The sequence below is a fragment of the Staurois parvus genome, unplaced genomic scaffold (genome assembly GCF_062004578.1).
Source record: "Staurois parvus isolate SC_StPar_1 unplaced genomic scaffold, SC_StPar_1.0 ptg000885l, whole genome shotgun sequence".
Taxonomy (NCBI): domain Eukaryota; kingdom Metazoa; phylum Chordata; class Amphibia; order Anura; family Ranidae; genus Staurois; species Staurois parvus.
Genome location: NW_028318681.1, coordinates 9,692 through 81,780, shown reverse-complemented (window position 1 = coordinate 81,780; position 72,089 = coordinate 9,692). Strand labels below are relative to the sequence as shown.

At 41.8% G+C, this 72,089-nt stretch overlaps 2 protein-coding genes across 2 annotated transcripts in view; both read right to left on the bottom strand.

Moving 5' to 3' along the window:
- LOC149442467 (cAMP-regulated phosphoprotein 19) overlaps positions 1-4,928 on the bottom strand; it is a 21,996-nt gene extending 17,068 nt beyond the window's left edge. Inside the window, exon 1 of the mRNA XM_089656072.1 lies at positions 4,773-4,928. Within this exon, the coding sequence (XP_089512198.1) occupies positions 4,773-4,832 (60 nt within the window). The 5' untranslated portion in view covers positions 4,833-4,928. The remainder of the gene's footprint in view (positions 1-4,772) is intronic.
- Positions 4,929-22,553: 17,625 nt separating this feature from the next.
- LOC149442466 (atos homolog protein A-like) lies at positions 22,554-70,642 on the bottom strand. The gene is made up of 11 exons (XM_089656071.1): positions 70,457-70,642; positions 63,317-63,519; positions 59,587-59,712; positions 48,236-49,700; positions 40,679-40,795; positions 37,897-37,976; positions 31,661-31,769; positions 30,798-30,956; positions 26,969-27,037; positions 24,558-24,751; positions 22,554-23,102 (listed from the first exon to the last, which is right to left on the bottom strand). Exons 1-11 carry the CDS (start codon positions 70,634-70,636, stop codon positions 22,949-22,951), a joined length of 2,856 nt encoding a protein of 951 aa, XP_089512197.1. The 5' UTR covers positions 70,637-70,642; the 3' UTR covers positions 22,554-22,948.
- Positions 70,643-72,089: the final 1,447 nt, after the last annotated feature.

Here is a 72,089-nt window from a genome sequence, read left to right as displayed (position 1 = left end):
AATATCCATCTAATTAAAAATCAAAACATATTACCAAGTGTAAAAAAAACAAAAAAAAAAACACACACACACACACACACACACACACACACACACACAAAATTTCTTCCCCATACAGATTGACAGAACAGCTGAGCTTCTAGAGCATCATGGAAGTGAATGCAGTGGTCACTCAGGAGATATGACTCAGATATATTCTCATATGGGAATTAGAGGGAAGAAAGCTCCATAAACAGTATTACTAAAGGCCCAGATCCAGCCAACTGAGATTTCCCCTCCCTTTGTCTTTGTAATACCACAAGAAATGAGGGGAATACAAGACAGTGAGGACAATCTGATGATTAACCATTCCTCATTCAAAAACAAAGAAAATATTTCTCCAGTAATAGGCAGCCAATGTGCACATATCTTTCCCCGTCACCCTCCAAATGTAACTGTCCCAATATTGCATTCAGAAGTAACAAGTCCTGTTATGGATCCCTATGATGTGTAGAGTTGTGGAGACTACCACATGTGATGGCAGTGATCTCCAGCAGTCCATTTTCTCCAAACTACAGTCGGCAGGCCACATATGTTCCACTGTAAGATCTTCAGTCCCACAGCAAGGGAAGGTAAAAACTCAGGCAGGCTGGCAGTGGATGCACCGGTCTGTATATCACAATATGGAGACTGGCACATCCACTACCAGTCTGATGGACACTCCTGTATGTAAGCGGACACTGATGCGTATTCTTGGATGTAAGGCGGAGAATGCTTTATAAAACTGGATTTTTTGGCCCACTAATATTTGTAAAATCCACTATGTAGCCATCATACGAAGGTCTGGAGACCCCTAAACTACAGCATTGGGGATACTGAATTTTAAAGTGCAGCGCTTTTGCTGTTTTTAATTTAATCTCCCTGGGGACTCAGAGCTTTATCTGCGTTTGGGGCAGATAAAGCAGCTTTTGGGCACACTCAATAGATTAGATTATACAAGGGCCAATTTTTGCCAGGAGCCAAATCAACCTACAGGCATGTCTGGAGTGTGGGAGGAAGCATACGCAGGCACAGGCAGAACATTCAAACACAGAAACTCATACAGGGTCCTGAACCAAGGACCCTAGAGCAGAGCCACTGTGCTGTAGGTGTCGGGGGCTGCACTCGAGGCCCCTACACCTAGTAAACTGACCACCATTGTTCTACATCACTGCCTGTCGGTTGCCGTATAGCTGATATCAGCGCACGCCAACCCTAATGCAGGCCATAGACAGGTCGGCCGATATTCACACCGTTAGTGGGGCAATGTTGTCGGACGATTTTCGCGGTTCTTCTCGTTTCTTTTTATCAGTCATGCTGGAAAATCTACGCATTGGTGGCAGCATCGACCGATTTTTTGTTTATCGGCCGACAATTCGGCCCGATAAACGTCCCGTCTATGGCCTGCATTAGGCTGCTTTTCCCAGCAAGATACTGACAGCACAGTAAATTGCATGGCCTTCCTTTCATAAAGATATATCCAGCAAGGGTCAGTCAGTGAGTCCTCCAGCATATTTCTGGGCTGTGGGAGATGAACCAAGTAGATCTGGAACAAATTTTAATAAAAATGTAATATATTGCAGCTTACTAGTTCTTGGTGTGGTGGCTACATTGATTTTCGTCTCCCCTCCCACAAAGCTTCTTTAGCTCCTGGTAATCCTACAAAAAAAACACTTCCTGTCCCGGGGGGGGGGAGCTACATCACTTCTCCACTGTCTCTATGGAGGGATTCATGGTGGTTACCCTAGGCTGCTCTACTGATATGGACTACAAACATGTCCTTACCTTGTCATCCCCCATTACATGGCAACTAGTTTACAGAAGATAGCTAGGAAGAATGGTATTCTTTGGGTGCAGATCAATGGAAGTGACAAGGACACTGCATTTCTGATAAGTCATTTCTAGGATTTAGTTATGCTTTAATATAGATTGCCTGAACCAATAAGAAGGCCCCAAAGTTGGAAGGCAGAGGGCCCAGTGTTTACCCATCACTTACCCATATAATAGAAAACAATGTGAAAATATGAGCACATCCTGAAGGCTTGCTGGAGTGCAAACAACTATTGGATCTGTTTGTACACATTGCAGCCAGTTCATTAGAATGCCAATTAGAATTCTAAGAGCTGAATTGAATGAAGTAGGATTGCATGAAAAGACGACATTTCTCTACTCTTCTATATGCAGGAAGATTGTATACTACACACTGGAGGGAGAAGATGATATTATAATAAGGAGGGTGAGGCGGTAATAAACCTGCTGCAGGGACTCCATGTAACCTCTTCATTACTGCAGATTAGGTGGGGCTAATACACAGCAACTGGGACAAACCCAGCCTGTTCCAGAAGCCAGAGTCACAGAGACCATGACCGGTCACATCCAGGAACGTCATGTGGACACAGCGGGAAGAGGATCTCATCACCAACAACTGCTGACAACCCCCCCCCCCCCCCCCCCCGGTCTAATGTCACACATCAGCCACCATTCATGTCCCCATCATAGGTAATGCATCAATATAACACTCCAGCCATGTGCTCACCCCATGCATATTCCTTACACGTGTCTGCTGGAATTCTAGGGGCTCCAAGGTTTATACAAACACTACGATTATCAACACACAATGTGACACCAGGCTGGCAGATCCCCCTAAATAAGGGGGCTCCATCATAGGAAAACAGGGGATCCCAGACTATAAGGTGCACCCCCCCCCCATAAAAAAACAGACAACGTCAGAGAAAGGTGGACCTTCAAGAGTAGAAGAGTCCAGGGCCTAAATATAGGGGTGCAAAGCATCCCAAATTAAAAGAATCCCCCAAAAAAACAGTGAGCTGGGGCAACAGATGAAGGTGGGCCCCTGAAAGTAGAGGGAACTGGGGTTCATGGGATCCAAAATTGGCAGATTCCCCCTAAAAGACATATCAAGCTGTCAGCAGAAAATCTGGAAGGTAAGAGTAGGGGAGCAGGAACCTCAAAAACCTGGGAGATTACAGAAGGGGGGGCTGGAACCTCAAAAAACCTGGGAGATTACAGAAGGGGGGCTGGAACCTCAGAAAATCTGGGAGATTACAGAAGAGGGGCTGGAACCTCAGAAAATCTGGGAGATTACAGTAGGGGTACTTGGACCTCATAGGGGGGCAGAGGAGACCATATTGGCAAATGGCTTTACAAGACCGGAAGGTGAGCTCCTGAGAGTAGAGGGGGGTTGGAGTTCCATCTTCGGGATATAGGGGATCCTAGAATGGCAGATGTCCCCTCCCCCCAAAATAATGATCCATGGGGCAGAGAGAAAGGTGGGCCCCTAAGAGTGTAAGGGTGTGCTAAGAGCAGAGGGGGGCTGGGGTCCAAAAGAGCCCATATTGCCAAATGGCCTGACATGGACATTACAAAAGAGGAACTTGGGCCCCTGAGAGTGGAGGGGTTTGGGGGTCAACTAAGAACACCGCCCAATACAATTCAGAATCAAAGATGAGCGAGAAAGAGGGTCCCTGAGAGTTAGGAGCTCTGGGGCCCCATCACAGGAGTACAGAGGATCTTGGACTGGCAGAGCCCTCGCAAAAAGACTGACTCTATCAAGAGAGGAAGGTGGGCCCCTGAACAGAGAGGTCTAGGGTCCAATCATTAGGAGTAATACCCCTGCCCCACCGCAATGACCCAGGATCAGAGAGAAAAGTGGCCCCTTTATGGGATGGGAGGGGCAGAGATTCCCAGATGCCCCATAAAAGCAGATTAGACTGGGAAGGGGGCTCCTAAGAGTTGAGAAGTCTGGGGCCCCATCACAGAGTACAGAGGATCTTAGACTGGCAGAGGCGCCCACAAAAAAAAGACAACCCAGGATCACAGAGGAAAGTGGGCCCCTGAGAGTATGGGGTCCATATACAGCCGTACTGGGGATACACAGAGTGATGGGCCCCTGACAGCAGTGGTTTGGGGCCGCTATACAGGGGTGCAGATGGGCCCCTAAGAACAGAGTGCTGTGTGGCCCCTATACAGAGGTGTATATGGACCCCGGAGAGCAGAGAGATGTGGGCTCCTAAAGAGGGTTGTGAGGCTGAGAGCAGAAAACTCTGAGGCTCCTACACAGGGATGAGGATGGGCCCCCTGGGATCAGGGTGGTGTGGGGCCCCTACACAGGGATGAGGATGGGCCCCCTGGGATCAGGGTGGTGTGGGGCCCCTACACAGGGATGAGGATGGGCCCCCTGGGATCAGGGTGGTGTGGGGCCCCTACACAGGGATGAGGATGGGCCCCCTGGGATCAGGGTGGTGTGGGGCCCCTACACAGGGATGAGGATGGGCCCCCTGGGATCAGGGTGGTGTGGGGCCCCTACACAGGGATGAAGGTGGACCCCCTGGGATCAGGGTGGTATGGGGCCCCTACACAGGGATGAAGGTGGACCCCCTGGGATCAGGGTGGTGTGGGGCCCCTACACAGGGATGAAGATGGGCCCCTGGGATCAGAGTGGTGTGTGGGGCCCCTACACAGGGATGAAGATGGGCCCCTGGCATCAGAGTGGTGTGAGGGGCCCCTATACAGGGGTGCAAATGGTCAGGCGTCTCCTCTGGTAGTCTGGGGAAGTATATCTCTCACAGCAGGGCGAGCTAGGAGCCAAGCACACATCCCCGGCACCCTCATGAGGCCAGCAGGGCCCCCACATGGGCAGTCACCGGCACCCAGCACGCTGTGACTCATCCTCCGGCCTCTCCACCACACCGCCGCCATTCTCCCCTCAGCCGGCTCTGTGGCCGCCATCTCCTCACCTTCTGCTCGTCAGTGGAGGCCTCCTCCGGCGTCTTGTTCTCCAGGTTCTCGGCGGACATGGCGGAGAGGATGCGGCGGCCTCAGAACACTGTCTGCCCCCAATCTGCCTCCAGACTCCTCCTACGCCAAGATGGCCGCCACACCGGCTACGTCACCCGGAGCTTTACGTCAGTACGGCGGGGGAATCCTCTTCAAGCGTGGGCCACCGGGTGACGTCTCCCGCCGTAGAGCTTCATGGGAGCTGTAGTCCTCTTCCTCCTGGCCGTCTGTTAATAAGGCGGCTCCGTGCACAGTGATCCCCGAAGAGCTGACAGATGGGGGAGGGTTCGTGTGCTGTTGGGATGTATACTGAGGGAAGACCTTCAGTCAGAACTAAAGGCTCATATTTCAAGGGATACGTCACCTTTACCATCAAAGCTGCCTATGCAGATAGCAGCGTCTGTATATAAAAACAAACTGCAGCTTTCACCAAACTTGAATAATCCCTTTGCTATAGTTATAGGACGTTTACTTACCTCATGAAGCCTGACTGGAAAACTCCCAGGCTGTTGCTAGGACGTTGCTAAGAGAAGCCTAGTGTTACTGCTCACCCCCACCATCACAGGAGTGAGCTCTTCGATGAAAACCCCCTCACATGCCCTTTCTACCCTCTGTTGCAGCAGCTCTCAGTTCAGCATCTGAGAACTCACTCTGTAAAGGAGAAGGTGAACAGTAATAACTAGGAGTCTCTTAGTAACGTCCTAGAAGTTTTCTAGTCAGTCTTCATGAGTTATATAAAAGGCCTACACCTATAGAAAGGGCATTATATAACTTTGGTCAAAGCTGCAAAGGTTTGCTTTTATCTATAGACAACCAGATTTACTGCGTCATGGATGAGAAATAGTGAGTGAAGGGGTAGAATCAGAGACAGAGCTCACTCCTGTGATGTGGGGTAAACAGTAACAGCTAGAAGTCCCTTAGCAACACCCTTAGCAATGTCCTAGGAGTTTTCCAGTCAGGCTTCATGAGTTACATAAATGGCCTACACAGGGGCGGACTGACAACTCATGGGACCCTCAGGCAATAGGGGATCATGGGGCCCCGTGTCCTTGCCCAAACTCAAAAAAGCCTATGAAAAAGGTACCAGGGGCATCTCATGGGGCCCCCTACTGACCCCGGGCAATGCCCGAGTTTCCAAGTGGTCAGTCCGCCCCTGGCCTACACCTATTGCAAGAGTAATATTCCACTTTGGTCAAAGCTGCACAGCTTGTTTGTTTTCTACAGATGTTCCTCACCTGATGACCAGGCCATTGCTTGTGATACGGCGCTGCGTTACTTTAACTGACAGAAGGTTTCTGACCTTCATGTATAGAATTCATGAAGATAACAAACCTTGAGCCTTTACAGCCACTGTAACCAGTTCCAGTCTCTGGGCGTTCTACACATGCCTAAAAAAATGTCATCAGTGTACATGGGACCAGGGGCAGACTGACAACTCATGGGGCCCCCAAGCAATAGGGGATCATGGGGCCCCTGTGTCCTTGCCCAAACTCAAAAAAGCCTATGAAAAAGGTACCAGGGGCATCTCATGGGGCTCCCTCCTGACCCCGGGCCCTCGGGCAATGCCCGAGTTTCCAAATAGTCAGTCCACCCCTGCTCAGGACTGTCCATAATTTTAAAGGGTGCCTCAGGACTGTCCAAAATTTTAAAGGGTGCCTCAGGACTGTCCAAAATTTTAAAGGGTGCCTCAGGACGGTCCATAATTGAGTGACAAAAGGTTGAGAAATATCGGGCTAGACCAGTGGTTCTCAACCTGTGGGTCACGACCCCTTTGGGGGTCGAACGACCCTTTCACAGGGGTCGCCTAAGACCATCAGAAAACACATATTTCCAATGTGTAAAGAGCAGCTACTGTGTAGAAAGCAGCTGCTGTCTTGAAAGCAACTACTCTGTTAAAAGCAGCTACTGTGTTGAAAGCAGCTACTCTGTTAAAAGCAGCTACTGAGTTGAAAGCAGCAGTATTGCAGGTAAAACGACACTCATGAATTATAATTACTGGGTAAATAATTTTATGGTTGGGGGTCACCACAACATGAGGAACTGTATTAAAGGGTCACGGCATTAGGAAGGTTGAGAACCACTGGGCTAGACCCATCCCATTATACCCCAATACCTCTAGACCCATCATCTGTTACATCAATATCTCTTGATCCTTTCCTATCCTGATACCTCTAACCCTTTCCTCCCTTACCCTAATACCTCTACATCCATCTTTTCTTACACCAATACTTTTGGACTCATCCTCTTGTACCCCAGTACCTTCAGACCCACCCTCTCTTACCCCAGTACCACTAGACCTATCTTCTCTTACACTGATACCTCTAGACTCGGCCTAACTTACCCTAATATCTCCAGTCCTGTCATCCCTTAGGCTACATTTGTATGGAAAAATACACCCCTAGACCCATCTTCTCTTACACCAGTACCTCTAGACCCAACCTCTCTTAATCAAGACACATCCCCTCTTATTCTATGACCTCTAGACCCATCTCCTCTTACCTCAGTACCTCTAGACTTGCCTTCTCTTACCCCAATACCTCTAGACCTGTCTTCTTTCACCCCAGTACCTCTAGACCCCATCATCTCTTACTCCAATGCCTCTTCACTCAACGCTAAGACTGTTCCTGCCTTAATTTGCCACAGATTCTTCTTCCAGTATGTCCCACCACCCTTCTCTTACACCATTACCCCCTAGTATAATCTTCCTATTCCTCAATACCCACATTGACTCTCCTGTTGTCCATGCACCTATTCCCCAGTTGAGGGAATGCTGGTCCTTTAGGCAATGGCCGGTACAGTGCAGTTGGGGTAATTCTTCCTCCTCCTCTGAGCATAGCTTTGAGGCACAGATCCCCAGGGGTCTCTGGACTAGAAGCAACTGATGATCTGCAGACTGCAAAGTTTGACAGGTGGCATTGCCTATCGAACCTGCCCATTGAGATCAATGGTGATCACATTGCAACCACAAGCCTAATGCTTGCCTGCACAGTTGCAGCATGGTCCTGCAAAGTAAAATTAAAAAAAAACAGGCATCAGGAAATGGCAGTAGCACCTTCTGAACATCTGTCTGCCCCAGTTATGCTGCCCTCTGAAAATAAATCTACCGTGAATCACTTTTCAGAAGGCGGTAATGTTACTGCCTTTCTGAAAGAACCCTAAGGGAGTATATCAACCTCTCACCATCTTTCATATGAAAAAATATTAGTCTGGCCAGGCATTAAAAGCATTACAGCAGAGTACAATGTCTGGCCAATGTACAGTAATGCACATTGCATGCATTGGTGCGCTGCAGTGGCATTTATTGTGAATGCAACCTCGATGCCCCTTAAAATGATATGTGTGCTGCCAAGCAGAACACCACAACACATTCTGGGGAATTATTTAAGAGTCTCTAAGACACGCATTAGGATTCTGACGTGCATCCACATGACAAATGCTTGCGTGGGCGACAGATTCATGTACCTGTTGTAGAGAAATCTGAATATGGAGCATGCACAGCTTGTTGAGGTGCACTGAGACCAGAACATCCACACAGGCAATGTGCCCTCAGTGCAGCTGTGCTTCATCCCTGCAGCTGCATCTGTCAGACAGCACAGCGGCAGGGAATTGTGTACCTGAGGGCAGGTGGCCAGATGGGGATTCACACAGTTCTTCATCAGATCTGCTCCCCTTGTAATTGACATCAGGTAGTGGGAGGAGCCTTAGCTTATAAACAGCCTGCTATTGGCTAAAGAATCTGCCCACTGCCCAATTTTAAATAAAAGGCGAGATCAGACCTTGTGAGGAACTAGTGTCTCAGCTTTCCAATCAGGCTTCACCTACTACTGGTTGCTGGGAGGCTGCTGGTTGTGAAGCCAACTACCTCCTTAAGAGAGGCTAGCAGCAGTAAATAAGCCTGATACACTATTTATAGAGACAGGCACTATGCCTGTCTCTGTATGCCAAGTTAGAGATGATCTTAGGGTAGCAGCAGTAAATGAGCCTGATACACTATGTATAGGGACAAGCACTATGCCTGTCTCTGTACGCCAAGTTAGAGATGATCTTAGGGTAGCAGCAGTAAATGAGCCTGATACACTATGTATAGGGACAAGCACTATGCCTGTCTCTGTACGCCAAGTTAGAGATGATCTTAGGGTAGCAGCAGTAAATGAGCCTGATACACTATGTATAGGGACAAGCACTATGCCTGTCTCTGTACGCCAAGTTAGAGATTATCTTAATTACCTCCAGTTTTGTTATTTACGAACTGGAGGGGATTATTTTTTAATTTTGTGAACTACCTGAATCTGCAGCCTGTGGTGGTAAATATACAGAAACAGGTAGTAGGGATTTTTTTAATCTGGCACAGGCCTTTTTAAAGGGCCATAGTGCCAGAAAACTGTCACTAGTGCTTCACTGAATTCCCCTGATTGTGTCATGTGCATTGAACTGCAATAAAATGCAGTATGCTTCAAGTCCAGGTAAGTCGCTGTGGGTTTTTTTTTTGTGGGGGGGGGGGCATGGAAGGCTTCGGAAGAATTTACAGTGCCCTGGTGTAACTAACATTGTGAAACATTGCATTAGAGCCTCCATTCCAGTGTGAATGATTCCTCAATGAGTGAGAGATATAATGTGTACTAAACATCATTGATCTACTTGCATTATAGCAACCTAATGTGTTTTGATTGCCTTTAAAATGAATGTCGATCTGCAGGCTCTTGTTGAATCGTCTTTTTATTTTTTTTTTTGTAAATAGCCATCTATGTTTAGACTTGTGTTCCAGTACTGCTAATAAAATGTATTGGCGCACATTCATAAGGCGTTACCATTGGGTTGGTTGTCTTGGCTGAATTTGCAGAACCAGAAAGGTATGATCTGACATTGTTGTGAAAACAGAATTTTAGGCAATCTATAGCAAACTACATTATGGCAACCGCCCTCTTCATTCTCCATCAGAAGCTATGTGTATTACAATACGTGCTGTAGCATGTCTATGCGATTGAACTTCTCTTAGATAGCTCACTAGATATATTTGCTTCCACATCTTTACACATCTACTAGGATTTGTAAAAACTTTGGAGTTTGGGGACCTTGTATTCAGATATCATCTCAGCCTCACCAACATTCATGTGCAGCTCAGTTTACATTCCAGCACAGATCCTGTGTGCTGGGATGACTGAACTCCGGCACATGGACCATTGAAGGAGAGGTAAGTATGGTGGACGTTACTGTAGCTCCACTTTAAGGCAAGCAGGCCAGTTCTGCAGGAACTGGCCACATTTCAACCCATCTACAGTGGGTATAGAAAAAAAAGCAGCCCCCTTTAAAAGAATCACTTTTTGTTGCTTTACAGCCTGAAATAAAGACAGGTTTTGTTTGCCAGAATTAAATTCTAAATTAAATTAAAAAACACAATCACTTAGTTGGAAAAACGACTCACCCCCCCCCTCCTAAAAATGACCTGTAAACTCAATCCGGTGTAGCTAGTCACCTTCTCAATGGTACACAAAGCCATTTAACTTTTAGCTGTGATCATTTTGATTAGCTCAGAATGAAAAGAGATTTCCTGGAGAATTTTAGTCCCTGTAGTGCAACTGAAGCAAACACTAGTATCAACTATGGGTGGCAAGGCACTGTGAAAAGATCTCTGGGATAAATTTTAAGAACAGGCACAAGTCAGCAGATGGATACGAAAAAATTCAAAGGCTTTATCAATGCCTAGAAGCAGAGTGAAGTCTATTATTAAGAAGTTGAAGGTATTTGGTACAACAAAGACCCTCCATGGAGCAGGACATCACTCCGAACTGGATGAGAGCCAGGAGGACACTGGTCAGAGAGGCTACCAAGAGGCCTACATCAACTCTGAAGCAGTTGCAGGAATTTATGACAAAGAGTGGTCATTGTGTGCATGAGACAACAATATCACAAATTCTCCACAAATGTGGCCTGTATGGGAAGGTTGCAAGAAAAAAGCCTCTCCTCAAGAAAGGCCACATGCAGACATGCCAAAACGCACCTTGAAGATTCTGAGACCACAATGAAAAAGGTGTTCTGGTCAGAAAAGACTGAAATTAAATTATTTTGCCTCAACATTAAACAAAATGTCTGGTGGAAATCCAATACAGCTCGCCATTGAAATTACACCATTCCTACAGTAAAGCATGGAGGTGGTAATATCCTGTTATGGGGGGTTTCTTTGCAGCAAGGACTGGAGCACGCGTCAGGATAGAAGGAAAAATGTATGGGGGAAAATACCATCAAATTCTTGAGGAAAATCTGCTGCCCTGCCAGAAAGTTGTCAATGGGAAAAAGGTTTCCAACATGTCAATGACCCAAAGCAAAAATGACCAGTGTTTGAAGGAGAAAAAGGTGAATGTCCTTGCATGGCCGACTTGGAAGACTGCAGTCCACAAATGATCACCATCAAATTTAACTGAACCTAAGCAGTTCTGCAAAGAATGGGCAAATATTGCAAAGTTAGCACAGACCTATCCCAACAGACTAAAGCCTGGAATTAAGCACTTGCCTACTCGGCATTTATACCCCCTTCCTGCCCAGGCCAATTTTCAGCGCTGTCACACTTTTAAGGACAATTGCGCAGTCATTGTACACTGTACCCATATGATATTTTTATCATTTTTTCACACAAATAGAGTTGGTGGTATTTACTAATCGCTGGGTGTTTTATTTTTTGCGCTATAAATAAAAAATTAGCAAAAAATTAAAACATTTGTTTCTATTTCAAACGTTAGCAAAACAGGTAATTTTTCTCCTTCACCGGTGAGTGTTGATGAGGCTGCACTGATGGGCACTGATGAGGTGGGACGGATAGGCTGCACTGATGAGGAGGCACCGATAGGTGACACTGACAGCCCTGACTGACGGCACTGCTGGGCAGCACTGATGGAACACACTGGTGGGGGGCACTGATCATCAGTGCCGATCTCCTCTGACAGCATGAGGAAACTGCTACCGATAACTGTCAACTGTATTTACTCTGTGATCTGCTGTGTCATTGGACACAGCTGATCACGTTGTAAAAGGCCTCTGCGATTGTCCTTTTACCTCATCACGTGATCAGCTGTGTGACGTAGATACAGCGATCACGGAGATCGCCGGTTGCGCAGGAGGGTGCGTTCTGGGAGGACGTCATACGACGCCCTCCCAGAACTGCGTAACTGCGCTGTAGCAGTCATTCGGCTATAGCGCGGTTACCAAGTGGTTAAAGCAAAAGGCAGTTCAACAAAATACTGGCACAAGTTTTTGAAATTTTTTTTTTTTTGTGATAGGTTGTTATTTCTTTCACTTGGATGTTATAAGTTGCACTGAGTAAATACATCTGGATAAAACAAAAACTGTGTGTCTTCATTTCAGGCTGCAAAGAAACAAAATGTAAATATTTTAAAAGGGGAGTGATTCTTTTCTATACCCACTGTATGTGCAGGTTAGTTGTACTGAAGTCAGCTATCGATTGACTTCAGTACAATCAGCCTGTGGGGTGTTTTTGTTTTTTCCATAAAATCACTGCTCCTGGTTATAGCCTGCAGCAGTGATTATTGTATTATGACAGTAGGAAATCCTCCCGCTCAACCCTGTGTTACTGGGGGGGAATCAAGTGATTTTTTTTTTCTTCAACCCCTGGTTGAAGGAAAAAAACTGCATAATCAATGACCAACCTAAATACACAAAAACCATATGTTCTGGCTGTAAAATGTCGCTAATAGATCCAAGGTAGAAGAGAGTAGATGCACAGAGAAACAAGATGGAAGGCACTCTGGAAAAGTCAGGACAGGTGGCTGGGAGTGGGTGTAATCCATGAATGTAGCAAAGGTCAGGGTCTATATTCCAATTTAAACTGGCTCTATGACCACTGCCCCAGGTTTCCTGGAGTCTACAGTTCTGTCTCCCTACACTGTGTGCATCAAGAGAAACACACAGCCCTATTGCCTAGGATGGCAAGGCACTCCCCTGCTCCTCCCCCTCTTTTCTCCAAGCTAAGACTGACTCATGACTGCACTGTCCACTGTTAACTATTTCCTGTAGAGAGCAGAGGTTTGGAGAAGGAGCACTTAGAGGGCAACAGCATTGAAAGTTGTTCATTTCAAGTGCAAGTGCTGGGATAATTGTTTTAACAAATATTTTGTTTTTGTATTGCATTCAATTTCAACATGTTAAACTAAAAAAAAACAAACTTAAGTTTAATACTACTCTTGGGTAAGGTTTTATGTGTGGGTAGTAAACAGATGTGTGTACTCTTTTACCATGACCATTGTGTAAGAATGCAGAAAGACATTGCAGGCGGTCCAGAATTTGAACTGGAGCCCATAGGTCTATATCCACACCACAGCAAAGCCAATAATAAGCCCTTGAACTGACTGTGTATCTCCTGCAGGCCATTGTATGTATAAGAGGCCTGCAATGATCACCTTGCTGTGCCTTCTTTGTGAAATGATAGCACACAGAGAGATAAACAAGCTGCTAACAGCACTAAACACTGGTAATTGAAAAATGCATTGTCTGTGACTACAATTAATAACAATGATTTGGCACATTAGTCATCACTGCACTGGCAGTACTGTAGACACGAACATGACATCTCCTGTGTTCCAGCAATGAGGTTTTTTTTTTAATAGGGCATGTATGATGACACAACCCTGCCTGACTTGTTGAGGGAGAACTGACAAGCACCAGAAGTGTCCTTAAAGTGGTATTAAACCCCAAAAGCAAAAGCATTCATAAACCACTTGCCCTCTGGAAGATTAACCCCCCCCCCCCTTCATGACAAGGTCATTTTTTGCAATACGGGGCTGCATTAACTTTGACAATTGCATGGTTATGCAATGCTGTACATAAAATGAAATGTATCTCTTTTTTTTTTTTTTTCAAACAAAGAGATTTCTATTAGTGGTATTTGATCACCACTGTGTTTTTTTTTTTTGTTTTTTGCTATAAACAAAAAAAGCCGACAATTTTGAAAAAAATAAATGTATATTTATTTTACTTTCTGCTAAAAAAGCATATCCTGTAAAATAAAAAACTCAAATTTCCTCATAAAAAAGGTGACAATTTTGAAGAAGAAAAAAGTGTGTGTGTGTGTGTATATATATATATATATATATATAAAATTTTAACAGGATATGCTTTTTAGCAGAAAGTATAAAAGGAAAATAAAATATGTAATTTCCTCATGAATTAAGGACAATACATATTCTGCTACATATTTTTGGTAACCCCTCCTCCCCCCCCCAAAAAAAAACAACTCAATAAGCATACATTGATTGGTTTGTGCAAAACGTAGATTGTGAGCTCCAAGGAGCAGGGTCCTCCTAATCCTCTTGTATTGAACTGTATTGTTGCTGTATTGTCTCCCGTTATATTGTAAAGCTCTGAGCAAACCGTTGGTGCTATATAAATCCTGTATAATAATAATAATAACAACTTATAGCTTCTACAAACTATGGTATATATACTGGAGTTATTTTAATACTAGTAATGGTGGTGACCAGTGACATAGTGGGACTGTGATATTACAGCAATGTGACACTGACACTTTGTGGGAACCGGTGAAACTAATACAGTGATCAGTGCTAAAAATATACACGTCACTGTACTAACGACCCTGGCTGAGAAGGGGTTGAACATCTAGGGCAATCAAAGGGTTAACTGTGTGCCTGTGTGTCTTGTGTGTGCTGCTTTTACTAAGGGAAGTGATGGATCTCATTTCCCGTTTTGCAGCGACACAAGATCAATTACTTCCCCTGCTGTCAGAAGGAAGTTCTGCCTTGTTTACATAAGCAGAGCTCTGTTCTGTCTCTCTGCCTGAAGACCGGTAGGTGCTGGTGGACATCCATTGGTTGGCACCCGCTGATTGGTTTCTGGTTTCTGTTGTAATCACAGCAGTAGCGGACCGCCGGTAGCACACCCCCTAGGCAGAAGTGCATAACCACATTTATATACGCAATTTTGCACAGGAGGACCACCCTGTAGCAGTAAGTCTGCTATGGGGTGGTCCTAAAGTGGTTAAGTTACAGCTTGCCAATGTTATGGCTGCATTCGTTTTCTTTTTTTTTAGGCTTTGTTTCCTTTATTTTCACCCTGTGATCTGGCCAGTAAGTGTAGTTTTTCAAAAGAACAAGCTGTCCTGCAGATAGAGCAGTTCCAGGCTTAAGACAAACCATTTAGACCCCAAATCCAAACTGCACTGAAATCACATCAAAAACACGCAATGTGCATTTGGGTGCCATTCATTGTTAATGGCAGCTCAAATGCAGTGCAATTTTGCTGCAATCGTCCGTCAAAATCATGTGGCAATCGTGGCAAAACACATGTGAAAAAGTTACATAAAGCTCGTCGCCCAAAACCGTGCATAAACTTCTTTTGGAGGACAAACATGCATAAGGCAGCATATTCAAGTGAATGGGCATCCTTTTAGGCCTCATGTAAAAATGCCTGTAAATCATGCAAGAAACTCACAAAAGGGAATGCACATTCTCGCTATCCAAGATGTGAATTGGGTCTTACTACTGACAGGGTGCTTACAATGATCAGCTTTTATATTTGTAAAACCTTTATCCCAAAAGAAAAAACAGGTTGCTGCAACTGCTAGTAATAGTTGGAATTCAGTTTCAATTTTTTTAATGCATTTAAATTTGCTAGTAGATCTAACACTCTCCTCCACCCAGACTGACCATACTGCTCTCTGCGGTACCCCCTGTGCTCCTGCATTCAGAGAGGAGGTGTGTTACTGGCCAGATCACTAGCTAAAAAAGGAAAAACTAATGCACACACAACATCTAATGATTGGTAAACGGCAATATATCACATTTTGGGGTTTATTACTGCTTTAATGCAAAATTAAAACCGCTGGTTTGGCAGCACCAGCAGGCACCACAGGGGTTATGGGTTTGCTTTAACCACTTCCTGTCCGGCACATGTATATAAATGGCCATACGGGAGCATTGCAGGAGCGGGTGGCCATTTATAAACATCCTCCCCGTCTGAGAGCGCACGGCACCGCGATCCAGTGCCTGCTGTGTCCGGAGAAACACTGATCACTGTACGGGACCTCTGTGTGAGGTCCCAATCAGGTGATCACCGATTGGCCATTCAGTGATCACATGAATAGTAGTAACCAAGATGTCACTTCTGACATCATTGCTTACTACTTGTGAATGATCACAGAGGTCACATGGTACAAGGCTATTCACAACAGTCTTGTACCATGCGACAAGCTGTGACCAATCACAGCTCGCACAGTATTTCTCAATGGCTGCAAGAATGCAGCCAGAGAGAAGGAGAAATGATTGCTTTATCACACATAAAGGCTGTAAAAGCAATCAGTGTTAAAAAAAAAAAAAAAATCTTCATCACCCCCCATACTGCTAGGGGAACAGCATGTTTAAAAAAAATTATAATTTTTGGTTATTTTTTTATTTGTTTTTTTTTTATTTTACCAAAAAGGATAGATGAATACATTTTGGCCAAGATTTATGAAGAAAGATTATTTGCAAAATTTTAGAAGAAAAACACTTTTCCAAAATGTTTGGACATTTTCATTTATATAGCAAAAGAAATAAAAATCCCAGTGGTGAATAAATACCACCAAAATAAAGTTTTATCTGTCTCAAAAAAATGATCAAAAATTTATATGGGTACAGTGTTGCAGGACCGTGCAATTGTCATTCAAAGTGTGATAGCACTGAAAGCTGAAAATTGGCCTGGACAGGAAGGGGGTGAAAGTGTCCTGGACTTGAAGAGGTTAAAAAGGATAAAGTCACCTTTTAGACAAACATAATAAATGCACTTTTTTTGCAGATTAAAAAAAAAAAAAAAAATGTGCATTTATTATTTTTGTCTACAGGAGCCTGGAAAGCATTGCACCAGTGATCAGTAGATCATTGATGCCATGCAGGTCTCCTGCTGACCTGTCAAAATATCTGCTTGCCGCACGGTATGTATGGGATGTATGAGCCAAGCAGATATTCTCATAGGAAGCTTCAATTAACAACCCCAGTAATCCACAGTGCCGTGGTATTCATTGAAAACTAGAAGCCAACAACCGCTAAGACTGCCGGGACTTGTAGTTCATTCATTCTCAGGAGCCCGTGAATAAATGATGCAGCCGTGTAGGCAGAGCACTGCACGGCTTTCAAATTTGACAGATATTATGGGGGGACTTCTCCTTTAACTGCTTGCTCACCGGGTTAGTTTTTTCATCTGTCACATACATGTCACAACCTGCATTTTTTTGCTAGAAAATTACTTAGAACCCCAAACATTTTCTGAAAGCAAAGGCCCTGGAGAATAAAATGGTTGCTATTGCAATTAACATAATTGCGCAACCGTTTATCAAACAGAAATTTTAAGGAAAAAAATACACTTAAATGAATATTTGTACAAAAACCATATAATACCCACTTTTTTGGTAAAATATAAAATATCTTGTTGTGTTAAGAAAATAAGACACCCATCATGTCAAGATTTAATATTGCGCATTCCTGTAAAATGGTGACAAACTACAGCACCTAAAAGTGTCCCTAGGTGAGGCTTTAAAAGCCTTTACAGGTTATCAGTTTAGAGTTCTATGTGAGCTATGGCACTACAATTCTGGTTCTGGCCTTCGTGGGGATACCTCATGTGTGGTGAAAAGTCGCTGTTTGCATGTGTGTTCTGGACCTATATTGGCATGCAAGCACGAGGGGACAGGGGTGCTTTTAAATCATTTTATGTACATTTTTAAAACCACTCTTTCATTTAGCTTTATTGTTATCACAAGGGGTGAACAGTGATAGCTTTAGGCTGTGGTGGGTATTTGTTATTGAGACATCAGGGGTCTATTAGACACCCCCCCCCCCCCCCCCCCCACATTTCCCATGCCCTTTAAAACATCTGATCAAACACAGATCATGTGTACCAGCCAGGTAAAGACAACACTGAAATCTGGGAGTGATGACATCCTTGTCACTTCCAGAATCATTCATCACTGAGGAGATCCTACACCCCCTCCCCCCCCCGATCCCCCTTCCTTGGTCCTTGCTGTACTTATCTCTGTGGGTGGTGAGTTGTCAGTGTAGCAGTTTGGGTATTTGCAATCCCTGCTCTACTCCCTCTTATTTCTGCAGGGCTTCCAGGATGGATCAGAGTGATTATGATTGGTCAGAAACGCTGTGATCCATCCTTGAAGCCCTAAAGAAAACAAAAGGGGAAGACGACCAGGAATTTAAAATCCCCAGACTGCAACACCAGCTGTGTGGGCATGGCCAGCTCCTCATCCAGGGAGGTAAGTACAACAACAGGGAGTGGAAAGCTGTTGGTAAGGGTTACATGTATATGAGCAAAAAAACTATAAGAAGTCAAACTGAAAACTAGTAAAACTAAATTTGTATTTGGGATGTTGACCAATTCCCATTGACTTGTATAAACAACAAACAATGATGAGGAATCTGATAGGGATTGATTTGCCAAAGGACCAGCTAATCTGGTTTGAAGTTTGTCAAATTCAAATTTTGCAGCAAATCCCATGGAAGACAATAGGAGGCAAATCCTGCTGTTTAGATCTGATCATTTTGGGGACTATTAGGCAAACTATTGTCAATAAGAACCTGGGGAGCTGGGTTCTGTCGTGGTGAACCTTATCCCTAAGAATAAACAATATTGCAAAAAACAGCAATAGCCCTGAATACAACCCGATAAGTTCCAATAAAAACTCCAACATGGAGTTCCAGTTACTTGAATGATTCACCAACACATCAGAAGTAAAAAACGTAAACATCCATAAATACGGACCCTTTAGCCAGGCAGGCACACACTACATTCTGTGTCCAATTTAGATCTAGTTACCAACCCCCAGCTTCAAAAACACGATTTAATATTGTTCATAGACTATATTTAGAAATCTAAGCAGCTTTGCCATTAAAAGCCATGGAACGGTATTCTGGCTAGCTGCAGTCACCCATATTAGATCACTGCGATTCTCTCACAGCAAATATACAGACAAAGGGAGAACTGCATTTAGAAGACCCATATTTGTGAATTTCCTAATTTCTTAACAGAGTTCATCTACTAGTACAAAACTAATCACAAAGTATTATTTTACTGAAAGAATAGTGGATGCTTAGAATAATCTTTCAGCAGAGGTAGTGAGCCAGTCAACAGTAAATAGCTTCAAACATGCTTGCGACAAACAAATCTATAAGCAGACAAAAAGTTAAGTGGAGGACATACTCGATGGACCACTCAGTCTCATTCTGCCATCACTTTTCAATGTTTATGTATATGCCCTGTAAACAGTTGTGAGTCAGGGTATACCTCTATTTGTGGTTCCACCCCAATTATAAAAGCATCTATAGTCTTGTACAGGGGCGGACAACTCATGGGGTCCCTGGGCAATAGGAGATCATGGGGCCCCTGTGTCTTTGCCCACACTCAAACCACACCCAAAAAAGCCTATGAAAAGGTACCAAAAGAATCTCATGGGGCCCCCTGACTCCAGGCCCTCGGGCAGTGCCCAAGTGCTTGAATGGTCAGTCCGCCCCTGGTCTTGTAAGATACTAGTGTCATTACTGGAAGTTAAAAACACCTACATACAGAGACCTGGCTGATCTATTACATGTACATAAGCATTCTTTGTGTGGTCTTATTGTGGTTATATTTGTTCAAAAAATTCCTATTTATTTTTATTTAAAAAGGGTAACTCCACTTTCATTGAAAAAAAAAATGTGCCAATAAACAAATATAGCGTATACAATTGCAACTCAAATCATACCGTAATTGAAAGTAAAAAAAAAAAAAAAAAACACCTTTCCTTTTCAATCTGCAGCGCTGTACTTTTCTGTAAAATGCAATATGGCAGTCTGAAGGTGTTCTGTACACAGATTGTGTACAGATCACCCCCTGGAAATTAAATTTCTTGCTTGTGCGATTGGATCACTGATTTTCCCAGAAGTCTGAACTAAGATGCAAGTCAAATTTTTTGCTTCCCCTGCAACAAAAATGTCATTTTTGGTGACCTTCTCCCAAAGGGAAGCAGACCCTGCCACTTTCCTGCAGGTGCAGCATCTGATGGCCAACTATAAAGTCACTCCCATACAGATTCACTCTGGACATGGACACAGACAAACTGCTACCTTTTTGTTATTCTGACAAAATCACTATCTGCAATACCATTTGTTAAAATCCTTGCAATGCACATAGATCACCCACAGGGGAATGTTTTTTTTCTCACCAAAAAGTGGAATAACTCTTTAATAATGTACTACAAAATGTCAAATAATTGTACTTAATTTTACTGAAGTCAAATAAAAAGCATGGGTGGTGATAGGCTACCATGCATGTGTTTTGACTGATTTGATTGTGTTAAGAACTATGGCTTCAATGTCATCAGATGACTTCCAAAACCCAGCAGAGACCTCTGCACAGCAGTCCTGAAGTCTAGATCTAGAAAAACGTTGGCCAGAATATCAATTTAGATGACCCTTTAAAAAGAGTCAGTTTACCTAAGTGTTTGGTAAATGCTGGAGTTTTAGGCCTCATTAAAGCAGACCTTTGCCCTCTCAAAGCACTTTCCCCTCCTCTTCATCCAGTCCCCCCCTCCACAGCGCTGATATCGGATTCTTTTTTGCTTTGTTTACTTACCGGGTTTTTCGTTTTGCTTGAAAGGCTTGTTCCATCCCCAACTTCCAGCATTCACATAGGTGAATAACTCTGTGCCCCCTGTGCCTCCTTAGTTGCATGCAGTCCCATTAGGAAAGGGGGGGGGGGTGAGCCTAGTGGCGCCTGCATCCAGACGAGCCAGCAGCTGTGACAAGCTGATAATAACCGCAGTGGCTTTGGATGTATTCAAACATGGTGAGATTACATGTAGTTAGGAACAGAAAATCTCTTGGATGCAAACTGCTTGTGCCTTGAGGAGGTCATCTGTCCCTAACCACAGTACCCACTCCATGTGCAACTACATCTGAATTCCACCAGACGCCTGCAGCCGCTGTCATTGCTTTGTACGGGCTGAGCACCTCCACCTATCTGCATCCACCTGTGAATCAAGCTGCAGGAATACGCTGGATTCTTGACACTTCTCATATAAACCCAGTGTAAATGAAGCCTAACCGTGAACACATCAAAAACAAGTGCAGTGTAAATGAATCCTATGATGAATATAAACACCTTACCTTCAGTGGAAATTGCATGCCAGGACCTTCAATAGAGCTACAGATGCAGGCCACAAAACTTATGTAAATCTTGACATTTACTGTAAAAGCTGAACTTGGCCCTGACCCTCTTCTAATGGGCCTTCAATGTGAAGATTGTGGAGACCAGAAAGGTCACATTTAATTATCAATGGAAACGTTAACGGGTAAGGGCACTTTTTCTTTTTCCTCTCGTTTCCTGACCTAACCCACTAACCCTTTCCTGACCTAACTTAAACCATCTTCCCCAGAAACATATGTCTCTCAATCTGGCTTCCATGGCCTCCACTGTTTATTTACTTCCAGCACCACAAGTCTTCAGTGTCCTGGCCTGTGTATAATTGCCCAATAGACTTCTATGGTGCTGTCTCCAAAGGCCAGAGATGTCTATGGAGCTGTAATGAGCCGGCATGTCCTAGGCACTGAAGACTTTGAATTGTAATTGTCGCATTGAGGTAAATGTTTCTGGAGAGGGTGGGTTAGGTTTGGTCAGGTAAGTGAAGCTAAGTGGATGTGAGCATTTTTTTCTAGTTCAATTATCCTTATAGTTGAAGTATGAAACTTTTTACATAGTTATATTGGTCCAGTTATCTGCCATATCTGTGGAAGCTGGAAATTACTGAAGTGGCTGCAGCTACTACAGTGATTTCCATTAGCTTCTGGGTCACGTGCCAAACAGCTGCCCTGCTGCATCATGAACATAGGAGGGTCACTCGCTCTGCACAGGCACCAGAGAATGCTATGCATTTTCTCAATAAAAGCAAAGTGTTTTTGATTAGACAAGGTGTAGAAGTAGGGATTTGAGGATATGATCTCCACAATCAAAGAACACCAAATTATTTGGAAAATACATTCTTCCAAGTTGGACCATTGTAACTATTCAAGGTGCCATACTTAAACTTCAGCTTTAACTATTTGGGTGTAGCCCATTATTTCAACCTAGATTTGCTCTCTTAAGGGGATTCTGATATAAAAGAGCTGTGTGCAAGGTGAAAGGGTCCAACTCTTCCTGTTGGCTTTTGTAATTTATTTTACATTATAGAGATCATGGCAGAAGTGGGAAAATCGAAAAAACGAAAAAAAGGCAGGTATGGTGGCAGAAACTTTGGCAGGAAGATCTAGAAGTCTCCAGAAGAAACAAATTGGGGGCTCCACAACTTTGGTTAGTCATTATCTTAATGACTAATGTCAGCAGCATATCATCTTTTATGCCAAAGTTTGAAAAACATCTAAATGACGTAGCCATCTTCTGAGGAAATCTAAAAAGGATTTAGTATTAGCAAGTATGGAATCAACTGGCTAACCATTTGTTTATTGTGGACTCTTAATATGTTACTAAAGAACCAGTTGAAGAGCTCAGGCCTTCAATGATGGATCCCACATACATGATTGTATTTCCACTCCTGTATAGTGCTGGTGACATCTATGTTACATGGAGGATGCTGGGGTTAACTACTCAGGCGTCATTAAAAGCATGTGTGACTCAAGCTGGGGTATTGATAGCAGAATCTCCAAAACTACAGAACAGGTCCATTTTATAAAGTCTAATGACGCTTAAGGAAATCTCACACTGAATTAAAGATTTGTATATATTTTTAGATTTCAATATTACTGTCAAAAATACATTATATGATTTTACATAGGCCTTGTGCTACATTAGAACACAAAGACAAACAATCACTGTGTAGTAACTGAAACATTAAATATTAAATAAACAAAATAAAATGTGTAAACACTAAACTAACATGAATTGCTAATGCAGCACACACCTAATCAAGATGTATTATAGTAGAAAAATGGATTAGGACTTTGTTTCCAGTCTACATGAAATACACAGAACATACTGAAGGAAAATCTCTGGGGCTTGTCCATGTCTTTCATCATGTTCATTCACACCAAAGTCTCTGTTCAATATGTAATCAAGTCTTTTCTTCCTTTGAATCTAGCCAGAGATCTTCTTGGCCGTTGGCTCAACATCTGGGTGTAAACTGAGGGTTTGTTGGAGTTTCTATGTAAGATTTCAGTTCATATGCTGCCCCACTGTCAACTTCCATGGACTTCCGAGAAAACAGAAGCCGCACATCTCTATGGAGGTAGATCTTTCCCGACTTAGAACTCTGGAACCTGAATGGCAAATGGAACAATCAGAATCATCAGGCGATGGTCTAGGACAGCCTTTCTTAACATGGAGGAACCCTTGAAATAACTTTCTGGTCTGGGGAACCCCTGCTAATAATTACTACATCTACAACTCATGGTACCTGGGAAGAATACTCTATATTTGCAGTCATTGGGAAGAATCTCTTTACAGATAGCTAAAAAGATCATTGGGGTCAGTGGTTACCCTCTTGAAAGGCAGAAACGTCTCATTGCTTAAGGAATCCCTAGCAATGTCTGGAGGAATCCTAACGTTACAAGGAAAAGCTGGCCTAGAAAGAAAGGGTGAAAATCAAAACTAAGCCCATCTGTTTAGGATTTAGAAAGATTTAGAGGTGCTTGTGACTTCCAGGCTCTGACCTGCGTCTTCACCATCCTCTCAACAAGATCACAGCCGTAGTCATCAAAAAGAGGATATGACACCCACCACAGACATTAAAAAGGGACCTGTTTAAATGACCTGCATTGTCCTCACAGCACACTCTGTAGATTACTGGAAATACTCAACACTGCACATTTTTATTTATAAAATGCAGAGCACAGTGGTGCACTTCCAATATCCTATGGTGTGTTCTCTGCATAATGTCTTAAAGGCGAAGTTCACCTCTCTGAACATGTTACACTTGTATTATGGTGTAGCATGTAACATGTTTACTATGCACCCCCCATCCCCAGCTTCCTCCCTCCCCACATGGCTGCGTCATTCATTTACAGTTTGCTGTGACTAAATAGACTACAAGTACTATCAGCAATTGTGGTTGACTGCTTGTAGTTCTCAATGAAATACGAGGGTGCCTGGTGAGCACTCTTAGTTCATTGATCTTCCTGCACTTCAGTAACTGCCTGCTTGTACGGAAGGTACAGGCAGACGGCTATCCAGAGAATCTGCTGGAGCCTGAGATTGCACCTGCGATCTGCTGATTACATACATAAAGATGTGCATTTATTTTTCAGAAGATGAACTTTAAACAGGTCTCATGAAGGTTTCTTCCTCCTCCCTTCACACCTCCATGCTCTGGTGCATTATGTTAATAGTTATTGCATTAAGGGAGGCTATTTATTTTGTTGCAAGAAAAATAAACACAAAAAAAACAAAAAAAGGTCGGACTTTGCGTCCAGCACAAAAAAACCCCGTCTCCAGCTGGGCTTAGGAGTGGATTCCCGCTGTCACTGACAACCAGTTGTTCCAGTGATGAACCCCCACAGTTTATATAACAGTAGCTAGTAGTAATTCCTCCTAGAGTGTAAGCTCCAAGGAGCAGGGACCTCCTATCCCGCTTGTATTGAACTGTATTGTTGCTGTATTGTCTCCCGTTATATTGTAAAGTGCTGAGCAAACTCTTGGCGCTATATAAATCCTATATAATAATAATGTCGTAATAAGCCCTCTTAAAAATGTTCAACGTAAACAAAGGAAGATACCTCAGGTGGATGAGGTAACGTAATGTCCGCTCTTCTGTCTTTATGTTGTTCTCAGGGTTTGTCCCCTTATTACGATTTGCAGGAACAGAAAATGTTCTTTGTCTGAGGAATGTCTGGTGATTGGCTGGCATGTCTTGCAAGTCATATTTCACCACAAACATCTTCACCACAGTCTTGTTTGGATTAAATAAGGTCTATAGAAAAACAAAAAAAAAACACGAACGTTAGAGTCAAGGATTTATTTTATACAATGACTTAAAGTATTGTTTAGCTTAAGTCTTTAAAAGAAAAAAAAAAATCCTAATCATCAGGAACATTACAGAATGGAAAGCATCCAGTGTGCTGGTGGGTTAGGTTGCAATCTTCAGTTCTCTGCCTCCGGATACCCCTGCAGCTTTGAGATCTGCAGGGGTATCTGGGGGCAGAAGACTGCTGAAGATTTCAAGCCAACACAGCAGCAACCAGCACATTGGACACTATATTAAAGTACCATTTTTAGTGTTTAAAAGAAAAAAAAAAGAATTCACTAAAAAAAACAAAAACACCTAAGCTTTAAAAACGCAACCAACCACAACACATACACCATGGAAATTCATATTTTTGAAAATCAGAAAAATACTTTACAGCTTTACACATTGCTTGAGACAAGTATATTTTATTCTTCCAAATTTGTTTCAGGTAGTTCAGGTTGGTTGAATTGTGCTTCCACACTTCTAGTAGTCCCACAGATTCCCAGTAGCTTTGAAGACTAACTTTTTTCATGGTTTTAATTTACATTTTCTAAAATTGTAGTCTGCTATTACTGTTGTCCAGAAAATTCAAGATGCTCGGCTTTAAAGCTGAACATTAGTTCCCTCTGAGTCACAGTACAAGTGTGCGTTCAGTTCTGACATCCAGGTCAGTGGACTCAAAGTACTGAGGTCAGCAATTTGCAGCCCAATGTAGTTCTTTCAGTGGTGCTTCCAGTCTGCCCTATAGCAGTAATACTGCTACAGGTCAGCATGGGTGCGCAAAAATCACATTTATAAACATGTCATTTCGCATTTCCAGAGAGGGGGCATGCGCCTTGGCTGTCAATCACTAGGTCCCGCCTGGTGATCGAGGAGCATTACCGACAGAGGGAGAGAACTGTAAGTAAACATAGCACAGCCATGCAAAGCAGTGTGCTTACAGTGAAACACACACATACAGTAAAACAGCTCACAGCACACAGTTAACCCTTTGATTGCCCCACAAGTTTACCCCTTCCTGTCCATTTCCATTAGTACAGCGTCAGTGCTTTTTGTTAGCACTGATCACTGTATTGGTGTCACTGGGGATGTAAGTGACAGCAAGTCAGTTCCCACCAGTGCTAGAATGCCCGCCGCAGCCCTGCTATAAGTCACTGATCACCGCCATTACTAGCAAAAATAAAAAAATCCCAGTATATATACCACCATTTGTAAACGCTATAACTTTCACGTAAACCAATTAACATGTATTGGAATTTTTTTTACTGGACATGTTCAATACCAAAAAGTCAAAAATATTGTTTTTTTCTCAAAGTTGTCTTATCTTTTTTTTTTTTATTCTTTGCACAAAAGGCACAGGCGATCAAATACCACCGAAAGAAAGCTCTATTCATGAGGAAGAAAAAAAAAAAAAAAAAAAAAAAAAAAAAAAGACGCAAATTTCATTTCGGTGCAGTGTTGCATGACCACACAATTATCAGTTAAAGTAACAGCACCATAATGCAAAAAATAGGCTGGTCAGGAAGGGGGGTAAATCCTCGAGAGCAAGTGGTTAACAAAATAGCAATCCCAAAGAATAAATGCTGCAATCATTATATTTCAGTCATGGTTTGGTTTCTTTCCCACCCTTTAAATTAAATGCAACTATATTTAGAGTTGAACCACACAAAAATGCTAGAACTTGGTTATATAGGTCTAGCTCTAAAACTTTGAAGAGCAGTTAGATGCAACCTGGACAGTTAGAATGTTTTTTTTCCCCCAGGAGCAAAAAAAACTCTTCTTCTCTGAAGCCTGCCTACAGTTCACAAATTGAAGAAAAAAAAAACACACACACACACACACACACACACACACAAGGGGGGTTTAAAAGAGACCAAGTAGATGTGGAGAAGAGTGTGTCCCAATACCATGAGTAGCAGGTTTTACATGTGAAGTGATTTAATGGCTGGCGAAACTATCTCACAGATGAATTTTTACAAAAACGCTTGGTGATTTTAATAGGAGGATTGCATCAATTGTTGCCCTTTAAAGATTTCTAGAGGTGTTGCCCTTTAAAAATTTCTAAAAAGGTGTTATTTGGCAATATTGGATTGAATGTCTGATAACTTTTGCCCTATTGTGAAGGGGATCTCTTAATTGGACAAGGCCACTTACTACTTTATCAAAAAGGAATATACTTACCACTTGTATGGTTCCAGAAGGAGGTATGCGATAACCCCTCTTGCCAAGAGACTCCAGTGTAATGTAACCCTGAATGGAAAATAAATAGGATAGTACCAACATTATGATTTTGCAATCAACTAAAGAGACAATCTAAAAGAAAAAAAATTACACATTTTAATTGTGGAGAAAGCCCATGTTATTCAAAGAGTTGAGAAGCAACAAGATTCTCTGTCAATGCACCAGCTAAACCATATCCAGAAGAACCATAGCTCATAGCACTTTCCTTCTGAGCAGAAATAGGACACAGTAACACCCTTCAGTATCCATTGGATCCAGCAAGTAGACATTACACCAACAGAAGGGTTAACGTTTTAAAGCAATGGTATAAAATCCCCTTTAAATTGTTAAATAAATGAATATATTATTAAATATCATACAACACCAAACCAAATTCTTTTGCAGTCAGAAGTTAAAGCATTATAAAAATGTAATATTGTGTACAGGTTAATGTTAGGTTTATTAACTCAGAAGATATGGGAATGCGGAAACTGACTGTCACATCTTGAGCCTAAACCCTGACACTACTGTGCCAAGTTTTATTTAGCTCTGATAGACAGACAACTGGTCCTTATGCCTTCCCTTTAAATACCTAAATAAAAGACAGGTATAATTTTTTTTTTTTTGCTCATCTGATCAGATCTGGTATCACCTTCAAAGCCTTTAGAGTGTGGCACTAGCTATCAAGACTGGATGGTGTATATGTGGCACCTGGATTTCTCACATACAAATGCTGAGGGGGGCCCCAGGGTTTATGGGTTAATTCCCAAAATTGTAATAAAATAAATAAGTTTGGTTCTGAGCCCTGCAGCCTAGAGGGTTTGTAAAAGGTAATAAATGTTTAGGTAGTTCGTGTCACCCCCTAGGTCCTACCTTATTCTAACCCAAGTCCTCAGTCGATCCAGCACTCTGCTCATCTGTAGCCGCTCTCCCGATTCTCACAGGCTTTGTTGAAGCAGCAGGAGCCTTTGGCTCCCACTGCTGTCAGTCAAATCCTGTGATGAAATAGCAGGGGGGCAGGTCCAAGCAGTGGAGCCCGAGTCCATGTACACAGGCAATGTGGCTCAGGATCGAGCCCGTGGGTGTGCCACCATAGGAAGCGGCTACCTATGGTGGCACACAAGAGAAGAGGAGAAGCCAGGAGCTCTGGCAGGAAACCTGAGAAGAAGGTCACAAAAACGACAACAGAGAGAAGCCACCAATGATAACACAAATACTTTGTGTCATAATACTATCTCCGTCTCACTTATTATAGAAGTGTGGATTAATAAACCGAGGATTGCATAATAGAAAATATGGTAGTGTGACAAGAGCAACACCACCCAGAAGGGAAAGTGGTTACTTAGACATCCACGCGGAGTAATGTAAGCTAGGTAATTACAGAAAATACTTTATTTTGATCACATAGATCATAGGGAGGTTGAACACAAGCACAGTGAACATATCAAACAAAATAAAATCATTTAAAAGCACTAAGCGTCTTCATTTCTGGGTAATTTGGGCACATAGGGAACCATATAAGGCAGTGGAATTAGCTCGCAATATTCTCTTAAGTTTACATATAGTCCAGTCTTGTAGTTGATTTAACCATGTAGTCTTCAGACATATTCTTGGTATAGGCCAGGGTATGTAGAGTAACTTCCTGGTGAGTAGAGACTAGAACACAAAAAGATGGCAGTTAAAAACTATAAGTAACGTATATATCACACCAACTCTACCCCATATAGACATGAACTGTTACTCCAATTACCTTCTCAGTAATTTCGCTGTCATACCAGCATGATGAATGTGGAGACTTCCTGGGTAACCACCCCAGGTGAAAAAAGATCCACAGTAACAAGTGATTCTAAGGATATATATAAAGTATATAAATCATAAATATCAGGCAGGGTCCCTGAATAAACACAAAAAAATATATGTATGGGGTATATATTACCATCAGTGATGATCAAGAAGACTTCACGTCGACTTGAAATAAGATCAGGTCCTTTCTGCTTGTTTAGTAGTGTATATATGGATGGGAGGCCAGGTAGTCTCAGAGCAAAAAACTTCAAAGAAAAAATAGTATATATGTATCACAGGCAATATATACCTGAATCTATATACCCACTGAGGGGTTTCCAAAAATTGCTCAAGCTGAAATAGCAGGGCGGTTCCTTAAGGATATCACCATGTCACAGCGTATCGCACATGTGTGACATAGGATACATATATTCCTCCACAGAGGATTTCCAAAAAAATTCCCTGAAACAGGGGTACTAGGCACATATAGCATTCCATAAAATTTCCTATAGGCTTATTAACCTTAACCAGCGACTACCCGCTAACGTAGCCAAATAGGCAAAAAATTACTTGCCACCGGTGGAAGGTATGCTCTATTTAGTATTGCCACAAGCGGACTGCTGGAAAGGTAGCCCTAAGGTAGTTTTTTCAGAGCCTCGTGCCTTCTTAACATGGATCTGGAGCAAACGCTAAATAGAGCATACCTTCCACCGGTGGCAAGTAATTTTTTGCCTATTTGGCTAAGTTAGCGGGTAGTCGCTGGTTAAGGTTAATAAGCCTATAGGAAATTTTATGGAATGCTATATGTGCCTAGTACCCCTGTTTCAGGGAATTTTTTGGAAATCCTCTGTGGAGGAATATATGTATCCTATGTCACACATGTGCGATACGCTGTGACATGGTGATATCCTTAAGGAACCGCCCTGCTATTTCAGCTTGAGCAATTTTTGGAAACCCCTCAGTGGGTATATAGATTCAGGTATATATTGCCTGTGATACATATATACTATTTTTTCTTTGAAGTTTTTTGCTCTGAGACTACCTGGCCTCCCATCCATATATACACTACTAAACAAGCAGAAAGGACCTGATCTTATTTCAAGTCGACGTGAAGTCTTCTTGATCATCACTGATGGTAATATATACCCCATACATATATTTTTTTGTGTTTATTCAGGGACCCTGCCTGATATTTATGATTTATATACTTTATATATATCCTTAGAATCACTTGTTACTGTGGATCTTTTTTCACCTGGGGTGGTTACCCAGGAAGTCTCCACATTCATCATGCTGGTATGACAGCGAAATTACTGAGAAGGTAATTGGAGTAACAGTTCATGTCTATATGGGGTAGAGTTGGTGTGATATATACGTTACTTATAGTTTTTGACTGCCATCTTTTTGTGTTATAGTCTCTACTCACCAGGAAGTTACTCTACATACCCTGGCCTATACCAAGAATATGTCTGAAGACTACATGGTTAAATCAAATACAAGACTGGACTATATGTAAACTTAAGAGAATATTGCGAGCTAATTCCACTGCCTTATATGGTTCCCTATGTGCCCAAATTACCCAGAAATGAAGACGCTTAGTGCTTTTAAATGATTTTATTTTGTTTGATATGTTCACTGTGCTTGTGTTCAACCTCCCTATGATCTATGTGATCAAAATAAAGTATTTTCTGTAATTACCTAGCTTACATTACTCCGCGTGGATGTCTAAGTAACCACTTTCCGTTCTGGGTGGTGTTGCTCTTGTCACACTACCATATTTTCTACTGAGAAGAAGGTCCATTGCACAGAGCAGATAAGTACATACTATATTTGTTATGAAAAAAGTTTAAAAAAAACTTTACAATCACTATAAAAATTTAATCAGCTTTATATTCTTTGCGGTCTCATCAACATGCGGATTAAAATCCAGCCTCAACCCACTAACTTTGATACGTCTATGGGTTGTACATTATTACTTCTAAATCTATAAAGCACTACTGGGACTCACCATGTATGGAGAGGGAGCATTGTCATCTGAAACACTGTAGAAAGACACCTTGATGGGCAATGTCGTATGGGTTGGGCAGAAAACGCCACTTGCCCCAACAGATGCTGTAAAACCCTCAACTATGCCCAAAGGTTCAAATCTAGAATTTAGAACAGACTCCTGAAAAAGATAAGAAAATACAATGGGAATATTAAAGAAAAAGAAATCCTCTGACAAACTTCACAAATAACGGTTATCCCCTGCCACTTAGCACTGAATACCCACTGGATGTGTTGATTTTGCTGCGGAATGTGGAAACCCCACTTAAAAAAGGTAAATGACAGCATTGAAGTCCTGACTAGTTCTAGGAGCTGCAGCAGATTGCCAATAAGGATTATAAGAGCATACCTGTAGATACCAAACATAGTCCAATCCACAGGCAACAAATTTGTTATTCAAGCTATACTGCTATGAGTCCTTGAACCCTACAAGCATCATAAACAGAAAGTCTACCTCATCTGTGCTAAGAAAAAATAGAAATGGACTATTTATTGGGACTTATTCATACACTACACTATAAAAAAGGCAAATTATCTTAAATTATGCCGATAATATACCTACATACATCACAAAATCATTTCTGTGATCAGTCAATATTTGTTCAGATTATCAAGATGGTAAAATGAAAAATCTGGTGGTGCCAGGGATCACGTTAAACTTGAGTTCAAATGCCAGACTGTGCTATATAAGAACATGTCCCATTTGTAATCTACTGCCTGGGCAAAACGCAAGACAATCAGCTGAATTTTAATAGGGGCGATTTTAATTCTGTGTTTTAGAGAAATGTACACACAAATTTCATCGTAAGGCTGCAGAGAACATACCTCAAAATTTCCCAGAAGGCTAAGACAAGGTGCAGGTGGAGCACTGCAACTGAGTTGTCGGTTGATACTGCACTCTGAACCCACTACTTTTTTCTCACAGTGACGTTGTCTGTTATGGATTTAAAAAAAAAAAAAAAAAAATTACATTTTGTCTTAAGGTTCACAAACACAAAACCATAGCTTGCAGGTGTAATGACCGCCTACAGCTGTAACTAGCCTAACCCAAATATAAACAATTTCAACCTGACCGCTTGGTCTTGGATATGCAGTAGGGCATACAACCAAACTTGGTACTTAAAACCATTTAAATGGCTCAGACTGCAATTATATTTCCAATGGCAAATAGAATTGCAGTGTGTAAACAGCAGCAGCAGGGTAGGCCCACTGCTACTTATGTGGGGCGTGTAGGAGAGGGATTACTGCTACAGAGGGAATCCTAAGTATTACATTAATGCTGAAAAAACAAAAACACTTTAAAAAGCACATATATAATCAAAAACAATTTATATGTAATAAGTTCCTTTACAGAACCCTACAGGATGATGTACTTATATTGTAGACAGCATATTTGTCATATTGATCTTTGCATACATGAAACAAGCAATAAGGATGTGTTTTGCATACATTACTAAGATGCCTTATTGTGCGCAGATACCATACTAGATCGCACAGAGGCTGGTGTAAGAGTAGGAGCATTATATGACCAGTATATAATTCTGCTGATAAATGCGGTCAGTGTATAGCATAGATCACAAAAGATCCCCATCTAGTGGACAAACATTGCATTGCACTTTTTTTTACCTTTATAACTAAGGCAAAAAAAAAAAAAAAACACTAACATTTTGGATAGAGCTGGGAGGGATTAGAACCCCTGTCAGGATTTACTGCTGTCTGTGTCCCCATTAAGGAGATTCGCAGGCTCTATTTTGGTTGTCCCCAGAACAGTAAGATGGGAAATCTTCAAATGGGGACATTAGACCTGGAGACATCCAGGGATGGTTTCACTTTAAAGGGATTTCCTCTCACTTCCAGTTTTGGTCACTGGATAGGAAATTAAGGGAAATCTCCCAAATGGAATACAGATGAAAAAGAAAAAAAAAAAAAACCTGATAGGGATTATAACACTTCATTATTTTACTCAAAAATTAGAAAAACAAAGTTTTACTTTCTACTTTAATTGGGATTAAATTTCTAATAAAACAAAGTTCTAATGTCCACCTTGCTCTACCCAACACCTGTAATAATCAAAAACCACAGACCTCAGATCAGATCCGTCACATCAGCAACTCTGTATCATAATGAACTGACTACATTTACATCTCCTTTGGCTGAACACAATACTGTTCCTGTGCCAATGAGCTGCTTAGACTTTCAATGGCTGCACATACTGTACACTGCCACAGGGATTAACACAGACCAATACAGCTGCACCTTCCTGCACTAAACAAAATATTCTGTCAATGCCATCTCACAGTATAAAGGATTCATAAAGCATAGCTAGAAGGGCTTCCCCTACATGTGATTGAAATATGTTGATATAAATCAAGTGGGGAAAATAAGGGGAGGCATGGTCTCATTAATCTATGGCAGGCATTTCCTACTAGGGTTCCTTTAGCAGTTGCTAGGGGCTTGTTAAATTGTGGCTGACTGACCCCACATCTGATAGTGTCTGACTCTTCCAAGTGTTGTTGGACATGGAATTAGGCAAAGGCATAAAATCAATGAGTTGTAAGGGGCATTCTTCCCACTGATCTCCAATGTATGGAGCAGTCTTTCAAACAATAACCAGATTAAGTGAGCGCAAACAGATCAGGTAAGCAGCTAACATACAGGGTAATCCTCAATACCTTGGAACATAAACTATGAATGGGGTATGTAGCGCTAGAGAACAGATAATAAACACGGGACTGTTTATGATATGAAGTACCAATACAGCAGTTCATATAATAGTTCATATATTCCAGCCTGAAAAAATGGAAATGATCCAATGATGTTCCAGATCACAAACGATGAAATAAGAGAAATTAGTGAGGTTGTGCACTTACCACAAATACACACAATATGAGCATTGTATGTAATTAACAGCAACCGGGCATCATGGTCTGGTCAACAGCCTGGGCACCATCTGGTCATATATGGACATCCGGGTCACAGGTACAACGTTATCCAGGCCCCTTCTGGCTTTCAAATCCAAAACGCCACCTTGCATAAGCTCATTACAAACGAGCCGGGAGGCAAGAAAGCGCTAATAGTAAAGTACGTTTATTTAAGAACACAAGACAAAAACCAAGCAACCAGGACTCACATTGATATACTATAAATCCAGGCCCACATAAATCAGCTCCCTGATGGTCAGTGGTTCACTCAACATGCAACGCATACAGATCAAAGTCCAATAGATAGGACCCTGGTGGCCAGTGGTATCACAAATACAAAGCCATAGAGTATAGTGAGTATTATTAGAAATATACTCATCCAGGTCAGGTGAGGTAGTTCCCTGGTGGCTAGTGGATCCCTAGTAGCAAAGGCGTCAATAGGGTGGATCCCCTAATATCCCCAAATACAAAGCCATAGAGTATAGTGAGTATTAGAAATATACTCATCCAGGTCAGGTGAGGTAGTTCCCTGGTGGCTAGTGGATCCCTAGTAGCAAAGGCGTCAATAGGGTGGATCCCCTAATAGGGGATCCACCCTATTGACGCCTTTGCTACTAGGGATCCACTAGCCACCAGGGAACTACCTCACCTGACCTGGATGAGTATATTTCTAATACTCACTATACTCTATGGCTTTGTATTTGGGGATATTAGGGGATCCACCCTATTGACGCCTTTGCTACTAGGGATCCACTAGCCACCAGGGAACTACCTCACCTGACCTGGATGAGTATATTTCTAATACTCACTATACTCTATGGCTTTGTATTTGGGGATATTAGGGGATCCACCCTATTGACGCCTTTGCTACTAGGGATCCACTAGCCACCAGGGAACTACCTCACCTGACCTGGATGAGTATATTTCTAATAATACTCACTATACTCTATGGCTTTGTATTTGTGATACCACTGGCCACCAGGGTCCTATCTATTGGACTTTGATCTGTATGCGTTGCATGTTGAGTGAACCACTGACCATCAGGGAGCTGATTTATGTGGGCCTGGATTTATAGTATATCAATGTGAGTCCTGGTTGCTTGGTTTTTGTCTTGTGTTCTTAAATAAACGTACTTTACTATTAGCGCTTTCTTGCCTCCCGGCTCGTTTGTAATGAGCTTATGCAAGGTGGCGTTTTGGATTTGAAAGCCAGAAGGGGCCTGGATAGCGTTGTACCTGTGACCCGGATGTCCATATATGACCAGATGGTGCCCAGGCTGTTGACCAGACCATGATGCCCGGTTGCTGTTAATTACATACAATGCTCATATTGTGTGTATTTGTGGTAAGCGCACAACCTCACTAATTTCTCTTATTTCATCGTTTGTGATCTGGAACATCATTGGATCATTTCCATTTTTTCAGGCTGGAATATATGAACTATTATATGAACTGCTGTATTGGTACTTCATATCATAAACAGTCCCGTGTTTATTATCTGTTCTCTAGCGCTACATACCCCATTCATAGTTTAATAACCAGATTAGTTCATGTTAACAGGTGTTCCCAGAGACCTAAACATCATTTCAAGGGTTCCTCTGGGATAAAAATGTGAAGGAAGAAGGCCGATCTATGCTATTTAATGGAAGTGAAACTAATATGTTGCAAATATGACCATTAAAACACAGATTACCTACAAATTTCAAAGTTTGAGAACTGCAAGTTTCAGGCATCCCCCACCCCCCAAATAAAACAAAACCACAATACATCTCTCTCTCTCCAAATAGACTAGAGATTATATCTATATAAAAGAAAGGAGATGCAGCGGCCATCATGCAAAAAACTTCTTGTTCATGGTTGTTCGAAACTGTGCAGGTGCTATATGCCATTTGTTTACATTGTAATGATGCATTTATGAAGTAAATCGTTTTTGCATGATTTGGGATGCTGCATCCTTTTTTGGATGCATGCTGCTGGTGGAATGGTTGGAGCCCGATTTTGATAATTCTGTGCTCAAGATGTAAAAAGCGAGAAATTCACAAAATATTATATACAGTTAGGCCCATATATATTGGGACACAGGCACAATTTTCATACTTTTGGCTCTGTATGCCACCAGAATAAATTAAAACTAAACAATGCAAATGAATTTGAAGTGCAGACTTTCAGCTTTAATCAAAAGGGTTGAACATAAAATATCAAGTACAAATTTTAGGAACTGCAACCATTTTTATACACAGTCCCTCCATTTACAGGGGCTCAAATGTAATTGGACAAATGAATATAATCATAAATAAAATGTTCATTTTTAATATTTTGTTGAGAATCCTTTACTGGCAATGACTGCCTGAAGTCTGGAACCCATGGACATTACCAAAGACTGGGTTTCCTCCTTTCTGATGCTTTCCCAGGCTCTAACTGCAGCAGTCTTCATTTCCTTGTGCGTCTTTCTGCCTTTAGTTTTGCCTTCAGAAAGTGAAATGCATGCTCAATTAGGTTGAGATCAGGTGATTGACTCGACCATTGCAGAATATTCCACTTTTTCTTCAAAAGCTCCTGGGTTGCTTTTGCAGTGTGTTTTGGATCATTGTCCATCTGCACTGTGAAGTGCTGTCCAATCAACTTTGCTGCATTTGGCTGAATCTGGGCTGAGTGTATATCTCTAAACACTGCAGAATTCATCCAGCTGCTTCTGTCACATCAACACCAATGACAAAGTGCCACTGGAAGCCATGTATGCCCATGCCATCACACTGCCTCCAGCATGTTTTACAGATGACATTGTGTGCTTTGGATCATGAGCTGTTCCAAGCCTTCTCCACACTTTCTTCCAGTCATTTTTGGTACAGATTAAATGTTAGTTTCATCTGTCCAAAGAATGTTTTTCCAGAACTGGTCTGGCTTTTTTTTTTTTTTTAAGATTTTTTTTGGCAAAGTCTAATCTGGCTTTTCTATTCTTCAGGCTTACAAATGGTTTGCACCTTGGTGAACCCTCTGTATTTGCTCTCGTGAAGTCTTCTTTTGATTGTAGACTTTTACAATGATACACCTACCTGCTGGAGAGTGCCCTTCACTTGTCTGGATGTTGTGAATTGGTTTCTTTACAATTGAATATCATCCACCACTGTTGCCTTCCATGGACGTCCATGCCTTTCTATGTTGCTGAGCTCACCAGTGCGTTCTTTCCTCAGAATGTACCAAACTGTTGATTTGGCCACTCCTAATGTTGCGGCTATCTCTCTAATGGATTGGTTTAGTTTTTGAAGCCTTACAATGGCCTGTTTCACTTGCATGGACCGCTCCTTTGAACGCATCATGTAGGTTCACAGCAATAGATTCCAAATGCAAATACCACACTTAGAATCAGCTCCAGACCTTTTACCTGCTTAACTGATGAAGAAATAACAAAGGAGTAGCCTACACCTGGCCATGAAACAGCTTTTGATTCAATTGTCCAATTACTTTTGGCCCCTCAAAAAAAGGGGGGATGGCTGCTCCTAAGAGCTGTAATTCCTAAACCTGTCTTCCAATTTGGATGTACATACCCTCAAATTAAACTTAAAAGTATGCACTTTCAGTCCATATCCATTATAAAACTATAGCTTGAATAGGTTTTGAGATATATATATATATATATATATATATATATATTTTTTTTAATGTACATTTGTTTTCCAACACTAGTTTCTAATAATAAAACACTGACACCTGGGAGCCTCTGTTCGGCTAGCGACTGAGGATATATACACTGCAGAGCTATAAACACATGCAGAGATGCTGCATCAGGTAAGGCATGCCATTGACTACAGAGATGCCTGGGCAGGCAAAACAAGGCTGCGCATAACAGGTGAGTATTGTTAGCACCCATGGCAGTTATGGTTTACCCCATCCCAAAACACACACTAAATGGGATCATTGTTTTATTTACTTGCTGTTCCCAGAATTCAGTATTTTTGGAATGGATTTTCTCCTAATTCCCTAAATTTAGTGTGCCCACAGATGCTCTGCACAACCTTAGATTGTATACAATTACTGGCATTTGTCATGTAACGCTGAACATCCTTATTTAAGAGTTATCCCAACAATGCACTGGAAAAAGAAAGGTTTAGTAAGAGCAGAAGATATACAAAAATATAAATACCTCCTTGTGGATAAACCTTTAAATTGTAGTAAGGAAGTGTCCAGATCAAAATACCCTGACTGTGTTTTTCTTTGTGGAACCTAGGTGAAATAAAAAGATTCTTTCATCTGGCAAGCCCTGGCTTTCAATGAACATTGCAGGAGACAGATCAAATTCCCAATCTGCAAACAACCTGGATTTCCAAAGACTCTCAGCCAACTTTAACTAATTGAAGCTTAGATATTTTGACAGATGACCAAAGAGAATGTTAGGATTTTAGCTTCAACGTAGTAATATGCTGCCAAATATGTAGCAAGCATGAAACAGTAAGTATGTAGTACATATAGAAGATAATTCAATAAAAAATAAAATATATCTGAAGTGGTTTTTAGACATTTGATTTTTCCTAGCTGTGGAAACACGAGGATGGGAGGCAGTGAGAGGTACTCGCCCACTTTTGTCAGTTATGCTAAAGAGCTGTGTATATGTATTGTTCTCATTTTAAATTCTAAGACCTTCCTGGGGAGTTTGCAAAATTTAGGGAAACATTAAATGAGTCTTAAAAAGAACTCCAGGACTTTGATCATATTTTGTTCCTAGTTGCTGACACAGCAGTTTAATGTACGAGATGGCTTCTGTGCAGTAGTGATCGAGCTTATTCTCTCAGCTAGGACACTACTTATATACACAAGGTCCCTCTTGGTGTATTCGGTCTTGGACATAATTTAATACTAATGCTTGAAAACCTGATGCATCCAATTTGCTTTTTTTTTTTTATTGTTGACTTTTTAAAGTGAAAATATACTTTTAAATAGAAATGGAGTGCAAGTCCGGTGTAAGAGTGACCACCACAAGATGCTTTCCATTATCTATACAAGACCAAAGAGCTGCTTCTGTCCACGGTTTGATTTAGTTTAAAGTAGAACTAAAAAGGCAAAACTTTTTTTCTTTTTTACCATTTTGGATAGAGCAAGGGAGGATAACCCGTCAGATTTGAAATTTTTTTTTTTTGCCATCTGTGTCCCATTGCAGAGATTTCCCTTCACATCCTGTCCCATAGCCAAACAGGAAGTTAGAAGAAATGCCTGCAAATTATCGGATTCCTTGGGGACCCCCAGGTCACCAGAACAAGTGTCCCCATTGGTAGATTTCCCCTCTATTAATTTTCTGGGGATAACCCAAAATTTGGGATTTTTTTACCTTAACTTTCAAATGATAATGGCAAGAGAATCTCCCTAATGAAGGGCACAGACAGCAACCTTTCAGGTGTTCTAATCTCTCTCCACTATCCAAAACAAAAAAAAGGAAAAAAAAAAAAAAAAAAAAAAAAAAAAAAAAAAGTTTTGCCTTTGGTTATTCCATGTTTACTGTGCACTTAAAATTTAGCTTGGGCCAGCTTGGTTTAAATGGATCTATGCTGTGGCAGAACAGCGGAGGTGTTTTGGAGGCTGTAATACAGTGTAGCAGCTTCTGCGGCATACAGTAAGCTGTGGTGTCTGACCAAGCCCAACCCATTTCCCTTTCCACCCAGAAAGAAACAAACAGTTATGTGACTTTGCAGTAAATAAAAAAAGCATCTTGTATTTTTATCAATGAATACAAGGCATCTGATTGACCAAGGAGAAGAGGTTGGCAGATGGCATCACAAGCTCCACCTTGGTCAGATAACTTCTATTTATTGATAAAAAAAAAAAAAAAAAATACAAGGTGCTTCTTGAATGGCTGAGATGTCACATGACCGACTCGGCTTCTTTCCAGCCACAGAAGGAAAGTGTGTAGGACTCCCAGGAAGACAGCACAGTACTGTATGCAGTAGAAGCTGCTGCACTGTAATACAGCCCCCACAGCCTTCCGTAACAGTAAGCATTCATTTCAACAAAGGTGGTCCAAAAATACTTTTTAAAAAAGGCGCAGTAAAAGTGAAGTTCTGGTTTATGTTACTTACCGGCGCTGAACTTCCCCCGACGTCATGGCTAAGCTCTAAAATACCTTACATTACCCTGTCCAAACAGACAGCCAATGTGCCAGTCTCACTGGACAGCGGAGTGGCTGTTGTGAGGACTTAAAGTTTTACTAAACCCACAGCAGTAAAATCAATCTTTATATGCAGTAAAACATGCTGGTTATACCCACTGTTATCCAGTGGGTTAATGTACATTTTGTAAAAAGGCTGTTTGATCCCGTCTTCTCTGATGCTCCCCTTCTTTTACTGTCCCCATTCCATCTGCTGATAGTACAGAGCTCTAGGAGGCACTCTAGACATATACACTAAACTGAGCATGTGCAGAGAGTTTATTTTCTTTGGGAGAGTGCACGTGATCAGCACAGGGCCATTCAGCACTGTCCAGGCAGAGGGTCAGGAGTTATGCAGACTCATAGGACAGTCAGAGGAGAATGAAAATTCCTCCTACAAGCTTTAACCAGTACTCAGCTGGGCACTGATAAAAGTCACAAGATTGCTATATACTGCTGATGAGAAAAAGGTATTTAGCAGTTTATATTTACTAAAAATAATTGTATTTCCATGTTCTGTGGAATTTACCTAGATCTGATCTCCCACAATACAATCTGATCAGCTGCTATCGGAAACAAGAATAGAAGACTCACTACAACTGCAAATGGCTAAAACCGCTTGCCTGTGCCAAATGGGAAATCTGGCGCTGAAATAGTATGCAGCTTTTGCTGCTTGCAAACATCTGCAGAAACAAATGAACAAGCTGTTTCATAGAATGATTGCATGTAAATAAAATCACACAAGGGTTCAATTATTAATAAAATATTAAAAAGGTCAGCAGAAACTTACAGGACTTGAGAGTAAAGGTAAACCTGTGCAAGGGTGGAAGGCTTTGGACGAAGTCCCATCTAGTGAGTGGAAACCCTTCTTCCTCCAATTATTGGATGTCCGCAATGGTACAGATTTCTGGGTACACCAAAAAAAGAACATATAAAATGGTATATATTTTGCACTGTTAGTTATGCTCCTAAGTGCCAATGTTGTATTGTTTACTTCATGAATATTGTGCATCACATAGTAAATGGACCCATTACTCGTTTGCTTTAAAGTACAACAAAGGTCATGGCAAGCTAAACTACATTGGCAAGCTTTGGCCCATATCATACCTTGCTAGATACCCTGAAGCCGGCCATACACCTGGCAATGCTAGAGCTTTCCAATACAGCTTCATTAGTTTCTCACTTTCAAAAGAACTTGCAGACTGGTCTTGTTCATTTGGTAAATGGAAATATGTGCATGGGTTAAGGTGGCATAATGTTGTGGTTGATGAAAAACTCTAGGACTTCCAAATCATTTTCTCTACTGCCCATTGCCTACAGGAGAAACTGACACTAGGCACCAAACTGAAGGCCAGACCTCTAGAGTCTATAACCCCTCACACCTGCCCAGTTATGCTTCTCGTCCTTAGGAGAACGTATCCCTCCATCCTTACTGCTATATTTTCCGCTTGCATTGGAAAATGTTTCTACCATCCACAGGTACTCATTTCAGTCTGAATATTGGAAATCTTGGAAGTCTCTCCAGTTAGAGTGTGAGCTCTCCCAGATCATTCAGTATACTGGCTTGATCTCTGCAAGGCTCCTGCAGTTGGCAGGAACAACCAGTCTGCGCTCCAGTTGGCACAGGGCTCCCCTTTATATGTCAGGACAGGGTATCTGGAGACTGCAGGCTGAGTACTGGTACCAGAGCTGTGGCAGTTCAACTGTCTGCATCTCTGAAGACTCACTGTTGCGATTGGCTAGCAGGCTGTCAGCTACTGTGTCACATTCTCACAGATGCTGCTGCATCTGGAAGGCAGTATGATGGAAGGTTTAACTCTTTACAGAACTTTCCTATTCATTTAAAAAGGCTGCTTTGACATGGATCCATTTTTCTTCTGTGGCTGCATTAAAAAAGAAAAACCGTGTGACCATGTATTCCTATGGAACTCTTCAGATTGATCTGCTGTGGGTCCAGTGAATTTTTCAAAGTCCTCCTTGCTGCATTTTTGGTGCAGGTTTAGTGAAAAAAAACAAACAAAAAATACACCTCCCCTTTGAATTCAAGGACAAAACGCAACAAAAAGAAAAATACTAAGAAAAAAAAAAAAAAAAAGTACTGACCCGTGGTATAAAAATATAGCACTAGATAGTCTGGCAGGCAGACAGAGGCTGAAGAAAGGGTACGGGGAAGGGAACCAAAAGTGCTCCACTCTACTAATGTCTTTATACTAAGAACTGATGTTGGTACCTTAAACAGAAATATAGAACAAATTGTGCCCCTGCGTCACCCTGTCCCCTTGTACAGCTTTGAGGGCGGGTGGATGCTATAAGCCCACAGCTGGTTCTGGGCAGTGTGGGGCGAGGATGCTGCCCATGGAAGCGGCCCATATGCGCAGAGCATTGTGACATGATGCAGGACGCATGTACAGTGATGAAGTCACTTTTAGTCACCATTTTGGCATCCGGTGGGACAGAATTGGCAGCGTGGAGGCATATACAAGGGGCTGCTGATCAGTCTTAATGTGTGGTTGTTTCTGGTGGGGGGGTGAGGCTGTGTAAGGGCAAGGTATGGAGCTGCTATGGAGATTTAGAGTAACATCAGTGATATCTACAGTATATGAAGGTATGCATGGAGTATCTATGAGAAGGGGGGGGGGGGGTTGGGGTTTTCTGTTCAAATTGTCTATATGGTGCAGTAAAGGAATGTCCCCAAGTAATACTGGTGGGCAAAAGAATGGCTTATGAAATATCCCCCATCCACCTAGAAGATGGTGCAAATATTAGTGTGGGCAAGCTATCTGTCCCCATTTTTTGGTAAAGAAGATATAGGTTTATATGTGGAAATATGATCATTTTAAGAATCTTTGAGCCCTGTAGAATCATGGGTATATTGTGTATATAGATCAGAAAGGCTGCCAAGTGGGAGATGGAGTTAACATCTGCAATTTAGGGCTAGGAGTTACTTCGGATTGTGTTTTCTGTCCCCTTCCCCTAATCTCCCCTCTCCTGCCCGCTTTCCTCCCCCGGGCCCCAAGATAAACTTTATGTATGCATATAAAAGCGTTTTTTTTTTTTTTTTTTATTAAAGTAGTATGAGGTGATACAACATATTTAGAATTCCAGAATATAGCCCGCTGGGCTCACGTGTTGTCATCATGAAAATTCTCCATCTTTGGAATTTGTTTTTATATGGTCCCAAGTTTTCCCTGGTATTTCTGGAGTGTACCCTTGGAAGTTCATAGTATAGGACATCAGTGTCATTGGATCCCAGCTAAGGTATACAAAACATGGGCAATCCCTTATGCTGATCCTTGGAATGGGTGAGTATGTTTCTAGCTTTAGTATATGAAGGGACACTAAAAACCAGATGGATGGGATGTGGAAGATTGGTGGTGATATACCAGTACAATTAGTTGTTTGTTTAAAGTACCCACATCAGTTCTTGCTTCATCTAAAAAGACAACAGAGAGGAGCCCTTTTGGTTCCCTTCCCCATCTCCCCTCTTCGGCCTTTATATCCGCCTGCCAGACTATTCAGTCCTGTATATTATTTATACCATGGGTCAGTACCTCTATTTAAGCATACTTTGTTTAGGACATGTAACAGGTTTCATATGATGTATTTATCTTGCTTATGTTATTCTATGTATTAATTTTTTTTGTATATATTTAGTTTGCACCTACATGCCCTCTTTGTCCTGACAAAGCTATTTAACTGTGAACTGCATTGACAGATCTGGATTTGGAGAAGCATGCCTTGGCATGTACAATGAATACAAAATATATGTGCGCTTAATAGTTCAGGCTAGCTTTCATTCCTGTCCAGTAGAGGGTATATACACTGCTCAAAAATTAAAGGAACATTTTGAAAACACATCAGATCTCAATGGGGAAAAATATCATGCTGGATATCTATACAGATATGGACTGGGTAATGTGTTAGGAACGTAAAAGATGCCCCATTGTTTGATGGAAATGAAAAATGATCACCCTACAGAGGACTGAATTTAAAGAAACCCCAAAAATCAAAGTGAAAAAATTATGCAGCAGGCTAGTCCTTTTTGCTGAAATTTCCTAGCAGCAGCTCAAAATAGCACTCAGTAATTTGTACAGCCCCCACTTGCTTGTATGCATACCTGACAACGTCAGGGAATGCTCCTAATGAGATGACGGATGGTGTCCTGGGGTATTTCCTCCCAGATCTGGACCAGGGCATCACTGAGCTCCTGGACAGTCTGAGGTGCAACCTGGCGGCGTCAGATGGACAAAAACCTGATATCCCAGAGGTGTTCTATTGGATCTAGGTCAGGAGAGCGTGGGGGCCAGTCAATGGTATCAGTGCCTTCATCCTCCAGGAACTGCCTGCATACTCTCGCCATATGAGGCTGGGCATTGTTGTGCACCAGGAGGAACCCAGGACCCACTGCACCAGCGGAGGGTCTGACAATAGGTCCAAGGATTTCATCCCGCTACCTAATAGCAGTCAGGGTGCCATTGTCTAGCCTGTAGAGGTCTGTGCATCCCTCCACGGATATGCCTCCCCAGACCAATCACTGACCCATCACCAAAACGGTCATGCTGAACGATGTTACAGGCAGCATAACATTCTCCACGGCGTCTCCAGACCCTTTCACCTCTGTCACATGTGCTCAGGTGAACCTGCTCTAATCTGTGAAAAGCACAGGGCGCCAGTGGTGGACCTGCCAATTCTGGTGTTCAATGGCAAATGCCAATCGAGCTCTATGGTGCTGGGCCCATAGGGCCCACTAGAGGATGTCGGGCCCTCAGGCCACCCTCAAAGTCTGTTTCTGACTGTTTGGTCAGAGACATTCACACCAGTGGCCTGCTGGAGGTAATTTTGTAGTGCTCTGGCAGTGCTCATCCTGTTCATCCTTGCACAAAGAAGCAGATACTGGTCCTGATGATAGGTTAAGGACCTTTTACAGCCCTGTCCAGCTCTCCTACAGTAACTGCTTGTATCCTGGAATCTCCTCCATGCTCTTGAGACTACTGGGAGATACAGCAAACCTTTTGGCAATGGCAGGTATTGATGTGCCATCCTGGAGTAGTTAGACTGCTTGTGCAACCTCTGTAGAATCCAGGTATCCCCTCATACTACCAGTAGTGACACTGACCCAACCAAATGCAAAACTAGTGAAAAAAGAGAAAATGAGTAGGGGGAAAAAAAAAAAAAAAAAAAAAAAATTGTCATTGCCCTCCACCTGTAAAACCATTCCCGTTTTGGGGGGAGGGAACGTCTCATTGTTGCCCATCCAGTGCACCTATTAATCAGTTTGAGTTGCTTTAGTGGTAATGAAATTTTAACAACCCCCTCTGCTACTTAACTGACCAGATCAATATCCCAGGAGTTTAATCGACTTGATGCTATACTCTGATTAGAAAATGTTTTTGTTTCTTTTTTTGAGCAGTGTATATATATATATATATATATATATATATATATATATTTATATTTATTTTTTCCCTGGCCATCTCTTCTTTTTATGTACCACTAGATTGTATTTGTAATACTACAGAAAGCCTCCTCCTCCCCATAATACATGGGAGGTGTTCAGTAGTTCAGAAGTCCACAGGACTAATAACAGGACCTAGGAGTTCAGTGCAGCAGAAGCAGAGATGTTCGTACACAAGACGTTACAGGCTTGCTGGATATCTGGCAGAACGTTTAAGCCCCGTACACATGAGAATATTGGACAAAAGGTAGTCCATTTTTTTTGCATGCTAGTCTCATATCGAAAGTGAAGGTTACGAAAGATACAAAAGTCCTTGTACAACAGAAAGAGAAGTTGGAAGTGGAAGTGATGTAATGTACTGTATTTTAAGATGAAAACTGTACCGATTACATAAATAAAAATCGTACGATCTGATATCGTACAAAAATTTTCGTGTTTGTCCCTTCAAGTAATTGAAAGCCAACGATCAGATTATTGTATGACCGCTTCGAAAGCTGTATTTTTTGTACAGTTTTCTGATCATGTGTACTAGGCTTTAGCCATTTTTTGTACTTGCAGTATTTTAAGCAAAAGGTTGTTGCAGATGTTAGCACTAAGCGTCTAGAATATTAACTCAGCTTTGTTGGGAGTATTTTATAACTAACCCACATTGTATACAGAGTATAAAATGTCAAATCTGTGTTGCATCAGGTGGCTTGATGATGATCTAAATAGCTGACTCAAAGCAATGTACCTAAACCAGGTTTCAAGACTCCTCTGCCAAGGACAACCAGCTCTTGAGTGGCAGGATACAGCAAGGCTCCATTCACAAACCAGCTGCTCTTATTGCAAAGTTCAGTATGGTGATCACCTCATGTCATCCCAACACAGAAGCCTACTACACTACTGAACCATATTGATGTCATAAAAATACAGTGTCACCCAAACAAAATATGTGGAAAAAAAGGTTTTCCTCTTGAATCCAAATAAAACATATAAATACATGTATTAGCCCATTTACATAAGTACTGGAAAAATGCACATCAGTAATGGTGTTGCGATTGGCAGATGTTCAGATGCTTAACCCAGCAGGTGTCCTGTTGGGTTCAGCAACATAAATGATTGGGGATATCTGAAAAAAGCCACAATGCATTTGCCAAAAGTTTGTGTATGGAGCCATTTAGCTCAATGCACCCTTTCGGGACTGGCTTCTGGACTTACCCCCAATACCACCTTGAAAGGCCTAAATGTACGGATCAATACAATATGTTCTTAATGACAATTACTACAACTAAATTACTAATTTTCTTGACATACAAATTACATTTAAAAAAGAATCTTATACTGTGATAAATACAGAAGCTGCCATTAAGGACTTCTCGAAAATGCTAGTTGTCTGGCTGTGCTTGACCATCTATAGCTTAAATAGATTGAGACACTGACCTGGAACAAGCATGCAGATCAGCAAAGAGTGACGTCAGAACTCCTAATGTCAACTTGTGATCCAGAACAGTGACTCAAGAAGTACTAAAGCCATTGAATAATTATGACAGCCAGAGAAATAGATTTTAAATAAGGATAAGTCAGCAGTGTGACTTCATAATGCCTCTACCAGTTGTCCAATATTTTTAATAAGGCTGTAAAATGATGAAAATGGCAGCAATACGCCATAGACTGCAATTCCAATAAATATATGATAGCTATGACTAGGTTTCTCAAAACCTTATGACGGATTTCTTACTGGTCCCACTCACTGTCCTGAAATGAGGCATAATCAAACTTTTTTTGGGACATGTGATGGAATTAGAACGTCTCTAAAAGACTCATCTAAAAATTAGCTATTCTTGAAACAAGCACAAAATCTTTATCCAATAACATATGGATCTGCAAGACAGTTTTGTCAACACTGCAGATCTCAATATCAAAAATCTTTGTTATGGCTACCCATATTTGCAGAATTGCTTTTTAACAGCCCTTAAATGAAAGGGGTTTAATTCTTCAAAATGTACTGACATGGCATCACCTTACAATAAAATCTACATCGTTGTACATTGTAGAAAACCAGGATTTGGGCCTTTGTGACAGTCTCCTCTATCACATACAGTAGGTAAAGCAGCTCTGCAAAGCATGCTTGTGTGCAAAATGTGCTTTTTACAAAAATCAGGTATACAATTGGGCATGTACTTTTAAACTTTTTTTTAAAAAATGACAAAATCCTGCCTAAGGCATGCCATAGACAAGTCAAAATCCAAGTTGTTGAGCAAAAAACAAAAAATAGCTCATTAGGATCGAGCCATCGTTTCATTTTTTCTAATAAAAAGCCATCATGTTGGATCAGGTACTTTTGATCGCAGCATGAAAATGGTGTGTCGCAGCTGACACACTAATGATGCAAAAAACGAACGATTCAGAATTTTTGTGCGATTTCTGCATTGTCTATGGCCTGCTTAAGACAGTGGCCATAGTGGCTGGTAAGGGCACTCATTCCAAATGTGGAGAGCAGCTGGTATAATTTAGCCATGCAATCAGAGAAAGCCAAACCCCAGGAATAAAAGTAAAACTAAATTGCAAAAGGGGTTTTATGGGTTTTCCTATAGTGTCTGCTCTTGTGTAGGACTCCTGTTAAGAACCCATGACAGTCCCATCCTCAAACCAGTAGGCTGCAATTAGAAATTCTCAGTACCTTACATTGGTTTTTGATTATGTTCAGTTCAAGATATTCAGTGTTTGATAAGAATTAATCTGCAAACACAAAAGTGGATATTAAATTCCAAACTAGGAGTGATAGGTGCAATCCTGACTCTAGTGACCCAAGGAGAGGAAAATGGCACACATCATTACAGACCTAGGTCAGTGCTGCCACACCGCTCAATCTTTGCAGTTATTAAAACTACACTTGATGTATATACAAACCTTTTGTTCTGTATTCTTCAGCCGTTCACATCTCGAACAACTCTTGGTGGCCTTTCCTTGCTCTTGTGCGGCACAGTCACACTTGGCTGGATCCTCGTTCTCATCATGGGTTGTCTTCAGTTTGTCCTGGGTCTCTCTGAGTTTTAAACCATCGCGTTCCGAACTGACATAATTTTCTATACTATGAAGTTGATTAGTATGATCAGACCCTTGTGCTTTCCATGTGTTATTCTCTGTACATTTAGGCTCTGATACTTGGCTAACCGCACAGGTTTTCAGTGCCACTACACTTCGTGAACAATTCTTACAGAAATCACCTTGAGAACTGTCTCTGCTTCGGTTTTCAGTTTGCTTGTTGTTGCTGCTGCATATGTGGACATTTGTCATACTATGGTGTGAGATGTGGGTTACTTTATTGGTATTTTTTTCTGTCTGGTCACCTTGTTTCAAGTCACCTATTTCAGGAAGCGCAACTGAATTTTCTCTTGTGGATACAGATAGTGCAGGTGGTGTGTGTTTACTTGCAAAACTCTGAAAGGAGTTAAAAACTTGTTCACTAGGTTGAATTAAAATAAGTTTCCTTCTAGCTTGTGGTTTTGGTGAGGTTCTACCTTCCAGACTGTGGCGAGAGGAAGCGATGGGTGTATCTAAAGATGGTTTCAGTTTTCTATCCAGGCTGTCAGGGGTTAGAGTCAAGTCTGAACTGAAAGTATTAAGGACAGGTGTTTCTCGCTCTATTTTGTTAAAATTTTCATCTTCAGATTGGTTTCGGAATATTTTAGAACATATAGTGCTGGAGTCGTGCAATTTGAAAGAACGATTAGCTATGTGCGTATTTGCTGGATCACACTGTAGCAAATGTTGTGCAATTCTCGCTATGACTTCTTGACGTTCTTGAATTAAGGTGCCTATCAGGGGGTTGGTCTCGGTTGGCTGGTTTGCGTGCGGATTATTAGGTGTATCAACCAAAGACAGGGATTTAAAATTTCGAACAGGAGAGTCTGGTGGAGCTCCCTTTAACTCGCTGATCACACTGAAACCTTGAACCTTTGATGGTGATGTCCCAATGTCATAACCACTCCCACTCCCAGATATTAACTTGACACTTCTGCCAGGAATAGTGAGATTCATGCTTAGACTTGTCTTAGCTTGCATTAAACCTTCAGGTCCAACAGTCCACGTCTGCTTGCTACAAGAATGCTGAGAATTGAGGACACCATACTGCCTGCTCTCCTTCAGCTCTCGTGGCGGAAGAACACTCTGCTCACGTGTGGAGAACCTCTTCTCATAGAAGCCAAGATCACTATGGATGCTACAGTTCAGCACTGGATAGCTGGATTGTCTAGGCAAAGACTGGACACTGACTTTCAAGGCCACATTGTGAGAGACATTGGGAACAGGAAACACATGCTCAGTTGGGGTGTGTGTAAAATTCCATTGCAGTTCTCCATCAGCCGGACTTACTCTGTAAATATATAGGAGGACAGACAATTAGTCTCTTTTACATATTTGTTATAGGTACTTCTATAGCACTAACAATTTACTCAGTGCTTCACATATATATTATACATTCACATCACATACTGCCCTCAAGGAGTTTACAATCTAAGGTCCTTTAATCACATTCATACATACTAGAGACAATTTAGACAGGAGCCAATTACCCTACCAGCATGTCTTTGGAGAGTGGGAGGAAAAAACGGAGTACATGGAAGAACACCACACAAGCACAGGGAGAACATGCAAATGCCAGGCAAGTAGTGCCGTGATTGGGACTCGAACCAGCAATCCTAGTGCTGCTGCTAGGCAGAAGTGCTAACCACTTGGCTACAAGCTTACAGTGGAGCTCCTGTCTCCCCCCAAAAATTAAAAGTCACCAGCTACAAGGACACTTCTCTGTTCAGGGATCCAGCGATGTCCTCACTAAAGCCAACTCTTAAATCGGCTTCGGGTGCAGGAGCCAGCAGGTTGGGCAGTCTTTCAGCTTCACAACCGGATTCCTACTGCGCATGCATGAGCTGCACTGTGTGACTGGTCCCGCAGTCTTCCTGTGCTCTCCAATGATCAGACTTCTGCTTACCCCCCCCCCCCCCCCCCGCACAGCCTTTTACTGGATGGAAAAATCAGTGTACTGCTGTTTCTCATCCACTAGCTCTTATGCAGATCATAACAGAGGGATGTGATCACTTTAAAATTCTCTCTTTTATATCTACACACAAATGTTTTGCCTTTCATTTCGATTTTAAATTGAAAGTAGGTTTACAATCACTTTATTGAGGAACTTAACTCTCTCAATCAACATTACTACTATTAGCAGCATAAGGATTACATATAGTCAAAACAGATATGAAAGCATATTACATTTACTTGTTTTAAACTTTTTTTTTTTTTTTTTAACATTTCTTCAGTAACTTCCTGGTTCCTATGTCTAGACAAATGCTATCATCCTCCCCAGGAGGAGTTTTCCTCAGTTAAGCACAACCTCTTGCCTACATGTCTGAGCTAATAGCCGATTGATTCCATGAAGTAAATGGTACATTAATCATCTGCCCTTACTTATGATGGCTGCGGCCAGAAATGCTAGGGGGTGTTTTTCAAAGTGATTTCTCAGTAAAGTAAACATGGAGGCATGGATGGATGGTGGTGTTTTTGGTTTGTGGTGCTCAGATGCAGTGTAGTTTTGCATTAAGTAGGGCATTTATTATTGGGGGTGGGAGGATTAGGCTGGGAAGTGATGCGGTGTAGGCTGGATGGTGCAAGGAGAAAATGTCTGCCAGCAAGAAATAAGGTGGTGTGTGCTGAGGGGGTGATATGAATGTGCTGTAAGTGTGGAGATATGGGTTGCACGGTCATCAGAACAGATGCATTCTGACCAAGAAGGGATGTGCACATGAGGAAGGGGGTCACTGAGGTTGCCAGGGAGAAAAGTGTGCACTGAGAGTAGGAGGGGTGAGGTGCACTAAGCAGGAAGGAGGCATGCTGTGAGCAGGAGTGTTTTACCTTGGGAGGGATATGCGCAAACTAGCTTGCCAGGGAAGAATGCATTTGCTGCAAGTTGGGCTCAGGGCACAGTGTAAGCATTTGAAGAGGAGTGCAGGCAAAGATCTGCTGGCTGGGGAAGGATGTACTGCGCACATGTAGGGTGGTGTCTGCTGTGAGGGGGGTGGAGAAAAATGCGTGTGCCATGACTGGCATTTTTGAGAAAAAAAAAACCAAACTACTTTTGACTTTCTGCTATTAAGCATGTCCAGTAAAAATAAATAAACTTTCATCATAAATTTAGGCCAAAATGTATTCTGCTACGTGTCTTTGCTAAAAAAAAAAAAAAATCCCAATACGTGTAAATTAATTGGTTTACGTGAAAGTTATAGCGTTTACAGGTGGCAGTATAGATACTGGATTTTCTTTATATTTACTAGTAATGGCAGTGATCAGCAACTTATAGTGGGATGGAATTCAGACACTGGGGGGGGGAACTGTCTGTGTCACGGATATCCCCAGTGACACCAATACAGTGACCAGTGCTAAACAAAAAAAAACCTGGCACTGGGCAGGAAGGGGTTAACATGAGGGGCGATCAAAGGGTTAACTGTATGCTGGGTGTGTTTTACTATGGGTCCGTGTGTTTGTGCTTCACTGTAAGCACGCTGCTTTGCATGGCTGTGGTTTTCACAGCCATGCAAAGAAGTGTGCACGAGCTGACAGGGAGGAGAACTGCTCCGTTTACAAACAGTTCTCCCTGTCGGAGATGCTCGGTAATCACCGGGCACCGGCGAGTAATCACCGACAGCCGCAAATGGCGGCGCAGGTAGGGCGTGTACCCCCTACCCGGAAAAGCAAATTCACGTACAGTATCTCACAGAAGTGAGTGCACCCCTCACACTTTTGTAAATATTTTATTCTATCTTTTCATGTCACAACACTGAAGAAATGACACTTTGCTACAATACATTTGTGTACATTTTGTCCCCTCAAAATAACTCTACACACAGACATTAATGTTTAAAGCGCTGGCAACAAAAGTGAGTACACCCCTAAGTGAAAATGTCCAAATTGGGCCCAGTTAGCCATTTTCCCTCCCCGGTGTCATGTGACTCATTAGTGTTACAAGGTCTCAGGTGTGAATGGAGAGCAGGTGTGTTAAATTTGGGGTTATCGCTCTCACTCTCATACTGGTCACTGGAAGTTCAACATGGCACCTCATGGCAAAGAACTCTGAGGATCTGCAAAAAAGAATTGTTTGTTTCTCTACATAAAGATGGCCTAGGCTATAAGAAGATTGCCAAGACCCTGAAACTGAGCTGCAGCACTGTGGCCAAGACCATAGGTGGCTTAACAGGACAGATTCCACTCAGAACAGGCCTCGCCATGGTCGACCAAAGAAGTTGAGTGCACATGCTCAGCGTCATATCCAGAGGTTGTCTTTGGGAAATAGACGTATGAGTGCTGCCAGCATTGCTACAGAGGTTGAAGGGGAGGGGGGTCAGCCTATCAGTGCTCAGTCCATACGCCGTACACTGCATCACATTGGTCCACATGGCGGTCATCCCAGAAGGAAGCCTCTTCTAAAAGATGATGCACAAGAAAGCCTGCAGTTTGAAGATGATCATTTTGCTCGTCTTCTGCAAACTGGAACCATGTCTGATGGTCTGATGACACCAAGATAAACTTATTTGGTTCAGATGGTGTCAAGCGTGTGTGGCGGCAACCAGGTGAGGAGTACAAAGACAAGTATGTCTTGCCTAGAGTCAACCATGGTGGTGGGAGTGTCATGGTCTGGGGCTGCATGAGTGCTGCCGGCACTGTGGAGCTACAGTTCATGAGGGAACCATGAATGCTAACATGTACTGTGACATACTGAAGCAGAGCGTGATCCCCTCCCTTCGGAGACTGGGCCGCTGGGCAGTATTCAAACATAACGACCTCAAACACACCTCCAAGACCACCACTGCCTTGCTAAAGAAGCTGAGGGTAAAGGTGATTGACTGGCCAAGCATGGTGAACTCCATGCCCAAGTGGGTTAAGGCAGTACTGGAAAATAATGGTGGCCACAAAAAATATTGACACTTTGGGCCCAATGTGGACATTTTCACTTAGGGGTGTACTCACTTTTGTTGCCAACGGTTTAGACATTAATGGCTGGGTGTTGAGTTATTTTGGAGGGGACAGCAAATTTACACTGGTATACAAGCTGTACACTCACTACTTACATTGTAGCAAACTGACATTTCATCAGTGTTGTCACAAGAAAAGATACAATAAAATATTTACAAAAATGTGAGGGGTGTACTCACTTCTGTGACATACTATATATATATATATATATATATATATATATATATATATATATATATATAGTCAGGGCCATAAATATTGGGACATCTACACAATTCTAACATTTTTGGCTCTATACACCACCACAATGGATTTGAAATGAAACAAACAAGATGTGCTTTAACTGCAGACTGTCAGCTTTAATTTGAGGGTATTTACATCCAAATCAGGTGAACGGTGTAGGAATTACAACAGTTTGCATATGTGCCTCCCACTTCTTAAGGGACCAAAAGTAATGGGACAGAATAATAATCATAAATCAAACTTTCACTTTTTAATACTTGGTTGAAAATCCTTTGCAGTCAATTACAGCCTGAAGTCTGGAACGCATAGACATCACCAGACGCTGGGTTTCATCCCTGGTGATGCTCTGTCAGGCCTCTACTGCAACTGTCTTCAGTTCCTGCTTGTTCTTGGGGCATTTTCCCTTCAGTTTTGTTTTCAGCAAGTGAAATGCATGCTCAATCGGATTCAGGTCAGGTGATTGACTTGGCCATTGCATAACATTCCACTTCTTTCCCTTAAAAAACGCTTTGGTTGCTTTTGCAGTATGCTTTGGGTCATTGTCCATCTGCACTGTGAAGCGGTGTCCAATGAGTTCTGAAGCATTTGGCTGAATATGAGCAGATAATATTGCCCGAAACACTTCAGAATTCATCCTGCTGCTTTTGTCAGCAGTCACATCGTCAATAAATACAAGAGAACCAGTTCCATTGGCAGCCATACATGCCCACGCCATGACACTACCACCACCATGCTTCACTGATGAGGTGGTATGCTTAGGATCATGAGCAGTTCCTTTCCTTCTCCATACTCTTCTCTTCCCATCACTCTGGTACAAGTTGATCTTGGTCTCATCTGTCCATAGGATGTTGTTCCAGAACTGTGAAGGCTTTTTTAGATGTTGTTTGCAAGCTCTAATCTGGCCTTCCTGTTTTTGAGGCTCACCAATGGTTTACATCTTGTGGTGAACCCTCTGTATTCACTCTGGTGAAGTCTTCTCTTGATTGTTGACTTTGACACACATACACCTACCTCCTGGAGAGTGTTCTTGATCTGGCCAGCTGTTGTGAAGGGTGTTTTCTTCACCAGGGAAATAATTTTTCGGTAATCCACCACAGTTGTTTTCCGTGGTCTTCCGGGTCTTTTGGTGTTGCTGAGCTCACCGGTGCGTTCCTTCTTTTTAAGAATGTTCCAAACAGTTGTTTTGGCCATGCCGAATGTTTTTGCTATCTCTCTGATGGGTTTGTTTTGTTTTTTCAGCCTAACGATGGCTTGCTTCACTGATAGTGACAGCTCTTTGGATCTCATCTTGAGAGTTGACAGCAACAGATTCCAAATGCAAATAGTACACTTGAAATTAACTCTGGACCTTTTATCTGCTCATTGTAACTGGGATAATGAGAGAATAACACACACCTGGCCATGGAACAGCCGAGAAGCCAATTGTCCCATTACTTTTGGTCCCTTAAGAAGTGGGAGGCACATATGCAAACTGTTGTAATTCCTACACCGTTCACCTGATTTGGATGTAAATACCCTCAAATTAAAGCTGACAGTCTGCAGTTAAAGCACATCTTGTTAGTTTCATTTCAAATCCATTGTGGTGGTGTATAAAGCCCAAAAAGGTTAGAATTGTGTCGATGTCCCAATATTTATGGACCTGACTGTACATACACACACACGTGATTTTGCGCAGCCATGCCACCCTGTAGCAGTATATCTGCTATAGGGCGGTTGGGAAGCGGTTAACGTAAAACTAAAAAGGCAACACTTTTTTTATTTATTTTTTTTATTAGTTATGTGCAGAGTGGACATTGATTAAAACACCCATCAGGTGTTCCCCATTTGACCTGTTTACCATTACCATCAAAAGTGAAAGTAAAAGAAACCTCACATTTGGATTGTACTCGGAAAAGTAATAGATGGAAAATTTTCCAGTGGGGACACTAGTTCTGATGACCTGAAGGTCCCTAAATTTTGAAGATATTTTCTCACTTCCTGTTTTAGCTATGGGACAAGAAGTGAAGATAAAACTCCATGGGACACAGATGGTAAAAAAAATAAACTGACGGGGTTATAACCCTCCCTAACTCTGTCCAAAATAAAAACAAAAAGTTTTGCCACTTAAAAAAAAAAAAAGGGGAGAGTTGAGTGGGATGGGAGCACTGATAATGAGTCTGATAGCTATAGTGATATTTGCTTATAGTGCTTGTGACCTGCTGAGGGGGACACAGATGTGCTGGAGGTCTGCTTGAGGGGGGGGGGGGGGGGGGAAGAGTAGTGGTGGGGCACTTCTGTTGCAGAGATCTCCTGGAGGGGAAGCCACCACCACTGTATTGCTTCTGTTGAGCCATCTGATGGTGCAGAGCAATGGCTTACTTGGTGGTCCTCCATGCAAAGATCTTACAAACCCGTCCTATTACTTTCTTCATAAGGTTTCCTCCCATCACCCAGATGGCAAGCTGCATTGGCAGTAAATATCCAGTTTCTTCAGGAGTGAAGCCAAACTCATTACAGACAGCCTACGTAGCTGCAGAAACTGCAGATCTGTGGAGTAGACTTTGGAGGCAGCAACAAGTCACTGCTGCAGGTGTAGATGTACAGTAGTGCAGCAGGCACTGGTGGTGGTTGCAATCTTATCGATGTCAGGGTTGGGTTAGTCTACTGTGTCTTTCAACTATGCTACCTGGGAACCAGAAAGGTGCTAACACTGCTACCTTACATCATTACTGGCCAGATCAGGCTCACTTTGACAATTAAAAATAAAAAGAATTGAAGTGCGTGTTGCTATTAGCCAAATCATTTCTCTTTTAATTTACTGGATGTAGTTCTGGTAGGTTAAAATTACTAGTTTGGTGGAAGGGGATATAAAAGTTCCTCCTGTGTTTCCACAGTGAAGAAGAAAAGTACAAAGAATGTGAAGCAATGGTGTGCTTCCTGTCAAGCTTACTTCTGTTGGCAATTTGCGATTTATTTTTATTATATGAATATGGTTTCAAGTAATATTTTCCATTTTAGGTTTCAGTAGGTGAAAAAATAAAAAACAGGAAATGACAAAGAATCATGCACATATTGCAAAAGGTGTTTATGTTAGTTGGTGTGCACATCAAAGCTAAGAAAACCTTACATCAGCTGTTATGCAACATGAAAGAATCAACTATTTCCTGCCAACACAGCTTGCCATCTGGGTGATGGGAGGAAACCTTATGAAGAAAGTAATCAGATGGGTTTGTAAGATCTTTGCATGGAAGACCACCAAGTAAGCCAAGCAGGCCTATTTTGGAGGTGGAGCTTATCTTGTGCACATGGGGAAAAGTACTCTGATAAGAAGAGTAGCAAGTCTGTGTTCATGATCTTGTTGTGGATGTTCATATTCATCTTGGATTAAAAGCAGCTGTTTTTTTTTTTGTTTTTTATTTTTAAGTGACAATAAAAGGTTGGATTTACTGTTTGTTTTAAGGCCTATTTTATAAAAACTGGTACAAAACAAAAAACCATGCCTGTTGCTTATAGTAGCAAATAAACATTTCATTTGTTAGACTGCAGATCCCCTGTACAGAATATGGGTGTATGCAAATACGTTCTCATGTTTGTGTTTGCAAAGCCATATACATGAGTACAGCAATGCACAGCTATGCATTTCAATGGGCTGCCTAGGAGGAGGAAATGTGCTGGCAATTAAGTTTACTGGGTTCAAACACCCATGTGCAAAAGTTGTAAAATACTTTCAAAGTTTCTTATTAATGCATGAGTATACACACAAAAAAAAAAAATTAGCCAATAAGCTTAAAAAAAAAAAAAAAAAAAAAAAACACAACCCGGAACTATACTGTAGAACAATGGTATCCAAACTGCAGCCCAGGGGCCAGATGTGGCCCTTTGCCTGCCTTTATCTGGCCCTTGGGGCACTATTTCACGAACTGATGCAAATGGTAGGACACCATTGCCCCGACTGACACCATCAGTGGGGCACTATTCCTCCCATTCATACCAACAATGGGGCACTATTCCTCCCATTAAAACTAATGATGGGGCATTGTTGCTGGGGCATTTTCTACTCCCACTGGCAAAGTCCAGCCCCCTTGAAGCGTAAAGGACAGTAAACTGACGCTTAGGAGAGTGGCCCTCAACCTGTAGCCCTCGGAGCCCACTGATGTGGCCCTTGACCTCAAACTAGGGCAAAACACAGCAGCCTACCGGTCACATTCTGTTTTACACTTGGACAGGAGGGGCAACATACAGGAACAGATACTCTATTTTCTTCCTGCAACCTTTGAAATCTGGCTTCTCCTCCTATCCCTCCCACCAGCATTCAGCAGCTGTACGAGGAAAATGTTCATTATGCAATTTGAAATTATGAACTATTTATTTTCATCGTTGCCCGTGACTGTTTACTAAATCACTTAAGTGGCTCTCATTCCTCAAACAAAGGGCCATATCCAGCCCTCAGGCCGCAGCTTGGCAACCACTGCTCTAGACCAGGGGTCTCCAAATGGCAGCTTGAGGGCTGGAGGTGGCCCTTTGTTGGCTTTTATTCAGCCCTTGGGGCACTACTTTATCAACTACCACCAAAAAAGGGGCACAATTCCCACCAACGATGGTACACAATTCCCTCCAATGACATGAACGATGGAGCATAGTTCCTCCCAATGACACCAAGATTGGGACACAGTTCCTCTCACTGACACCAAAGATGGGTCATGTTTACTCCCACTGATGCTGGGACATTTGACTTTAGGAGGGCCTGACTGGCCATCGGGAGTAGAAAAAGACCGAAAACTGGCCCCTTTGCTTAGAAAGTTTGCAGACCCCTGCTGTAGAAGGAAAAGCCATACCATGTCTCTTCTGGGATAAAATAAAAAACTTTCCTGCCCGTTTCTGGTATACCTTGATACTGGAATGCATAAACTGCTGTGTGCATAAGCTAGAGTTATGTCATGTTGGCCCAGTCAATCAAGATAGTCAAAAATCCTGAACCCAGGAGATGACCAAGTGAAGATGTTGGCAATGGCAAGGCAAGTTCCGCTTTAAAGTAAATTTAAACCCCAACTCTATGACCTTTAATTTGCTAAAGCACTGTAATAAACAATTGTATGTTTTTGCCATAACATATGGTTACTACAGGCTTACTTCAGCCTCTCTTTCAGCCACTTCCTGCATATCACTGATCCGGTTTCTTGGTAGTTGCAAAAATGGACCATGCCTAGGCAAATCTGTGTTGGCACGGCTGATTATAGTTCAAGAGAAGCATCCAATCTCATTGCTAGGCAAACTTGCTTTTTTTTTTTTTTGTTTATTTTTTTACTCCAATAAGCAGCCGCCAGGTCATTCCCATCCTGTAGCTCACAAACAAAGGCGGGCCTATCTCTGCTTTTAGTCTCCACCACAGGCATGTGTCATCATGATGATAGAGGAGTACAACTGGGAGAGATATGTGACCCTATAACAGACGTTGAACAATGTTTTGTAGTTTTACATGCAAGATTCACCTGAAACTACAGAAATTGCATGTAGACAAAGTAATGCATGTATGCATACGAGCACTTTCTTAAAATGCATAAGAAATGTACATACAGTACCTCAAAAAAGGGGACCTTAGTACCCAATCTGTAGTGACAGAAACCTTTTACTTTGCAATGCCTGCTAAACTTAAAAAAAAAAAAAAAAAAAAAAAAAAAAAAAAAAGGTATTGCTTCAGCAGAAATGGCAGTTAAACCATAACTCACATGCTGGCTTCTGCACATCATGCCATTTGTTAATGAAAGAAAAACTAATGCTTTTATATTTATGTGCATTGGGGACCGCCAGAATAAATAGCATCATCGGAATGAATGAAAATAGGTTTGTTCGCATAGTGTAAAATTTGTGCCTGCATTTGTAGCAAACTGGCTTCATGTGCATTCTTTCACTGCTCAGATTATGTGAATTATGGTAAACGGTACCATCAGTCTAAAAATCATTGGATAACAACTAGAGACTCTTGGGGGAAGGGGGGGAGAAGAGGATCAACTCACCTGTAAAGGATGTTACGTGGTACAGCCCCATGGGAGACACTCAACCAGGCGCTCAGCTGGGAAAAGAAAACATAGGAACGGACTGCTAGCAGCAGGGTCTTTTCTTCAATGAAACGATCTCCACTCCTAACATATAAAAACATTACACTTGGTGAAATATACTTCTAAAACTATAGTCTGTTTCTGTAATAGTGTAAAAATGGATTACGTTCTGCAGCTGGAGTAAAACAATTACAATGTACCATTACAAACACAAACATTTCAAGAAAAAAAATATCATGGGGAACATTTTGTCCCCTTTCCCGGTGTATCCAATCCTATGACAGATAATAACACTGCGTGTGACTTTAACCAGAAGCATACCACATGCTGGGAAATTCTGCAGGCTCTCAAAAAGAGAATGAGCACGTGTTGTACAAGGAAAGTAGCTGCTGTGATTAGTCTGGAAGTATCCGCTTTGCTGATCTGCAGTAAATCAAATTGGTCTTTTCTAGTGTATTTTGATGCAGCAATCTGTTTCTGCAAATGCATCAATGTGCACGACCTGAAATTTTCTTTTTTTTTTGATAAACAAGACAGCTCTATAAAAAGTTGATATATAAAAAAAGTGTGGATCAAATAAGAAAGGTAGGGATATTTACTGGTAATAAGTAGGGATGAGCTTAGGCATGTTCAGACAAATCCAAACTGCCCATACTGATTAAATGCATTAGGGTAGAGCCAGGCTTCATATATGTTGATCAGCAACATTCAGCGGCTGTGCGAGACACAGACAGGAGTGCTTGCTACTCGCTGATGTGGTCCACTGGGGGACATTTTGGATGCTTTGTTGTACAATTTAAATGGGAGTATATAAAGGGTCCATGCACACTGAGGTTAAAAAACCTCCAGTTCTATTGGCTGGAAAAAAAATCACTTTGTTTTTCTGCCAGAAAAATCCTCCCAAAAACGCAAACCAGAAGGGTTTTTTTTTTCTGTCCTCTAAAAACGCATAGCTTAAAATATGCCTCTAAATGTCTTGATGTACATTATGGTCACTGAGCTACTTCTACAGACAAAAATGCCTAACTCCTGTAGAAGCAGTGTTTTTTTTGAAGCCCAGTGTGCATGGACCCAAAATGGTTTAGGGTAGGGGTCTCCAAACTATGGCCCTGCAGCTGTTGAAATACCATAAGTCCCATCATGCCTCTGCAAGTCTTGCCTGTGGCTGTCAGTCTTGCAAGGCCTCATGGGACTTGCAGTTCAACACCTGGAGGGCCATGGTTTGGAGACCCCTGGTTTAGGCTTTTAATCCTACTGTATCACACTATGGATGTTTCTTACTAAAATTGCATGGTGCAAAATCTGGTGCAGCTCTGCATAGAAACCCATCAGCTTCCAGGTTTTTTTGTCAAAGCCTAACTGAACAAGCTTGAGTTGGAAGCAGACTGGCTACCATGCACAGCTGCACCAGATCGCTCCAGTTTTAGTAAATCTCCCCCTATGTATGGCCTCTCTTTGTAGGCTCTCTGGTGGAGAGAATACATGTAGACATTAGACTGCTCAGTGGGATCCTATAAGTGCAACTTCCATATTTGTGAAGGTGTGGCAATATTAGGGGAGTGCAGCAAGTGCTGCTTGATTTGGAGTGGAGTGACGAAAGAAGCTTTGCTACAATTGATTTTTCATTTTTTTTTTGGGGAAACTATCACTTTGTATCAGGTTCAGCTTATTCTGGGACACTGTTGGTTCTTGAGAGGGTATATGAAGTATATGTAAACTATTAGCACATATTTAGTTTAGAAAACTGTTAATGGCAATTTTATCTGTACGGTTAAAATTTTCAACTTTTCAGAAAATCCCACAATATCCCTGGTGAAGCCGCTGTGAACTGCAAAACACGTCAGCATGTTATCAGTAGGACAGAACATTAACCATGTATCAGTATGGTCTTTTGAAAGTTGATGTGTATTGCATGTATTAGTGTTTACACAGCGGCCTTTCACCAGTAATTTCAATGGGATCCAATAAACATGGTTTTATTTAATTGTGTTGTGATTTAGTACACTACCTTTAACCCCTTTGCTGCCACAGACATTTTTGCATTTTTTGCACACATTTTAAAAGTTATTTCATACCTGAAGGATTACACAACTTCTCAAAAAAAAAAAAAAAAAAAAAAAAAAAAACTTTTTTTGTCATCACATGGGGACACAAGTCCCCATGTGATAAATTTGAAGTGACAGGTTCTCTTTAATGAGACATGCAGGGCCTAAAAGACCCTGCATGTCTCCTCTGGGAGCCACTTGATGTATAGTAATGGAAAGTGACAGCCATGGTGTCACAGAAAGAAGGGAAGGAGAGCGAACAACGTTTGTCCGCTCCGGTACCAGGGGCTATAGAAGCAATCAGGCATTAGAGCAGCTGCCCGACTGCTTCCACCTGACAGACAGGAGGAGTCTACCTATCAGTTTTAGAAAATTCCAGTGGCTTCAGCCACTGGATTGTGTATAAACACAATCCACAATGTATGATGTACAGACCTGGCGGCAAAAGGGTTAAAGTCCCTTAGCATTGCAGGATTTTTTTCTTTTTTGTTCTCTTGATTTATCAGGATGTGGCACCATACGTCTACTCCCCAAGATGTGGCAAACTTGATTTTTGTATAAAACATCCAATTTAAAAAAAAAAAAAAAAAAAAAAAAAAAGTTTCTTCATAAATTTTAGACCAAAATGTATTCTGCTATATGAAAAAAAAATAAATAAATATATATACTGGAATTTTTATACTAGTAATGATTGTGATCAGTGACTTATAGTGGGATGTCCAGCGTCGATCTGACACTAACAATGAGTGGGAGCTGACTGACTAGGACACCAATACAGTGATCACTGATAATACTGCACACTGTCACTGTACTGATGACACTGGCTAGGAAAGGGGTTAACATGTTGGGTAATCAAAGTGTTAAATGTGTGCCTAGCAATGTGCGCTTTTTACTGAATACCGCTGTTTCTTCTCCCTGCTTTCGCAGGGAGAAGAAACAAAAAATTGTTCCCTTTGATCATCAACACAGGGTTCTGGGCTGTGATTGGATAGAACTGATCAGCAGGTCCTGCCAATGAATCATTGGTCAGGACTTGCTGGCTAACTCCCGCTGTGTACAATCAGCCCAGCCCCATACAGTTACATCAGTGTACTTGTAGGGGCCACCTGTCTGCAGTACATTAGATTATATATAAATAAAAAAAAGGAACATACATGCACTTGTGCTGTATTTAACTAGACTATTTGTTCCGGTTTATTTATACTGTACATCTGAGTTGTGATATTACTTTTTTTTTTCTTGTGTTTAAATTAGCTTTAACGTGTTGTGTGCAAGTAAAAAAAATAAATCTAAAAACACTACAAAACATTATCCACTGTTAAATATAATTTGTGTTTATGTAATCACACCCTAGTCACCTGATTTACTATGGGACTGAATCTTAATTGGTTACATGTTACACAACTCTGTTAGAACCTGAGACATTTAGACAAAAAGGATGCACCAATGGCTTTTTGGGGAACAGAAAAGCAAACTGCCGTGACCAAAAAGAGTATTTATGAAAATAAATTCTTACTTTCTGCATTTGCAGACCTGTGGCAGTACTTGGCACAAGAACAATTCAATACACAGAAACAAAGAAGTCAGGGCAAACTTGCAAACAGTTTACGATAACAAAGACTGTAAAGGAAAAGGAAACGCACTGTCTAGGAACTGGCTCCAGGGTCCACCTCTCCAGCAAGAGGGCATCTTGTTTCATCGCAGGATCATTTAAAACATTCCCTTCTGTGCCTGAACCTTCATCGCTATAGCAACAGTCTGGTAGCAGCATCACCTCCACCATGATGGGAATATCATTTCTCCACAGCAGGGTGACCTCAGACCTAGTTTTTCTAGCTTGACGACACTACAGGAGAGAAAAATAAAGTGTTAGCACAAGCACTAAAATGGTTTAAAAGCTCAACTCTGGGGAAAGTACAAAATATTTCCTTGCACCGAGTCTGCCTTTACACTGCAAGGATTAAAGGCTCATTTATGTCTTGGGAACAAGAAAAGCAGTTTTACTTTCTCAATCCTCTGCTCCCCTGGAAGATGGTGCCCCCCTAAACTCCATCAGTATCCTTAAGTCCAATGCAGCAGTATGGGCCCTACATTTGCCTTAAATGACATCAGAAGGCACCCAAGCATATAGGAAGAAGAGGCTACAGGGACTGGTCTTGCAGCATGGGAGGATGGAGTGCGTATATTGCTTTTCCTGGTCCCCTAGACCTAAGCAAGCATTTAACCTTTGCAGTGCGAAGGCAGCCTCATTTAAAAAAAGGTAACATTTTTACTTTCCCCAGATGTCAAGCCTTAAAACACTTTACATTCAGTTACAAGGATTTCAGTGCTAACAGCAACCTGCAGTATAATGATCATTTCTGGAACAAATTAAACTCAATAAAAAAGGACCAGTTGATGTTGAGGCAAAGGATCAAAGGTTCCCAGTCCGATGGCTGCTGCTTCTCAGCTTCCTGACCTCACACAGTACCCCATCTGCTGTGCTTGAGGCAGCAGCTGTCAAACCTCAGGTGACCTTTCCCCCGTACACTCCAGCCAAAGCAAATAAAACGAAAGGAGTAAAATATATATTCATAGATCAATCTGCAGCATAAACCCAGTCATGACTTCACAGAAAAGGTGTGTGTGTGTAGTATAATATATAGAAGAGAATCCCCCTTAAAAATAATCACATTTTGTGGCTTTGCAGCCTAAAATAAAGACACACAATTTTTGTTTTTCCCAGCTGTATTTGATATAACACCAACATGTCAAAAAAATAAAAAAATAAAAAAGCAGAATCACTGATTTAGAAAAAAGGATCATTATTATACAGGATTTATGGCGCCAAACGTTTGCGCAGCGCTTTACAATATAACGGAAGACAATACAGCAACAATACAGATCATCCCCTTTTATCAGTATTTTGTTGAATCACCTCTTGCTTTACTGACAGCCTTTAGGCAGTTTGGTAGGTCTCTACTAACTTTGCAATATTTTCCCACTTTTCTTTGCAGAACTGCTAAAGTTAAGTTAAATTTGATGGACTGAAGTCTTCAAGTCATTCCACAGATTTTCAATGGTGTTTAAGTCTGGGCTTTGACTAGGCCATGCATGGACATTCACCTTCAACCACTGTGGTCATTTTTGCTGTGTGCTTTTGGTCACTCATGTTGGAAGGTAAGCCTTCCCATTGACAACTTTCTGGCAGGGCAGCAGATTTTCCTCACGAATGTGATGGTATTTTGCCCCATACATTTTTCCTTCTATCCTGACGAGTGCTGCAGTACCTGCTGCAGAGAAACCCCCCATAACAGGTTATTACCACCTCCATACTTTATTGTAAGAATGGCATTATTTGGATGGTGAGCTGTACACTGTGTACACAATTAGGCAAGTTGTATTTTTGAGGATTCATTTCATTATTGAACAACTACAGTGCTCTCAGTCAAGCCAAAATGTTTATAAAACACAAATCTGAATATTTAAGAAAAGTAAAAGTGAGGTTTTGGCTTTCTTAGGAAAATATTTTGTGTACAGAATTATTGGGCAACTATTTGTGTGCAGAATTATTATGCAACTAAATTAAAAAAGAAAAATTCTTCTCACTTTAACAGATGAAAAACAAGCGAGAGAATAATAAAACAACTCAAGATTTACAAATATACCTGACATTTAAACCCCCCCCCTAAAAAAATGTATCAGTGACCAATATAGCCACCCTTCTTTTCAAGAACAGCCATAAGCCTTCCATTCATGGAGTCTGTCAGTTTCTTGAACTGTTGACAATCGACTTTCTGCAGCAGCAACCACAGCCTCCCAGAAACTGTTCAGAGAGGTGTACAATTTTCCTTCACTGTAAAGTCTCCCATTTAAGAAGGGCCCACAAGTTCTCAATAAGGTTTAGGTCAGGTGAGGGGGCCACGTCATTCTTTCATCTTTACTAGCTGGCCATGCAGTGGAGTACTTTGATGCATGTGATGGACAATTGTCCTACAGAAATATCATGGTCTTCATGAAAGATGCAGACTTTTCTGTACCACTGCTTGAAGAAAGTGTCTTCTAAAAACTGGCAGTAGGTTTGGGAGTCGATTTTGAGTCCATCTTCAACCCAAAAAACGTCCAACTAGCTCATCTTTAATACCAGGCCACAGAAGTACCCCCATCTCCACCATGCTGGCGTTTGAGTCAAAATGGAGTTCTGTGCCCTTTAATGATCCAGCCACGGGCCCATCCATCTGGTCCATCAGTCACTCTCACCTCGTCCGTCCATAGAAAGAAAAAAAAAAAAAAAAAGAAGTATTGTTTTTAAGATGTTTTTTGGCATGTCTGAGCACTGAACACCTTCAATTTCTGGGCAGTCCAGGCAGGTTGCAGTTCTGGAATATGACAACACTGGAGGATAATGGGTTCCTGGTAGTTTCAAGTTTGATTCTTCTCAAATCTTTCACAGTTAATTTGCATCTTTCTCAACATGTTTCCTACAACCCTGTTGACTATTTGCAACAAAACGTTTGAGGGTTCTGTGATCACACCCAATGTCTTAGTGATTGTGCTGCATCCCTCTGAAAGACTCTAAAATTTTTGACTTTTCACAGTCGGTTAAAAATCTTTTTGGCCCATTTCTGCCAGAAAAAAAAAAAAAAAAAAAAAGCTGCCTACCAATTACGCACACCTTGATATAGGGTGTTGATCTCCTTAGGCCACACTCACCCTCATTACACATCTGATATGCTTAAATCCAACAAGCATTCAAGTTTATATAGCTTGGAGTTGGTCAAAACACTCGCTTGCACAATAATTGTGCACGGTGTATTGGATTTCCAGACATGGTTTAGTGTGGAGGCCAAATAATTAAATTTTAGTATAGTTGGACCAGAACACCTTGATCAATGTGACCTCAGAATCTACAAAGTGCATTTTGACAAAGCTCAGTCGTGACTGCATGTTGCCTTTCTTGAGAAGGGGCTTTTTTGCTACCCTCCGATACAAGCCACATTTGTCGAGAATTGGAGATATTGTTGTCACATGCACACAATGACCACTCTTTTCTCAAATTCCTGCAACTACTTCAGAATTGCTGTAGGCCTCTTGGTAGCCTCTCTGACCAGTTTCCTCCTGGCTCTTTCATCCAGTTTGGAGTGATGCCCTGATCCAGGGAGGGCCTGTGTTGTACCAAATACCTTCCACTTCTTAATAGACTTCACTGTGCTTCTAGGCCATGATAAAGCCTTTGAAAGGTTTTTGACTCTATCTCCTGACTTGTGCCAGTCCACAACTTTATCCTAGAGATCTTTTAACAGTGCTTGGCAACCCATAGCTGATGGTTTGCTTTTGTTGCACTATCAGGTACTGAAACGCTCCAGGAAAGCCATTTTTATGTTGAGCTAATGAAAATGACCACAGCTGATCACAGTTGATTGTCAAATGGCTTTGTGTGCCATTGAGAAGGTGATTAGCTACACCTGGCTGAATTCACAAGTCATTTTTAAGAGGGAGTGATCCTTTTTTCCAACTCAGTGATTCTGTTTTTGATTTTTTGTTTTCTTACGTGTGTGTTGTAGCAATCGTGCACACCGAGATGGACGAGGTCATCCATCTTGTTAAGAATCTTCCATTTTGTATCATCTCTCTCCCAAATCAGGCTTCCTCCTCCAATTTCCCCCCTCCCTCAGTAATGTGGTCTGTGTGTGTTTGCGGAGTTCAAAAGGCAACAGGCCCCAGTGGGACAGCTCCAGGGCTGTAAATCCCACACTAGCTAAGTGCCCCTCTGTCTGCAAGACCCTTGCTGGAGAAGGGGTCATCAAGCCATAAACCAGCCCTCACAGAGCTTCAAAAGACATTCCAGGTGGTCATAAAAACAGACTTACATTTTAAAACCCAGGTTTTCCAAATAATTTTATATCTCCAAATAGGAAATAATTACGCAAACATGGAACACATATTCGGATGGCTCACTGTAAGACAAGTCGCCGGGTATATTACACCCCCTGACATTCACAGGAGAGCAGAAAACTTTATCTCCTTAACCATTCAAGCAGATATTTCATATCTAACCATTCAGCAGATGATTCTGGGTATTAATCTACCCGTGGATAGAATGTTATATGTACCGAGGAAAAGTTATTGGCCATAGTATAATTTGGGAAGGCTTTGGTCAAAGCTTGAGCTCCCCGCCTACACAACCCCCTCCCCAAATGAGGCGATTGGTTCTCTGAGTCAGGGAGACACCCTGTGGAGTTTCTAGAAAAGCTAAGCTAAGTTGAGCTAGTTGAAGAATTCTCCCTTTTTAACATCGGAACCAACTTTGGGAGAAAACGCCCTTTTGCTCAGAAAACGTGAAAGCTGCTTAACCCAAGGCTTTTGGCAAGTACTTTATCTAAATTCCTGTTATCTCTTTGCTGTGCTATTGCTTTCTGTATATATATATATATATATATATATATGCTACATCTTTTTCTGTAAACATTTTTATTGCACCCTTTTGACCTTTTAGTAATTAATCTTACTTTCTGAAAGTGTTGAACTGTTTCTAAAGCTCTTTAATGCAAACTCAGAACCCCTGCCTCTGAAAAGCGCTACTGTGTGTTTTAAACTTCGGTATATCGTTGCCTGCGGTGATAGTGGTATACCGACGAATATTCAAACATCAGTGTTATTGCTGTGTTTCCTCTTTCACTGTACAAAAAGAAAAAAAAAAAAAAAAAAAAAAAAAAGGAAGGAGGTGGTGGCAGTCTAAAGGGTTAATTGCGTAATTAACCTGACCCAGTAACAATCACTCAGGCTGCAGGTACATAGATTGTGGTCCATTAGCTGAAAAATCGTTGTGCAGGGTGCAGCTGGCCTTGGCATTCTTACGCACGTGGCAGCGCGGTTTTAGATTGGCTAGTCCTTCGGTCACGAGTTTGGTGAGAAGGGCTGGGATCTGATGCCGCGATCATCACGTGTGTGTGTATATCTCTATATCAGGGCTTGACAAATCCCAGAAGCCAGATCATTATGGGGACTAGATATTGCGCCATGGTGCCTGGGTTCACAAACTGCCTCCCACTGACTTCATGTAGGATTGCTATTGACAGACGTTTTTGCATTGAACATTCTGCATGCCACTCTACCCCATCATCAGGGGAGGACTGACCATTTGGAAACTCGGGCACTGCCCGTGGGCCCGGGGTCAGTAGGGGGGCCCATGAGATGCCCCTGGTACCTTTTTCATAGGCTTTTTTGCTTTTGGGCAAGGACACAGGGGTCCCATGATCCCCTATTGCCCGGGGGCCCCATGAGTTGTCAGTCCGCCCCTGCCCATCACTTGAGAGTCTTTGCACCGCTACAAACTTACACAGGGTCCTTTTTGTAATGGCACTCAAAGCACAATGCATGTGGATCGCATCTGTGTGAACCACCTCAATAGGAACACATAATATCTACCCTGTCATGTGAAACAGTTTGTAAAAGCATCCAGAATCACATGTGTGAACCAGGGTGGCTCCATTCACACCCGGACGTTTTGGGAATGCAGAATAACTGTGAACACAAAAAGGCAGGTTTTCAATGGCACCTAAAACGTGGTGTGCTTTTGCTGTGACTGTCATATCGCGTGAAGCTTGTCGCCCAAATGTTGCCTTGCCCTGGGCACTGACCCATAACCCAAAGCTCACTGTCCCATCTCCACACAGGAACTCTGGAGCTCAGTCACAGTGACCATCAGGTTCTTGGTCACCTCTTTTCCTTCTCCCCTTACTCACTTTGGCTGGGCAACCAACTCTTGGGAGAGTCCTGGTTGTGCCAAACGTATTCCATTTGAGGCCACTGTGCTCTTGGGAAACTTCAATGCAGCAGAAGTTTTTTTTTTGTAGCCTTCCCCAGATCATTGTCTTGCAATAATCCTGTTTCTGAGCTCTGCAGGCAGTTCCTTGGACCTCGTGGCTTTGGTCTGATACAGTAATTGTCAGCTGCGAGCCTTTTTTATAGAGAGGTGTGCATCTTTCCAAATCATGTCCAATCAATGTAATTTGCCACAGGTGGACTCCAATGAAAGTGTAGAAAAATCCCAGACATGATCAAGAGCAATGGGAGGCACCTGAGCTAAAATTTAATGTGCTGTTGCAAAGTGTCTGAATACTTGTGCCAATGTGATATTTCAGTTTTTATTTTTAATAAATTCACTGACATTTCAAAAAATGCGTTTTCACTTTGTCATTATGGGGTACTGAGCATAGATTAAGGAGAAGAAAAAAAGGATATAAAAAAGATATCCAAAGCCTTGAATAAGCCAGTCAGTACTGTTCAATCACTTACTAAGAAGTAGAAAATTCAGGGATCTCTTGGTACCTAGCCAAGGTAAGGTAGACCAAGAAAGACTGCAGCCTCAACTGCCAGAATTGTTCGGGATACAAAAAAAACCCCACAGGTAACCTCTGCCACTTTGGCAGATGGCTTGTAAAGTTTCAACGAACTGTGAGGGAGCTGGTGAGCACTCTTAGTTCATTAATCTTCTTGGACGTCAGTAACTCCCTGCCCATACAGGAGGTACGGAGGCAAAAAAAAGAGTAAGGAGTCTGCAGGAGCTTGACTGTGCACCCACAAATACTTTACAGGCTCCTAAGAAAACAAATAAGAAAATAAATGCACTTTACCTACAAAATATGTGTATTTGGTATTTTTTAAAACCTTTAACAGAAATGCATTGTAATCAGGCCTTATTATTTATATTTAGATTCTCCTAATAAGACCTAGTCATTAGGCCTTCTTGAAAAATTCACACGCTCAATTGTAAGTGCTGGCGTTAGGGTAAATGGACTCACCTGGGCCAACTTATCACTGCATTCATGCTTGTTGGGTCCAGGCTGACTAGAATGTGCTGGAGGGCAGTGGAGACCTTCTGTTCTGCCTTTTACCGAATGTTCAGGTGTGCGCCCTTCTGTAACCAGTAGAGCCAGGTATACCAGGAAGTCCTCCGCCTCATACTCAAAGAATTCATCCATAGAATCTAGGAAAAAGCAGATGGCATACAAAATCAGTCAGGAGAGCATGTCTAATCCACAGAAACCTCACTGCTAAAGTCACCAAGCTGAGCTATCCAATTGAAAAATTACCATGACGCGCAAAAACCTTTCCACTGCCAGAAAGTCTGCAATATGTTCCTGGCATCAGTGATGTGTTAAAAACTGTTGGAACATCTGGTTTTATTTTATCTACACAAACAAAAAATAAGCACCAGAATGTTACTCTTTAATACAGGTTTAGTATTGTAATAAAATAAACTTGAGAAACAATAACAACCAGTAAAGGGATCACATTCCTCATTTCATGGGCATGAGAATGGGCCAGAAACGTGGGTATGATAAAGGGTGAATCAGGGTCACTCCTGCACACTGATCTAGCAGACATGTGGGAGAGCGGTCTGCCTGGAGCAGATAAGAAGGAACCACTGAGTCTGCAATAATTGCTGGGCAGACCCAGACACCACATAATTATTGCTGTGTAGGTAACAAATTCCAACAAAGCATCATGTCAACTTACTTTATTTTTATTATTTAACACACTTTAAAGGATACAAGCTCACAAGATCACCGTTAGAAGGCTTTTTACTAGACTTTCTGCAAGTAAAAGCCTGAAGAAAGGCACAGAGGGTGTATTATGTAGCACCGCCACCCAGCTATAGTAAAATATTAGGATTAAAGTTTCTGTGGTCAAACTTTAGCATTCTGTATTCATTTCCACATTGAATTTCCCTTATTTTTAGCCTACTCCTATCATTCTGATCAATCTTGGAGTCTGGAAAAAAAAAAGTACTTTGTGAAGATCCTACACATTTACTTCCTTGAAGGGCTAGTTCACACCACATGCGTTTCAGTGTTATTTTATTTCTGCATTCAAAAACGCATAGAAATTAGGTTACATGGTTTTCAATGGCATAGTTCACACCAGTGCTTGCAGTTCCAGTGTGTTCCGCTTCCAGATCAAGAAAAAAAAAAAGTAAAGTAGAACATGCCGCATTTTTTTATGCACAGAACTGTACTGGAGCGTGGTAAAAACACAAAAAATACACCAGACCCCAGTACATTGAAAAAAATAAAAATAAAATCTGGAACGCATCAAGGATGCATTGCAGAAATGCATTTTTGTGGTGTGAACTAGCCCAAATTCCATGACACGTATTCACTATGCCATAAGTAGGCACTGCGGTGTCAAAAATTGCAGGGAGCCTGCCTTCTTAACTACATAGGTGCGGAGGAGGAGTTTCAGGCGGTGGGGTCAGTACGAGAATCACTGCCTGCAGGCAGCAAGATACCATGGGATATGTAGTCCTTAATTATTATTATACAGTATTTTTATAGCGCTAAAAAGGTTTGCTCAGTGCTGTACATTATAGTGGGGGACAGTACATGAGACAATACAATAACAAAACAAAACACGAGGGATTCAAGGGCCCTG

Coding starts and splice junctions, on each gene's coding strand:
- LOC149442466 (XM_089656071.1), bottom strand. CDS start 70,636: ATGGATGAATTCTTTGAGTATGAGGCGGAGGACTTCCTGGTATACCTG. Junction 40,796..48,235: donor TGAAGAATACAGAACAAAAG/GTTTGTATATAC, acceptor TGGTGTACCCAG/AAATCTGTACCATTGCGGAC. Junction 37,977..40,678: donor TACCTTTACTCTCAAGTCCT/GTAAGTTTCTGC, acceptor TATTTCACCTAG/GTTCCACAAAGAAAAACACA.